At 37.7% G+C, this 60948-nt stretch overlaps 1 protein-coding gene across 1 annotated transcript; it reads left to right on the top strand.

Moving 5' to 3' along the window:
- The first annotated feature begins 15513 nt into the window (after positions 1-15513).
- On the top strand, positions 15514-32472 carry npffr2a (neuropeptide FF receptor 2a). Its single transcript, XM_067406789.1, has 3 exons — positions 15514-15850; positions 26031-26130; positions 31632-32472. The coding sequence occupies exons 1-3, from the start codon at positions 15520-15522 to the stop codon at positions 32470-32472; spliced, it is 1272 nt and encodes a 423-aa protein (XP_067262890.1). The 5' UTR covers positions 15514-15519.
- The last annotated feature ends 28476 nt before the right edge of the window (positions 32473-60948 follow it).

The raw sequence follows: 60948 nt of genomic DNA, 5'->3' as shown, positions 1-60948 counted from the left end.
TCATCAGGGATGGAGATAAACTCTGCAGGACACTGGCCCTCCAGGACCGGAGTTGTCCATCCCTGTTCTAGGTATTATCAGCTTGAAGGACTATAATGCATTAAGAGCTCGCTCAGGTACTGGGGAGCATTTTTTCCCCATGTGATCCATCAGCTCCAGTCCACTAATTTAGAGCGGTTAATGCCCATGCCTTCATTTCCCACATTCCCCTCCGTCTCGCGCACAGTTGAGCATGCAAGTCTTTCAAAGATACTCCTTTGCCACCAGAGCATGCAAGCCTTTCAAAGATGCTCCTTTGCCCATAAGCGCAGGAATATGCATTCGGCGGTCCATGCATGTGGATTTGGATAAAACAGTTAATCGATTTGATGCTGTGCCCATTTATCCCTTCACAGTGGCATATAGCGGACAGGCATGCAGGTGTGACAGATGCATTTAAATTCATAGATCTAAAACAGTAAAAATATTTTACATATGATCTTGTGAATATGTTTAAAACTGTTTACAAAATGTACATATGTAATTTGTTTGTCATTTTGGGTTCATCTGTGTTCTATTAGTTTGGCACATTAAGGTGTGTGATCGATTGCTCTTGCCTGCTGGTGCTGGAACACTAGAGGGAGATCTCGCGGGTTTCTTTATTCTACAAAGTTTGCAGTGGGGAAACATCAACGAGTTTTATGTTTGTTCATCTCCCTCTTTTCAGGTATTCTAATGATAAAATGTTATAAGGTGTTAATGATATAATGTTTTAGAGTGTGCAGATGTTATAATGATACCGACTGCATTTTGTTAAATATGTTTTAAAAGTTTATTAGTTTAGAGATGCACAAGCTCAGCCGTGAGATGGCGCGAGGGCTACATAAGGGCGCGAGACCACATGTAGATTGTTTAACATTTGCGTATTTTATATTTAATGTTGTTCATTTAGTGCCAATTGGTTGAATTGCTGAAAAAAGGTGAATATAATGAGAAATGTGAAAATTATAGAGAATCCAAGATATTGATGTATTTTCAGGCGAGATAATTGTTTAAAGAGTATTAACATGTTATCTTGATTGTTGTATTAGATATTCTCATAAAAAGCTATATAATATGTATTAATTAATGTATTCTTTATAAATAACTGAAGAATTTATAATTAACTAAAAATTGTATAATTATTAGCTTGGTACTCATTGTAAAAATGTGTGAAAGGAGAAGACCATTGATGCTGTTTTGCAAAGTTTATTGTCAATTGTTATGAAAAGATTCTACATAAAGTTTTCAGTGGGGAAACATAAAGGTGCCGTAGAATGAGAAATTGAACTTACCTTGTGTCTCAAACACCATTGTTTCCTCCTCCTTATGTAAATTTGATTTGTTTAAAAGACCTCTGAAGAACAGGTGAATCTCAACATAACACCGACTGTTACGTAACAGTCGGGATCATTAATATGTACGCCCCCAATATTTGCATATGCCAGCTCATGTTCAAGGCATTAGACAAGGGCAGAACGTCTGAATCTGTGCACAGCTGAATCATCAGACTAGGTAAGGAAGCAAGGACAATAGCGAAAAATGGCAGATGGAGCAATAATAACTGACATGATCCATGATAACATGATATTTTTAGTGATATTTGTAAAGTGTCTTTCTAAATGTTTTGTTAGCATGTTGTTAATATACTGTTAAATGTGGTTAAAGTTACCATCGTTTCTTACTGTATTCACGGAGACAAGAGCCGTCGTTATTTTCATTATTAAACACTTGCAGTCTGTATAATTCATAAACACAACTTCATTCTTTATTAATGTCTCCAACAGTGTAGCATTAGCCGTTAGCCACGGAGGACAGCCACAAATTCACTCAGAATAAAACTTTTAAAATCCAAATAAATACTTTACTCACATAATTCGAAGCATGCATGCAGCATGCATGACGAACATCTTGTAAAGATCCATTTGAGGGTTATATTAGCTGTGTGAACTTTGTAAAGGCACTGTAATATAGTCGACAGCTCGTGTTGCAGGAAGCACACGTCTTAAAGGGGCGGCGCCGAGTGTAAATCAGTGCATTGTTAATGGGGCCCCAAAATAGGCAGTTAAAAAAATTTATTTAAAAAAAACCTATGGGGTATTTTGAGCTGAAACTTCACAGACACATTCAGGAGACACCTTAGACTTATATTACATCTTGTGAAAGAACGTTCTTGGGCACCTTTAAGGCAAGTGCGAGCTCCGAAGGAGGGGAGAACGAGATTTAAAGGGGCTGCAGCCTGAATCGGCGCATATATAATTATGGCTCAAAATAGGCAGTTAAAAAAAATAATTAAAAAAATCTATGGTGTATTTTGAGCTGAAACTTCACAGACACATTCAGGGGACACCTTAGACTTATATTACATCTTTTAAAAGACGTTCTACGGCACCTTTAAGGAAATTAAACAACCAAAAGAAATATGTCTACTTCAGATTTAACGTTTGATCTGTACATCAGCATTTGGCAAAAACATTATAATCTCCTTCACTGGAGAGAAAGCTGCTTACATGTAGCCTACACAGGGAAAGTAAAGACACTGAATTAAACATAAATGCAGCTTTTGTGTCTTTATCAGCTTTTCTGCATTTATACTGTTCATCACACATACACTTACCGCTTGCTCCATTTCTGCAAATCCATTTTTATGAATGAATGATGACTTCTTAGCAGTCAAAGTATATACACTAACAAGAAGCAACACTCAATAGAATGTTCCATTGCAACATCGGCACCCAGCAGCAGCCCTGCGTTTCCGCCATTTTTGTGGTGAAAGAGACTCGGCAGGCCACTAGTTTCTATGGCAATGTCAGCTGCTTCGTTTTAAAAAAAGTACATTAAAGCTGAAATCAAACTTGAATGATGACAACACAGAATAAAACACTATCACTGGTGATCATCAAATCCTTTTTAACAGTTTATTGTACAGACTTTGTAATCCACTTCCACTTTTTTCACAAAACCTTTGCTCTCTAAAATTCCAGTCAGTTTTTAAAATTCTTTAAAAGATAAAGTATTAGCATGAAATTAAATTGAGGACATGCATCAGAAAAATTGGGAATGTTGGACAATAAATATATGAATATAAAGGCTTGATTTTGCAGTTTTGTCTAATGTCTGTTAAAGCAAAAGTGTCCAAAAGTGGGAATTATGTGATAACGGACACAGCAATGCATCATGTATTGTAAGATCATTATGTTTGTAGCATGATCCATTTAAACGTACAGTATATTTCAATTCAGACCTAGTGGAGTGTGGAGTGTGGAGTTTTAATGTTGTTTATATGTCTATGTAGTGTTTTTAATGAAGACAAACCATGTGCAAATTCATAAGTCAGCACCATTACTGAGTATTTTATGTTTACAACTGCAGTAAACCAAAAACCCGCGGTTTTAAATCGTGGGTGTTTGTGACGTCACAGACTACCTTGTTACTAATCACAACAACGTGTCGCCAGGCTTTAGCATATCATTAAAGGGGTGGTTCAATGCGATTTCACTTTTTTAACTTTAGTTAGTGTGTAATGATGCTGCTTGAGCACAAACAGTATCTGCAAAGTTACAGCGCTGAAAGTTCAATGCAAACGGAGATATTGTCTCTTAAAGTTAAGGCATTTTAATGCCTACAAAAATGACCAATTTGGACTACAACAAGCTTCTTCCCCGGCTGGTGACATCATAAACCGTGCAAAACATGCCCCCGGGAACACGCAACAAAGTAGGCAAGGCCATGTCGCGCAGCATGTGGAAGCTGAAAAGCTGTGTACACCGGATGCAAGCGATGCGACGCGTCAAAAGAACCCATTATAATCTGTGATATTTTCTACACTGGATGCGCCATGGAAGACAGCTGCCAGAATCTACACAACTTCAGTTGTGTAGAGTTCAGATTTGAACAAAGGCTAATACTGAAAGATGAAGCAGTTCCCTCTATAAAAGCAGAAGCTGTTGTTTATTGGCTTCAAACTGTAAGTACGTTTTATTGTTTGTACTTGTCTTTTAAACATATAGATTTGTTGCTGTTTTTGGTTTCATCAAGTACGTAAACAAAGACCAACTCTTTTTTGCTTTGCTAGCCAGTTAGCGAAATTCTACAAACACCAACAAACATCTATGTTTATAGACAAACAGTTGTTCATGCTACAAATTAAATGCTACCTTTACAAAAACGCTACTACTCGGTCATGTATTTGACTACAGTAAAATTTTAATCGGGATAAAACCATATATTGAAAGCTAACAAACAGCAGTGACAGCTTATCTAAACACTTTGACACAAATACAAAATGAAATACCATTCATAAACGTCCTTTAAAAGCCGTGATTGCAGATGTTCTGCTTGACCCTCTTCATCTGGGTCTGATTCAGGCTCAATTTGATACAGCAATATAGATGCCATTATTTACATTTCCACTGAAGCACATGTAACGGCTCTGGTAATGGTAAGGGGCGTAGCATTTCCGGACGCTTCAGCGAATCACCATGGCTCTGGATACACTGGGCCAGTTAACCAATCTGAGCAACTGCGTATTTCTTAGAAGCTTCAGAGAAGCAGGAAGTCAAATGAGCCATTTGAATGACAATGGAAACAGAGGTGTGGAATAAAGGTAAAATATATTTAAAAAAAATATGGCTTTTAAAAAAAAACAAAAAAACAAAGCATTAAGGCATGTTAAACTGCGCCCCAAAAACACAATCAAGCCTAGAAAAAAAAAAAACACTGAACCACCCCTTTAACTATGACTGCTCTGAAGCAGGAAAGTCTGGAGAGAAGCCAGGATATCCCGGTAAATTTTCTGTTGATATGAAAAATTGTGTAGATTTAGCAATATAGCCTACTACATACTAGTAGTCTACTATGATGTAATGAAGTATATGCCTTTCTACACGGATGTTCTGAGTTGTTCAAAGCATTTGTAAGGATACTGATTGTTAGAATGGGGCTGTCTGACTCTCAGGTGAAGAACAGGAACATGGTTTATGTAACATTAACAAAACATTATTATTAGCTGTTTGATAACGTTGTCAAGCAAAAGGCTAATATTAATTTGTATTAAAGGTGCCCTAGAATCAAAAATTGAATTTACCTTGGCATAGTTGAATAACAAGAGTTCAGTACATGAAAAAGACATACACTGAGTTTCAAACTCCATTGCTTCCTCCTTCTTATGTAAATCTCATTTGTTTAAAAGACCTCAGAAAAACAGGCGAATCTCAACATAACACCGACTGTTATGTAACAGTCAGGATCATTAATATGGACACCCCCAATATTTGCATATGCCAGCTCATGTTCAAGGCATTAGACAAGGGCAGCCAGTATTAACGTCTGGATCTGCACAGGTGAATCAACAGACTAGGTAAGCAAGCAAGAACAATAGAGAAAAATGGCAGATGGAGCGATAATAACTGACATGATCCATGATATCATGATATTTTTAGTGATATTTGTGAATTGTCTTTATAAATGTTTTGTTAGCATGTTGTTAATGTACTGTTAAATGTGGTTAAAGTTACCATCGTTTCTTACTGTATTCACGGAGACAAGAGCCGTCACTATTTTCATTTTTAAACACTTGCAGTCTGTATAATGCACAAACACATCTTCATTCTTTATAAATCTCTCCAACAGTGTGTAATGTTAGCCACGGAGCACTATCAAACTCATTCAGAATCAAATGTAAACATCCAAATAAATATTATATTTGCATGATCCGACGCATGCATGAATTATGCATGACGAACATCTTGTAAAGATCCATTTGAGGGTTATATTAGCTGTGTGAAATTTGTAAATGCACTGTATAATATATATATATATATATATATATATATATATATATATATATATATATATATATATATATATATATATATATATATATATATATATATATATATTACACCGATCAGACATAACATTATGACCACCCTCCTAATATTGTGTTGGTCCCCCTTTTGCTGCCAAAATATCCCTGACCCATCGAGTCAAGGACTCCACTAGACCACTGAAGGTGTGCTGTGGTATCTGGCATGTTATCAGCAGATCCTTTAAGTCTTGTAAGTGGCAAGGTGGGGCTTCCATGGATCGGACTTGTTTGTTCAGCACATCCCACAGATGCTCGATTGGATTGAGATCTGGGGAATTTGGAGGCCAAGTCAACACCTTAAACTTGTTGTGTTTCTCAAACCATTCCTGAACCATGTTTGCTTTGTGGCAAGGTGCATTATTCTGCTGAAAGAGGCCATTACCACCAGGGAATACCATTTCCATGAAAGGGTGTACATGGTCTGCATTAATGCTTAGGTAGGTGGTATGTCTCAAAGTAACATCCACATGGATGGCAGGACCCAAGGTTTCGCAGCAGAACATTGCCCAAAGCATCACACTGCCTCCGCCGGCTTGCCTTCATCCTATAATGTATCCTGGTGCCATGTGTTCCCCAGATAAGCAAGGTACGCGCTCCCGGCCATCCACGTGATGTGAAAGAAAACATATTTCATCAGACCAGGGCACCTTCTTCCATTGCTCTGGTCAGCACGCACTGACCCTGCTCTGTGATTTTACGTGGCCTACCACTTCTTGCTGTTGTTCACAATTGCTTCCACTAACAGTTGACCATGGAATATTTACTTGTAAGGACATTTCACAAATGGACTTATTGCACAGGTGGCAACCTATTTGAACAGGATTTATTTCGATGTAAAACTGTGCTCAAAATGTGCATTTGACTCTCATTTATGTTGTTAACTATATTTTAAATAAACTACAAAATAAACTACGTTGTCCTCTTGTATATTCTTTCTTGTATAGTTCCCTGCCCTCACACATACCTGTCTGAAAGGCTCATTATGCAGGTCTTTGTCTCCTAAGGTGTGAATCGCAGCATTATTCAGGATTATTCACGCCTCCACTCATACTGTCCTTCTAAACAAAGTGTCTTACAAAATTTAAATATATTGTTAATGTGAATGAGTAGGCAGGATGATTTTCACATCACGTTGAAGCAAAAATTCTAGGCTTCTATATTCAGTACCCAGAAGTATTGTGGACAAATATTTAGTATGTGTTTTGTGGCCTTATTTCAGTGACTTAATTTTTTTGTTTTTTTCAATAGCCACGCATAAATGTTATTCAAAACTGCAAACATGTACATACATGTTCCTCACGTATTATGGTAGCCTAGTTCATGTTGAATACAGTGTAATGACACTTTTGCCATTAATACGTTTATAAGCAACTGAAAAAAGCACAAATATCAGGGCATGTCAAAACTTCTCCTGGGCCCCAAAAATCATCAGACACCAGAGGGTTAAATAGGCTCAGCAGGGGTGAGTGCATTGATAGCAATAGACATGAAGCACAGCATGCAGGATTTTAATTTATGCCATAAAGTGCTTAATATGAGGTAATTGTTATGGAACACTGATTCACAAAAATGTAGAAATTAATATGAGTGTTTATTAGACGTGGCAGGTAAAGCAAACAGGCAAGTCAGTATATCGGTTGAAGCAGCAATACAGTGCAATGGTAATACTGACAGCTCTTTGTATTTGTAGGTGATTTGAGGTGGACGTGAACAGCTGAGCACACACTTCAGTGAAGATGGTGGAGCATGTAAGGAGTCCGGAGAATGGAGACGCTGGAGACACAGATGATCAGGGAGACACTGGAGACACAGAGGATCAGGAGTGACGATGTAGCAACAATTCACATTCAATTGTAAAACAAACTTGGCTTGCTGTCCTCGAAGGAGGCTCGAACCTGAGGTTCGGCTCAAGCTCTGAGTTAAAACCCCCTATAACAGTACTGCATAGAGGGAGAATAAAAGAAATAGAGGAGGAGATGGGGAGGAGGAGGGATGCTGAAAGAATTGCAATGGGATGACCTAGTGACTGCTGCTTATTTACGCTCGTAATGATGATTGACAGGACTGAATGTTTAGGCTCCTCCTGAACCTATGTTTGGAACTACATTACATGAAGGATGAGACCAGAAAAAGTGCCAGAGTGAAGTGTGTGCTTAACATAGACTGTAAAAAAATATGGACGTAGTGTCCGTGACGTCACCCATAGAGTTCTGAACAGCAGTTTTGACGCATAAATGAGGCCGCGGCCATCTTACTTGCACGTGACCGCACGTCACTGAAAATGGGCAAAGAGGCGGGACGAAGTTGGAGCCCATGCGACTTGTTGCTGAAACCACGCCCGGCCTAACTATCTATCTAACATACTATCTAAAATATTAATAAAGATAGCAATATCATTAGAAAGTACTAAAGGATTACTGTCAATCTACGGTGATTTTTTTACGATAATGTCATAGATTCTCCAACACCAATAGGCTAATTAATTTGTGTGGGGTGCGCAAATAACACAAATCAAATGGGATTTCATACCTTTATAATGAAATAGAGATCGCGAGATGAATCCAATCCGTGGCACTTGGGTAAAATATACATATATGTACCAGATGTATATCTCTCAAATGTTCTCTCAAACTAATGAGCACGTATCCAAAGTATAATTTTTCAAAATAGTGCAGCAGTTTTAGTTATATCCATGCAGTGCTGTTGGAGTTGTATATCCTCCTGGTATTGTCATTGTAGTAAATCTCAGGAACAAAACTTTTAGCCAATGCCACGACGATCCAACAACGTGTGTCCCGCATGCGAGCACATGTACACAGACTGACATCTGTCTCGAGTATGCAGCAAGCCATATATTGTATAAAATAATCCAGAAAAAAGGCACAAATACGGCTGAGATGCCAAATTCAGTGGCTGAAATTAGCTGCTGAGGTAACATGACGGCTCACAGACAGCAGCGGCATACCTGTCACTCAAGTGACCACGCCCTTAATTATGCAGAACTTTAAGGCTTATTATCATTTAAACAGATGAGCTATAAAAAAATTCACCCCCCTCAGAGTTGTCATGAAGAGCAAAATTCGCAGTATAGACCAAAACCACAATATGAACCAGACTGTAAACATGTTTTTTTCTGCTGTAAACTTGGCTAATTTAACATGATGGTCAATGAGATTCTGCTCACTTCTGCAGCCTGTCCCTAGCGGCCAGTCGATGAATTGCAGTTTAATTCACTTCCGTATTGGCTTCACGAGAAACAGGGGGAGGTTGCCGCTTGGTGCTTAAATGCTGCTTGTGTTATGAGGTGATGATGATCAGGTGTGGGTGATTGTTGAGCGTGAGCAGAAGGAGGGATGATGGGTAATGGAGTCTGGGGAAGGTGAGAGAGATGGTGACCGTGACAGTAAAAAAAAGAGTTTCAGTATATTACTGATCTGAAATACTATATATATATATATATATATATATATATATATATATATATATATATATATATATATATATATATATATATACATTTGTTCAACTTCTTCAAGCCAGTTCAATGCAGATGCCAGATACATGATATCATGAGCAAAAACAGCCTTTTTATGGTTAGGAGAGGATATTAAAATGGGATACAATTGCTCCTCAAGGGTGAAGAAAATAAGCACAGAATGGTTTTTATTAGATTTTTAGGTGTTTTGACATTTGTACTGGTTGTTTTAAGAGTTGTGAATTAAGAGTGGGACTAAGATATTAGATTTAAATCTACATCTCTTACATAGAGCAAGCTAGAGTGTGTGTTCTAACAACTAGGCCAAAGGCCTGCCAGAAATGTTTTGATTCAACAGTCCTAAAAACGTGCTATGTGACACATTGCATACTCTAAATGAATTCAACAATAACACTGGGATTCCTACATGTTTATTCAATCAGTTATAGGTTCAGACACCAGGAAAATGCAACAGGGTTGTGAGCACACAGGCTTTTGGAAAACTTTTAGGGGAATGAATATGTTAAATAGCTCAGTAATGATGTACAAAGGTTCGGTAGTGTGATGTAGAATGGTAATTCATACAGTGCAACAAAATGCAATAGAAACAAAATGCAAGTGTAATTTGGTGGTGTTGTATCACCATTGTGCAGGGGGCTGTAACAGGGGGGCTGTCAATTATTTGTTTGTCAGTTTAAGCAGTTTAATGTTGATTTAGTTCAGTTTAATAACAGTGTTGATGTTTCTTAGATTGGGATTCACAACAGTGATAAAGCATAACAATTAAACATGTTTTGCAGAACAATGGAAACACAAAAGATAGTTTTGAAATATAGTCTCTAAGACCAAATGCAGATGCTACCACTTTAGGTTAACTTAGAACTATTTCAGCTATAAAAGAGGTCTGATAATTGGTATGCTAACACATGATTTTAAAAAAGCAACAAATGGCAAGAACATCATTCCAAAGAGACTAGGTGCATCTAGTCAGTGCAGGTGCATCAGTATGAATGCATTGGCACACAATATATGCTTTTTTGTGAAGCAGTGGTCTTTCTGGAAAAGCTATGGTGTCCAAACACAAACTGGTGACCAGCCATCCTTAATGTCTCTTTTCAGACTTTTGTCATTCTCGTTTGTGTGAAAATCTGCATTTGTGTGCATTCTACATTCAGGACATCAAGCTGCTCCAAAATCCAGCATTCCATGTAGCCCTAGTTTAACATCACCATTTCACATCAGCATAGTGTACATTGGTGAATGACCGAAAGTGTTTCTTCTCAATTAGCCTGTGATGTTCAATAAATTAATTATGCCTTGTTCCAGAGAGTGTAAATATCAAATCCTGTGGAGATGGCCTTCAGAACATTTTAAAATATAATAAGCCAGTTAATCTGTTTTGTCACACAGGGTTACTCATAATAGGATTTCCAGAAATTCGACTGTACTTGCCAATATCATGTTCAAAAATTCATGAACATCATATTGAGTCAAGTAAGTTTGATTGTATTTTTTATTATTTATTTATTTAATTAATTATAGTAGGTATATTGAATGCAGGATGAATCAGGTAGTATCAGCCTATCTGAAGGACATATTATCCATGTACACAAAATTACTGTTCTCCACCACCCTAGTTTGCTGGCAGGCAGAATGATGTTCTCATTTCATGCAACTGTTACGGAACTGCGTTTAATTCATCTTATACCATCTGCCTGAAAGGGGCTTCCAAGCACTTTGATTCCCAATTTAATCCCTGTCTGTCTCACGAGGAACTAGAAAATGAATAACTTATGATACACACAACTGTTTCATGCACATTGTATTTTCTATATAAAGAACATTAATGCACTTAAACAGCTTATCATGCACTCCCACAAATATAGAACATGAGTGGATAAATGCGTCAATACAAAAGACTGGCACTAGCAGAATTCAAAGCACTGTTGGGGAAACTCACTAAGCAGTTGTCAGTCATGTGTTGATGCATTTCCTATTGAACATAGCAAAAAGATAATGCATTTCTGTACACATTATGGGTATAGAATCCTCTAGAGACGTATCCTTTGAAGGTAGAACAGTTATCCTACTGTGCACTCAAAAAACTTCCGTATGCATTTGTGATTCAAACCTTTGCTTTTATGATGGGGTTACTAGATGAATCCTTACTTTCTCTGACAAAAGGAATGCCTAAAGGTTCTCCATGTTTAGGCTCTCCACAGGGTTCTGAAAAACCCCAGGGGTGCATTTTTTGCATAATTTTGTAACACTGTGTCAAACCATATCAAACAATCAGCAGCCTCAGATGGAGCACCACACACATTCATAATTTATTGTAAAAAATTAAGATGCCTGCAATTTTCTGTTGTTCAGCTTTTCACAAAACATGAAGTCCAGCACGCTTACATGAAGGTTTTTAAATCTCCAGTCGTGGCTTCATTTCACACTCATTAAATTGTTACTCTAACCTCTTTGAGATGCATGACCATACACACCACTTTAAAGATTAGCTGACTCTTTGCAGAACCTAAACTATGCTTATCTCTCCTATTTCACACAAAATGGTCCAGTTCTAATTCTACACCATGTGCAGAATTATTAGGCAAGTTGATTTTCTGGTCATATTTTTCCCCAAGCATATTTTAGCAATTCCAAACCACATAAATCTTAATAACTACTATTAATTTTGTATTGTATTGTTTATAAGTGATATATAACTGTTCATGAAGGCTGGAAGTAAAAAAGCCTTATACTCAGGTGTGCATTATTATTAGGCAGGTTTCTTTTACAGGCAAAATGTGCTTGGAAAAATATGATCAGAAAATCAACTTGCCTAATAATTATACAGATGGTGTATGTTCATTTATTTCAACACACCTTCATGTAATATAAGCCTTTATTTGGCCACATAAGAAAATGGCACTAAAAATGAGCCCCACATCTTCAATTTAGGTATTACTGCACACATGCCTTTACAGTTTAATTGATTGCTTAAACACTAAACACTGGAACTGTCACTGCAAAACTCTAGGCACAAATCCCATAATTTCTCATTGCCTACACCATGCTGACATTTAGAAAGCATCATCATTCAGTATTGTTCACTCAAGTCAGCACAGTTTGAGCTCAATTAGCACACAATTACCCAGGTAGAAACACTAAGAGTCAAAATTAATCACACCAATCTGAACCTTCAATAGAAAGATAAAAGATTTGGAACAATGGATCCAGAGAGACGTGATTGAAAAGGTTAAGGACATCATAGAGGAAGAGGAGGAGGAGGAGGAGGAGGAAACTTTATAAACAATATATGATCTTTACCTGAAGTCCTGAATAAAACACTGATTATCACATTATCATAGTGCAGCGAGGCAAACATTGGCACAGTATATCCTTTGGGATTGACTCTGAACATGCACCTCCCAAACTTTCATTTGCAACCAGATAAATCATAAATCTTACTTAGAAAGAATATAGATAATGAGATTTGTTGTATATAGTATAATGGAACTGTATTCACTCACTCACTCACTCACTCACTCACTCACTGACACACTTTTAGAATATTTGATATGAATCTGCATTTTGCAAAAATACCATAAGTGGGCAGGTTGACATGGCTAAACTATTTGAATCAAATGAACAATTAATGGCTATGACACACAAGGCTATGACGGTAGGCTAAATGAGAATACGAGTTTTTCATTTAGTATGAATCTCGGATTCTCACAACTCTCCAGATCAATTCCTTATGATGTAGAACTGTTTTGTCCAATATTTATATCTTTAACAGTATTTATTATAAATGATATATTCCTGCATGTTATTATTATATTTTTTATTTTACTTCATATGCTCTTGTAATATTTAATAAAAAATAAAAAAAACTTCCCCATCGCTCTTAGAGCAACATTTCTTATCTTCTCAGATGACATTTTTCAGTGAGAGGGAGGGACAACCTGTCACTCACATGAGATCACAGCAAAGCAAACCACAACAATGCAATTATCTAGGCAATGATCCAGTCCAAATGTGTTGTTGTTTATTTTATTTATTTATTATTATTATTTATTTGTTTATTTATTTTTGACTTTTCATTCAGATATAGGTCAGGGAAGAAAAGATTATCGCAACTTCTTTTTCATGTAGACTTTAAAACAATTAATGCACTCAAAAGTGAAAATTCTCCTTCAAATTGTTCCAAACCTGTAGGCCTATAACCTGCACCCCAAACAGAACACAAAATCAGATGTTAGGCAGCTAGTTACCATTCACTTTCATTATATGGAAACAGATCCAGTGAAAGTGAATGGAGACTGAAGCTGTCAGTCACTAACATTCTACTAAGCATCCATTTTCTTTTTTTATGACCCATGGAATAATGGAATTCATAAAGGTTTGGGACAACATAAGGGTGAGTAGGCTAAATAATGACAGAATTTAAATTTTTGTGTTAACTATCCCTTTAATTGATGGAACCTGTGGGAATAGGTGCCCTGCGTTCACAAACACTAGTGAATGGTGCCCCCTATTGCTACACATAGCTATGTCAATATAAATACGATCCCAGAATGGAGATGGCATGATTATATAGAACCTTGATAAGTATGACACAATTGTAAATTAAATTAAAATCGATTGCGCCAAACACCGCGGCTTGATGAAATATATAGCAAATCACAGCTTCAGTGCAAAATAAAAAAACAATGTGTGCTTAAGTGTTTACCTTTTGGTGGTGATATTTTGAGTGTGCTGTAGTACGGAAAACTATCATCACACTGGACGCAAGTAGTGCCCAAAGCACAATTCAGCGCTGTGACGTTTAAAAGCGCATCATCACTCCGCCGGTCTCAATTCTCTCTCCGTCGGTCTCAATTCTCTCTCCGTCTCTCTCTCTCTCCGTCGCTCTCTCTCTCTCTCTCTCTCTCTCGTGCCTGCGCATTGTTCACTGACAGTCCGCTGAAGAGTGTGGAACTGACACCGGCAGCTTCGCTTCGTTTGGAAAACTTGTTGAAACTTCAAATTATGGCACGTAATATGTCGGAGTTCACTTTAAGAGGAAACGAAGTTCATTTGTAAACCATATTTTGGTTGTTACTAATTTGTAAAGCTTTCCAAAGGCTTCTTATGTCTCACCGTGAAGCACCAGGCGAACAAGGAGGTGTTCGTTTTTTACCTGGGAACAGGTAGTACTTTGGGGAAACTGGTATACAAAAAGGTAAGAAAGACTGATATTTTATGCTCGGCTAAAAGAAGCACTCTGTGTCTGTGTGTGTATTTTGTTAATATATTAACAAACAAGTGTTAATAACACAATATGCAATGTTGTTGTGGACAAAATGAAATGCATAATATCAGTGTAGATATTATTAGACAAGCTCTTTTAGCTGCTGTGCATTTTAGTAGACTATTTACAAGTACTTCACTGTGAAACCCATACTGTATCAGTATAAGTACTCCTATTGTCATTTTCTGGTAGATATGAGAAATTGTTTTCTTATAAAACTGCCTATTATTAGCACTTTAAAGGTATGTTTACCTGTATTCAATTTTATAGTATTTATGATACCTTAAATTATGGTTAATTTAATATTATGATTTCCTTAAAAAGGAAAAGAAAAAGAAACTTTACTTTAGTTACATGCCATATAAAACAATGTGAGTGGCAGGCAGCATTGATCGATGATGACTTGATCCAGACATCTCACAACTAGATGATCTGACTCATTTAATTGTGTGCAACACAAATGAACTCCCAATACAAATTAAGTAGCTGATAAAATAATTCAGATTACATTGACCCAGGCTCAAAATCATCTCATTAAGTTGATGTGTCTACAATTTTATAGTGTTTAAGTGATTACAGAGACAGACATGATTGCAGAGTGTAAATAACTGTAAGCCACTTTATAAAAAGTAGGCTAATGGTAGGACGTTATTTGTCATTAATCAAACGCTTACAATATGCATAGTTAATTGCACAGCTGGAAGTCAGAGATATAAGTAGATAAACAGATTTGTTCAGTAGCAGTTGCATACAAGAGAGGTTGAAATTGAAAAAGGGAAAGCCAATACCAGAAACACTTGATATTGACTGAGGAGAACAGAGGGAATAAAGCCCATCTCTCAACTCTATTCTATTATCCTTAGATCTAAAATGAATGAAACCATGGACCTGAACATTACCCTTGTGGATGATGGTAACCGGACTTTTCTCAACGGCTCCAGTGAATTATTCTTACCGCAGAACAACATTACATATGTTGGATATTACCTGCATCAGCCATCAGTAGCAGCAGTCTTTATAGTGTCTTACCTGCTCATATTCCTGGTCTGCATGGTTGGAAATGGAGTGGTGTGCTTCATTGTGTTACGGAGCAAAAACATGCGCACTGTCACCAACCTTTTCATCCTCAACCTCGCCATCAGTGACCTTCTTGTTGGGATTTTCTGCATGCCCACAACTCTTCTTGACAACATTATTACAGGTCAGTGCAATGCCAGGAACAATATAATTATGTAATTATTTGCATATTCCTTAAAGTCCCTTTTTCTAGCTTAGGTTTATTGCATGCTTGAATGATTTTTCAACTGATATTTATTAATATTCTTAGGGCTGTTGTGACCAGAAAAATGACCATCTATTCTAGTAGCCTGAAGGCTGAGTTCATGTTGTGTTTGGCAGTAGAGGATGCTGTTCACCTTAGAATGAGAGATTTTCATATTTAACAGTATGAACAGCTATTCCTGGCAAGCCAGACCAGAATTTTCACCAGAAGACATTCACCATTGCTTGAACTGCATTTACATTTATATTTTGCAGATGTGTTTATGAGCTATTCTGAAACAGCCTAAAGAAGCTCTCATACTAGATTTGAGTCTAAAACAAAATGGCATGCCATCTTGATTATGAGAGTTTTGCTAGTTATGCAGATATTTTTTTGTACAGGCAAATTGCTAATTTCTCTGGCGAGTATGAATGTAAGTAACCATAACACGATACTTAATTAGAAGAATACTCCTGTCATCTACTGTCTGCCACTATATTTATGTGAACATTACTTTTATGTAAAGTATGCAGGAATTTGAGTGTATATGAATTAAGTTGAGGTGGTTATTTACCTTCAATACAAAATGAAATGACCTCAGGTGTCATACACTTGATGTTTTGTGTAACAACACAGCTGCTATATTCACTCACTGCCAATAGTGTTGCCCACAAGAACTATAAACATGTCTCATGCATGTTTATTCAGTATGCAATTGTGGTTCCAGCAATTTTATGATTAGCTATTTGTACTTCATTCAAAGGTGCCCTAGAATCAGAATTTGAATTTACCTCGGCATAGTTGAATAACAAGAGTTCAGTACATGGAAAAGACATACAGTGAGTTTCAAACTCCATTGTTTCCTCCTTCTTATGTAAATCTCATTTGTTTAAAAGACTTCCGGAAAACACTCGGATCTCAACATAACACCGACTGTTACGTAACAGTCGGGATCATTAATATGTATGACCCCAATTTTTGCATAATGCCAGCCCATTTGACGCATTAGACAAGGAAAGGCAGTATTAACGGCTGGATCTGTGCACAGACAAGGTAAGCAAGCAAGAACAACAGCGAAAAATGGCAGATGAAGCAATAATAACTGACATGATCCATGATATCATGATATTTTTAGTGATATTTGTAAATTGTCTTTCTAAATGTTTCATTAGCATGTTGCTAATATACTGTTAAGTGTGGTTAAAGTTACCATCGTTTCTTACTGTATTACATCTTGTAAAAAAACAATCTAGGGAACCTTTAAATGATTCTAAAATGTTAAATGGAATTTTTTTTTTTTTTCATTCTTTTGTTTTGAATAACACAGCAGAACCATGATTGCCATATTAATAACTAATATACTATCTAGGGTTCATACAAAATCCGACAACCTCTCATTTGTAGTTATTTTATGTTTATGTATGAATTGGTTTCTTACTCGTATGTTTTAATGCAATATGCTTACGGCCCACTGATGGTTAGTTTTAGAGGTGGGGTTAGGGGTAGACCTACATGCTTATTTTTTTTTATATATAAATATCATATGTTTTCTTAGTGATCAAATCCTTTCAATTCATACAAATTTGCTACCAATTTATCTATTTTTTTTTTTTTTTCATGAGACAAGGCTGACAAATTCATGCAAATCCTTTTAGTGCTATTTTACTGTTATAGGTAGAACTATACATTGAAAGAGAAACAAATGGGATTCTAAGAAAGCACAGTTTGTCTTTGGAACTCTTCTGAGTGGTAGAGGAAGTGTGTGTTTCCATAGAGACAAAATCATTAGCAAAATTAGAGTTCACTATACTTCAAGACTCATTTGGGTGTAGTGTACATTGGTGGCTACCAGGTGTGTGAAGTAATGAATTACACATACTCACGTTACTGTAATTAAATAGTTTTTATCTGCAATTGTACTTTTTTAGTAGTTAAAAAAATTATGTACTTTTACTTGAGTACATTGAGTACATCTCTCCAGTTGTGGTCATTATATGGTTGTTTTAATGTTAATTTTATGCATCAACATGATTGGATAGGCAGAGAGTAATCAGTTTTGTGACTCTAGTCAAATCAAATCACTTGTAGTCAAACCTTTAAACACATCAGTACTGTAGATGGCGCCAACTTCTGGCTTCCATGGAGACATATCCTTCAAGCACCAATTCAGTCAAGAACTCCGCATTTAATACAAAGGGAAAAAAGAAAAGAATGCAGTGACTGAAAAGAGTTTATGCTATAAATATTCTTGTTATAGCATGTCACATTGAAATACCAAGAATTATATTACTCTCCTGACGTTTGAAAATAGAACATGAGGGAAATTTTACAGCTCATGCAGTTAAACAGACAGTTAAAGATTATTTGTGGTGCAGCCTTATGATTTGAAATTATTTGTTTCAGTCTTTTTGAATGGAACTTCCCTAAACCAGTAATGCCTGGAAAAAGGTGGAAAGAGCATGCGCAATCTGCACTGCCATATCTCTCACTTATGTGCATCCTACAGCAGTCAGCAGCCCATTTACTATTGATGGGGTTGAGGTTACTATTTGTGAATTGAAGTTTTTTTTTTATATTTAGTATGAATATGTTAGCCTTACTGTTATCTATATCCTAATGTGCTCCAAAACAATGACAAAATTCACATTTAGAAGATTCAAACTTACAGTTTCTGGTGGGAGGGAGGAGATTTATTTTCCTCTAAAAATGGGTCTAAGTAAAAATCTAAGGGAAAAGGTAATTTGCTAAATTCCTCTCTACTCGAGGCATCCTCCCATATCCCCACTGTCTCATTCGAATAATTTGAATCTGAATGAGCCATGCAAGTACATGGCTCATTCAAGTACGTGGATGTCTCCTCAAACCTGACACCTCAGTGTGCAGGTCTGGAAGAAAATAAAGGCTCACCTGAGCTGTGCTCTTATGACTCTTCAGATATTGCTCATCTAAACGACTGTCTGCTGTCTCGTGTTTTAAGCCAGTCCATTCCAAACTCAGTTGGGCTGTGGTACTATTCATAAGGCTGATTTATACTTCTGCATTAGACCTATGCCGGAGCCTCTGCGTCTGTTTTCATTTATACTTCTGCGTTGTTGTCCATGTCAACGTGCACGCAGACCGCTAGTTGGCAGTGTCCGTGGTCATGTTGAGTATCAAGGCAAAAAGCCTGAGAAGAAGCAGCTTGTTATGTACGTTGTCAGAGAAGCTTCAGCAGTGATGGCGGCAAATAGGCAACGACTTTTGTTGCAGTTTGATGGCGCGTGTCCCATGAAACAGAGCGTTTTTCATTCCTATGGAAGTTGAAAACACTCGCTCTTCCAATCACAGCGCTCGTGGTCTGCGTAGAATTGACGTGTTGTCACATTTTTGAAGAGGTGCACGTCAGGCTATGGCATAGGCTATGCATGCTACACACAGCCTTCGCTGTAGCTACAGCGTACATTTGGCACAGAAGTATAAATCAGCCTATAACTCATCATATTCAGGGTTCTATACTAACACCACGCTTTCTATATTGTCGGAATAATAAGCAAGCAATGAGTCCTCTTCTGTGGAAGAAGTCTCAGAGCGGGCTTCCGCTTATGGCATAAGGACAGCAGAGCTAGCAGGAGAAGTGAGGGGAACTCCCTCATGCTCCTCAAACAGCTCCCTCTGAGATCACCACGGCTGCCTCTGTAAGCATGAGGCTTGAGTTACGAGGCTCAGTGGCCTGACTGTCTTCACACATGAAGATCACCAGCTGGGAGTGTAGCTTTCTCAGTGAGAAATCATTGCAATGAATGCATCCACCCCACGTGAGGACTGAAAGTGCTTGCTCTACTTCCAGACAGATAATGCACAGCTCGTGACCATCACCAGGCACTATAAAATGTGGGCATGGAGTGACAAACTGTTTGAACTGCCTGCTCATCATAATTCTGCTCTCTTAAGGCCCAGGTACACTTTATTTTTCATGTTCTACTCTAACGTCTTCCTCTTGGATTTCTAAAGAAATTAATATGAGTGGAAAATATTTTCTCCCCTATACCACACGCTCTCTGTTCTCTGTGGTGTCTCTTCTTAGCAGAAACAATTGCAGCCATGTCGCAAGATGGGTTAAGACATGCTTTTTTTGTACGCAAAGACCAGTAAATTTACTAGCACAAACATTAGTAAATTGCGTTGTTTGATTCATTTAAATACTCTCCTCCCATAAATTTCGCGTCTGAAAGGGAAACTCCTACAAATGCATATGCAATAAGGTCAGCTGCAAAAAGAACTCATACAGAATATGAGAATTTTGCACTGCGTGTCTTTAATAATTCCTGACAGTAATTTTTTAACACCAAAAGAGGGAGCAAGCTTTTAGTTAATCTGGGCCTTAATGTGGAAAAAAGCCTTTTTGATGACCCATGGTTATACCTCATCTTTGTCAGCTCATGATAGATGGGATAAAACTATGGCTCATTTATTATCAACAAGTTTGATTCATTTTATACAATCCGCTTTCATTTAGTGAGAGCACTTGTGCAAAAAAACATATTTCAATTTTTTTCTTCCAGTCATCTATGGTCACTGCCAATAGCTGCAGCTTATTCGTTGTGACCTCCATGCCCCCAGCCAACCAAAAAAATCTCTGTAATAGTCTTTCCCTGTTGTTTTGGAAGTAGATAAGATACATGTTATCACTAAGTGATCTATTTTTAAAAAGTTGGCAGTCAAAATTAAAATGGTTGGAGGATACCGTTGACTCCTAAGTATTGTCTGGTTTCTCTCCCAGCCAAGGATATGGGGAAGTACTCTGGGTTCGGGCCAAATTCCTCCCCTCGGACAGTACACCAAATACATTATTTTACTCTTATCTAATTTTTTTTTTAACTTGTGAAGTTAGTAACAAGCAAACAGTTTAGGAGCGATATGTGTATGAAATGTCCCGACGTGTACATTATGTTCACTATCGGGAGTTTCAGTTGAAGCTCTTTCAGAAAATCAAGCTGATACACGACTATTCTCTCCTGATGGTTGTTTTGCTAACCCTGTCTCTTCTGTGTTTCGGGGAGCAGCAGTCTCCAGCTGGCTTTTTCACCCTTTGTCAGCTTAGCAGAGCTGCTGGAGTGTGGCTCCAGCCTCTTACAGAGGGTATTGGGACATTATAGGTTGTTTGGGCTTTCGGCCCCCCTGGACAGTGTTTGGCACATCCCTCGCAAGTAGTTCGGACTTTGGCAGGATTGATTCGGGGGCAAAGCCCTCAAGTATGGAATCATCGGCCTGACCCTTATTACCTCACACCTTCAATAAGTTTGTGATTCAACATTGAGATGCCGTTCTCGCTCATTTAAGGTGTTTAGGTTTAACATTGAACTTTCATAAAGGTATGCTTTCTCCAATTGAAAGAACAACTTTTCTGTGGGTATTATGGGAATCCGATCACAATATAGACGTGTTGCTTCCTCCATGTATGAATCAATCCTTGCCTTTATGGCAACACAGGCCAGGATACATTCAGCCATAAATGTTTTCTTCCCCTTGGGCAACTCTGCTTGCATTTGTGCCCTTTATCTGTGAAAGACCCTGGTGTTGCCTAACATCCCACGTTTGGGGCATGTCACTGTTGCAAGACCGCCATGGCTTGTATCCCCTTCACGGGTTGGAGTGCGGTCTTGAAGGACAATCACGTGTTGGTCTGGCGGACAACACTGGGATAGTCTCCTATATATTCTGGATTCCAGATATGAGACCCGTAAGGGTTATGTGCTGATGCTCCATACCGTTTCTTTGTGGGAGTCACACGATTATCACAATGGACACCTCCTTCACAAGCTGAGGTGTGGTTATGGATGACTGTCCAGCACACAGTCTCTGGGAAGGCTTTCATCTGTATGGCATGTCATTGTTTGAAGTATGAGGACTGTATTTCTAGAATGGAAATACTTTCTCTGAGGGGCTACCAGGGCTAGTCCCAGGGTGGGCTGCATTTGAGCCCCTTATTCAGGAAAGCATCCCATAGTATCTAATTTTCTGTGTGACAGATGGCTGACACCTATCTGCAGACTGTGAGTTTCTTCTTGGAATCTTGTAGTCCTGGAAGGTTTATTGGAGGCTCCATTTGAGCCCTTAGAGTCAGCCTCAGAATAATTTCTGACTCTCAATTTGGCTCTCTCACTGGTGTTAACTTCTCTTAAAAGAGAAAGAGATTCTCAGACCCTCTCTCTTGCGGTGTGGCTTTACCTCTAGGCACTAAAGCCCACTCCACTAGGAGTGTGGCCTCTTCAAAGGTGCTAGCTAAACTAAGCACCTTTACAAGATGCTTGTGCTGTGGCAGGCTGGTCCTTTCCACACACTTTCATAAGGTTCTACAATTTGGATATGGATTCAACCCCAGGAGCTCAGGTCCTTCTGAGGTTAACACTCTGAGGTCTGAGGGTATAGCCGGCGATACCACCGCATTTTTTTTTTTTCTTACCAGTGTTAAAGAGACTCAAAATACTCTGTTAATGTTGCACATACAATTAAGAGTTATACACCATTTTAATCTGTGGAATATCTTCTTTTATTTGTGTACACTCAGATTAAAAACAAAATGTTGTGCTTTTTGTAAAATAAAGAAAACTAACATGATGCATGATCTCTCGTCTCCCTCTGAAGGAAGTCCAATCTGATTGTTCTCAGAAAATGAACTGTAACTTAGTGAATACTAATCACAAAAAAAAAATAGACTTATGTCTAAAAAACGTTGAAATGTCAGGTTTTAAATCGTGTAAGTCAAATCAAAAACAAACATTCTGTTTATGTAATCTGTATGAAAAGAGAGCCATGTCAGAAATCTGTGATTCAGCTCATTATCCGCTAATGCGGCCACGCCCACGGAGCCAGCGCTATTCAGAGGCAAATTCTGAGTCAATACATGCATACATCGTCTCAATCATGTATATATTGTCTTAAAAAAATGTTTTGAATAGCCATAGTTAGCGATCTCTGGCCTCTGTTAGTTCAGTTATTTCCTGGATTGCCTATTCTTCTTTAGCATTGGCATTTGTGGACTAAAAGTGCACAGAGCGCCCTCCGGCTGCAAGTATGAATTGTAAACACAGTATCCAGCGTTCACAGTGACGACAATAAATAATGAATAAATACTCCTCTGTATAGAAAATTGACATAAACATGAGAATCCATCAATATTTCTCCAAATGTGCATGCTTTTAAGATAAAAGCCTATATGAAATGCCATAGAGGTATAACATAATTGTTCAGACACTTTGCATCACAGAAATACATTATATTTTAAAGAATATAATAGAATACCATTCATTTAAATTGTAATAATATTTCACAGTATTGCAGTTTATTCTGTATGTTTGATTTACACCATGATGAGCTGAGACATGATTTTTTCACAGCCTACCTGACTGAAAGAGCTCATTATTTATGCAGGTCATTAGAGCTCTTTATGCGATTCTTTTGTCTTCTCAGGTGAGAATCACCCATTAGTCATGATGATTCATGCCTCCACGCATACTGTGTTTCTTGACCAAAGATGTTTTAGAAAATTTAAATCTCTCTTGTTTTATATGAACAAGCAGGCAGCATAATTTTTACCTCATTTTGAAGGAAAAACTGTAGTCTACAACCTCAAATACCCAGAAGTCTTGTGAACAAAGATTTAATATATAGTTTTTTGGCTTTATTTCAGTGACTTAAGTTTTTTGTTTTTTCAATAACCACGCATAAACGTTATTCCTTCAAAAACACAAACATGTACATACATGTTCTTCACATATTATTGTAGTCTAGTTTGTGCTGAATACAGTGTAATGACACTTTTTCCATTTATATGTTTATGAACAACTGAAAAAAGCACAAATGTCAGGGCATGTCAAAACTTCACCAGGGTCCCAAAAATCCTCAGACCCCTGAGGATTAATCCTTCCATAAGACCATAAGGTACATGCAAAATCACCTTACCCTTTGGTAATTTCTCACTTTGCTTACGAGGTGCACAGCATGCTTTGCCTCTAGGTATCAAGCACACCACACTAGGAGTGTGCTACTTCTTAGGTGCTAGCTAAGGTGCTACTTTACGAGATGATTTGTGCTGCGGCAGGCTAGTCCTCTCTGTACACAATCATATAAATTCAACCCCAGAATCTCAGGTCCTTCTGGGTTAATCCTTCTTCAGCATTTTTCACTTTGCCTATGAGACACGTGGAATGGCTTTGCCTTAAGGCACCAAGGCACCTGTTCTAAGACGCTCAGATAAGAGGTCTGTGTCACGGCAGGCTGGTCCTTACTACACATTCATAATGACAGTAATTCACTGCAAGGGACATTTCATGAGCTTCATACTTTCCCATATAATAAATTATACACTGAATACAATTTGCATGTGATTGTGACTATTTCTGTGAGTAAACCCTGGTGGGATAATATGAATGCTTTTCTTTCTATCCAAAGTACTGAATTATAATTAGATGTTTATTTATTCAGACTAAAATGCAGTTAACAATAGACTTTGGTTACAATTTTTATTTTTTTTTGCTTTTGCTTTTGCTGTCAATGCGTGAAAACATCATCTTGTAATTTTCTGTATGTCTGTAAGATAGCACTCAACAAATAGGGTCAGTAAAAAATCTTCAAATAAGGTCAGTAAAAAAAAAACATATTTCATATTATTCACCGAATAATTTTCTCAAAATAAGTTTCTCTTGTTCAGATTCGTAAAGGTTTTTTTTAGGGTTCCTACATTTTCATCCCTTTCGATTGGGATGTTTGAATGGTATGTTTTGGGGGAGGGGCACTCTTCCAGAGAACATTAAGGCTGGGCAAAAATCTGTTTTTTTTTTTTTTTTTTTTTAGTTTTCCTAGATAAGAAACACATTTTAAATGTGTATATCTGCTAAACTGAAATTTGTCTATGTTTAGTAGTTCACTAGCATCAGTTGTGTATTTCTGAAAAGACGAGACAAAGTTTTACTACATTTAACAACATTTTAAATCATTATATTTTAACCAAAGCACATGTAAATAAACTGTAGTGTGCTGTTTGATAATAAATTGAAAGTTAATATATTTTTAATGTATTAAATTGCAGCTTCTTCATTAAATACAGCACTTTAAGTACATTTTAGAAGTGTACTTTTTTTTCACCTGGGTATTTCAAATACAATAGAAGTAATTACAATAGAAGTAAATATCACCATGATATTCATAATGACTAAAGTCCTAAATAACAGGGTCAAAAAACACTCTTAAGCCCAACTAACTGCATTTAATATAAATTAAAAATATAATACCTATTCATTTCATTTTAAATAACATGCAATTAAGTATTTAGTTTGCACTTAGGTATATTCTTTTAAAGTATTATTTCCTTAATAAGTACTCTTTTTTTTTTTTAAAGCATGATAAAGTGTACTTCTTTTTCACAATGACACAAAGATAGATAAATGACACTTGGACTAAGAGCTACAAAACTTAATTTCTGAATTCTTTGTTTTTATAACACTCCCACACACACACACACCCCCAGCAAAATATTGTTGAGCCTTTCCCTAAGCCAATTCACCTCCTCCAATCATACACAAAATACATCAAATCCCACCAGATGGTAAGTGTGATAGCAACTGACCCACATGCTGTATACCAAGGCAAATTTGAAGGCAGCTTGCTGTTCCAGCCCACAGCAGTGTGTTGATTATAATTAATTCAGCTAATTTCTGACTGGGGTTTAAAGTCAAATCTGGCCAAATAAACTGAACTGATATTCAGTATAGTTAAGCATGACTTTTTTCAATCAGTCAAAGTCTCAAGGCAAATGTTAAAGTAAAAAAGGAATTTCTAATATCTCTATTTTTCAAAGGTGGTCCTACATAAAGTGTCATTTTGTCAATATGCAAAATACCATCCACTGTACATTAAATTTATTGGACCAGCTGCTTGGGTGACTCAATGGGAGCAAGATGTATGTCAAATGACACATAACATGATGAACTACATCATTGTAAATGATATGAAAGTTCAGAAGTGCATACATAATGGGACACCATTTATAATTTTAATAGACATTAATGTTATCCAATTAGTGTCTGCCTGTACAATTTAGCCAGGATCATCTCTTAGTATGTGTTCTCACTTTTCTCCCCAGGTTGGCCGTTTGGAAGCATGGTCTGCAAAATGAGCGGTATGGTCCAGGGCATATCAGTCTCAGCCTCTGTTTTCACCTTGGTTGCCATAGCGGTTGACAGGTAATGTCATGGTAATATCACCTTCTCCCTCAGCTCAGGCATTAATGATGCAAAGTCAAAAGATCATATGACATAGAATGACAGTTGCTATTTAAAAAATATTTAAATAGCATTTGAGCTTGAATATTTAAAGCAATGGTTTCTTAACCTTTGTAACTCAAAGGCCCCTTGTTATCCAAAACAATAAGGCACCCCGTATAAAGGCTAAGATATTTCTGGTAATTCTACTGTAATTATGACAAAACTGCTTGTTTTCAAACTTTTTTTGTGTTTTGATGTATTAAAATAAAACATGAAACATTTTGTAATTGGGATTTTATGTGTGTGTGTGTGTGTGTGTGTGTTTAATTTAGCATTTTATAGCACCACAAGAATAGTGTTAAATTCATTGGATATATTCATTATATTGTCATCATTTAGATAATTTTAAAGGTCCCGTTCTTCGTGATCCCATGTTTCAAACTTTAGTTAGTGTGTAATGTTGTTGTTAGAGTATAAATAAAATCTGTAAAATTTTAAAGCTCAAAGTTCAATGCCAAGCGAGATATTTTATTTAACAGAAGTCGCCTACATCGAACGGCCAGTTTGGACTACATCCCTCTACTTCCTTCTTTAATGACGTCACTAAAACAGTTTTTTGACTAACCTCCGCCCACAGGAATACACAAAAAAGGGGGCGTGGTCTTGTTGCGCTCCCACGGAGAAGAGCAAGAGTTGCTTTTGTAGAGTGTGTTTGTCGCCATGTCGTCGAAACGCTGTTATTTTCATCCCGCAGTCCAATCACCTTTGTTTGGCCTTCCCAGGGACGCTGTACTTAGAGATCAATGGTTACAATTTATGTTTAACTCTGTTCCCGAAAATTATAATTGTGGTATCCTTACTGCAATAGTTAATGTTGGACTGCAGTGCACATAATGGCCACAAGAGGGGAGTATGTTTATGTATACGGCTGTTTTCCGTATGAGGTACTCTTCTGAGTGAGTGCTAACGTTGTACATTTTCTGTCGCTGCTTGTGGAGATTAAAGAGTTCAGTCTCTCGGGAATTATTGTCTTTTGTGTTCATTCGGCACAACACCACAATAATCCCATAGACAGTAAAGAATAATCCACAAGTAAAACTATGTGCAGCACACGTTATGGTAAGAGGCGTGACCTTTCCGGGCAAGGACCGCTAAGCTGCTGTCGAATCACAACACAGGAACCGCTGGCACAATCAGAACTCGTTACGTATTTCTGAAGGAGGGACTTCATAGAACAAGGAAGTCATCAGCCCGTTTTTATGACAGTGGAAACAGCGGTATACAGATAAGTAAATAATGTGAAAAATACTTTTTTTTTTTTACACGAGAAACATGAACACATGTTATATTGCACACTATAAACACAGTCAAAGCTTAAAAAAAAAACACGAAAAACGGGACCTTTAAGATATCCTGCTGCCCTCTTGGAAGTTTGCTAAAAACCTCCTGTTTGAATTACTGATTTAAAGGCATATGTTAACATTTGGCCTCATATTTAAAACACGATCAAAAAAAGGTTATGCCATTCATAAAATCATTTTTACTTAAATTTTTAAAACATTTGCAGTACACAGATTTACACAGAAATTCAGATTTTAAAATGAATTGGGCTGTAGGTAAGACACAGCTGAGTGCTGAACTTTGCAGAATCTAAAAAAAATGTTAATCGTTTTAACAAAATAAGAAGGATCTTAAAAATTGCATGTTATTTTCTATTTATTACTGTCTTGAATAAGCTATTTCACATAACAGATGTTCACAAAATAGTTGAATTAATAAAAATGACCCAGCTCAATATGTGCATATTTGATCCCTTTCCAACAATGATTTTGAGATCCATCTTTTCACACTGAGGACAATTGAGGGACTCAAACACAACTATTAAAAAAGTTTCAAACATTCACTGATGCCCCAGAACTAAATGCGATGTGATCATCAAGAAGATGATGTGCAAGTTTTTCTTATTTTGTTTAAAGATCGTATTTTTTCAGTATATTAGTACAGCCCTTCGGAAGCTAAAGAAGATGCTTACATGTTTCCCAGAAGACAAAAAAGTACTATTTATCCTGTTTATTCAGGTTTCAAAAAGTTTACATCCCCAGCTCCTAATGCATCGTGTTTCCTTCTGGAGCATCATTGAATGTTTGAACCTTTTTTAATAGTTGTGTTTGAGTCCCTCAGTTGTTCTCAGTGTGAAAGACGGATCTCAAAATCATACAGTCACTGCTGGAAAGTGTTCCAATATGCAGAAAATGAAATCAAAGAGTCTGCAGGACCTGAAGGATTTTTCTGAAGGACAGAGCTCAGTTTAACTGCTCAGGACAAACAAGAGACTCATGAACAACCATCACAAAACAAAAAAACAGTCGTGGATCATCCAGGTAACGACACACAGTATAAAGAATCACAGGAATGTAAACTTTTGAACTGGGTCATTTTTATAAATTCAGCTATTTTTTTTTCTTGTGGACTATATGTAAACATTTGTTATTTGAAATAGCTTATTCAGGACAGTACTGAATAAAAAAAATAACATGCAATTTTTATTATCCTTCTTATTTTGTTAAAACGATTGACATTTTATGTAAATGGAGTATGTAAACATTCAAGCTCAACTGTATTACCTCTTTGTTGATCATGAAAGTGTCACTGAATGAACCTGCAGAATTGCAATGGTATAGCTTGATATTTGGTCAATCTGATAAGGACAAGCACCATGGCATTCTGTGTTGTCTTAGTTCACTGGAAGGTCCAGACTGTCCTTGGATTGGTTCTGTTCCTTTATATTAGACAGCTGAGATTCCATGCCCACCTGATGTCATTGTTATATCATCACGACATGGGGCCTTTGGGGGAAGCAGTGAAATGAAAACAATCACTGTTGGATTGAGTGTCTGTTTATGTGTGTATGTGTGTGTGTTATTGCTGTAGTGCATCTGTTCTTGCTTAATACTACCAGACGGTGAATCAGAGTGTTATGTTAACCCTGATCTCCTCTTACATTTTTACACATGGAATCACATTTAATTATGTGTTAAGTAGTCATCTGAGGTCATGTTTTACACTTTCGGTGTATGTTTCCTGTCTGTATGATTGATTCACTGCAGCATAGTGAGTAGCCTAGTTTGAAATTCATTGTTCTGGCTATCAATATAGTGTAGATATTTATTTACAGACAATAAGGCATTATAACACATACTTCATAATTCACCACAGAGTTGTATTGGCTGTAAATTGGCTGCATGTAGAACTTCTTCAACTACATCCATTACTAAGTAGTGCATAAAATCAATTATACAGCCCTTAAAGCAAACTCTAGTCTAGTCTGACCTCAGTTTTCATGTTTTTATTCTGACCATTACTATGAAATGTGAACATAAAGATGTATTAAATAAATCACTGGCAAACTGATTTCATGGCCAATGTGCCTCACATGTAAATATGCAACTAGTCAGAATTGATTTCTTTGAAGGTTAAAAAGTCAGTTATTCAAAACCAATCTGCATAATTTTGGTTTGTAATATTTATTTTTTTATTTTTTTATCAACTAGCAATGTAGCACAAAATAATGGTATTGCAATATGGGTAATACTGCACTGAAGCATATACATGTGTGCTGTAAACAGAGTGCACTGCATATAATATAACAAAACTAACAGTAAAAACCCACAGCATGATGCTGCCACCACCATGCTTCACTGTTGGGACTGTATTGGATAGGTGATGAGCAGTGCCTGGTTTTCTCCACACATACCGCTTAGAATTAAGGCCAAAAAGTTCTATCTTGGTCTCATCAGACCAGGGAATCTTATTTCTCGCCATCTTGGCAAACTCCATGCAGGCTTTCATGTGTCTTGCACTGAGGAGAGGTTTCCGTCGGGCCACTCTGCCATAAAGCCCCGACTGGTGGAGGGCTGCAGTCATGGTTGACTTTCTACAACTTTCTCCCATCTCCCAACTGCATCTCTGGAGCTCAGCCACAGTGATCTTTGGGTTCTTCTTTACCTCTCTCACCAAGGCTCTTCTCCCCCAATAGCTCAGTTTGGCCGGACGGCCAGCTCTAGGAACGGTTCTGGCCGTCCCAAACGTCTTCCATTTAAGGATTATGGAGGCCACTGTGCTCTTAGGAACCTTAAGTGCAACAGAAATTTTTTTGTAACCTTGGCCAGATCTGTGCCTTGCCACAATTCTGTCTCTGAGCTCTTCAGGCAGTTCCTTTGACCTCATGATTCTCATTTGCTCTGACATGCACTGTGAGCTGTAAGGTCTTATATAGACAGGTGTGTGGCTTTCCTAATCAAGTCCAATCAATATAATCAAACACAGCTGGACTCAAATGAAGGTGTAGAACCACCTCAAGGATGATCAGAAGAAATGGACAGCACCTGAGTTAAATATATGAGTGTCACAGCAAAGGGTCTGATTACTTAGGACCATGTCATATTTCAGTTTTTCTTTTTTAATAAATCTGCAAAAATGTCAACAATTCTGTGTTTTTCTGTCAATATGGGGTGCTGTGTGTACATTAATGAGGAAAAAAAATGAACTTAAATGATTTTAGCAAATGGATGCAATATAACAAAGAGTGAAAAATTTAAGGGGGTCTGAATACTTTTCTTAGTTCTGGCAAGTCACGTTAGTCAAGCTCACATCAGCTGACACTCAGCAGATTTACATTGACCTATAGGAATAAGATGCCTATCACCGCATTCGTATAAATATGTTCCATTCAGTATTATCAGCAGCTTTAGTGCATTGCTCAGGAGCTAATTACCCTCCTCCATCCCCAGCTCCTCTTTTGTCCAGTGAGGACTTGCCCTTCTGATATTTCTTTTGATCAAACTCATTCTTCAGTTACATTGTTACATTAATTATTGCAATACTTGGTTCTGTTCTGTTTACCCTAAAGGGGGGTTATCGCTGCTCTCCCTGCTCTTGTCCATGCTAGGCTGCATGGATGGGCAGGGTTTTTTTGCTCAGAACAGAACCATACCGCCAATCCAAACTGTATGCTAACTGCCAGTTATCTTTGACGATATTGATCCTGATAGAAATAAATTGCAATTACCATTTGTATATTTTTTTATTACATGGTCGAAAGGGGCTTTTGTTAGTTAAATAGTGGAGCAGAGACAACTATAAATGGGTTATTGTAGTTAATCATACTAAAAATCTATAGCGAAACAAACATTCTGGGCTGTAGAAACCTTTTTTTCAGATCAAAATGATTTAGAAAAGACTATTAACCAAGACATATTAAGTTGAGAGAACAGGAAATGAGAGAAAAACATTTTTTGAAATTCTGTCATCCTTGTTCATCCCCAAATATAGTGGATAGAATAAACTATAGCCTAAGTCATTAGTGTTCAGTGTGACTGCATAACAAGATAAAACATTTATTAAACACCTTTGTTTAAAACAGCTGTTTCTTCATAGAGCAGTTAAATGCTTAACCTGCTGCCTGCTGTTGTCTTTTGCAGATTCAGATGTATCGTGTATCCCTTCAAGCAAAAACTGACAATATCAACAGCCACCCTCATTATTGTGATAATCTGGGTGCTGGCAGTCTCCATCATGTGCCCCTCTGGCGTCATGCTTCAGGTGACTAAAGAACAAACCATTCGCGTGTTCCTGGGAGATGGTAACCGAACAAGCCCTTTCTACTGGTGCAGGGAAAACTGGCCCAACCAGGAGATGAGGAAGATCTACACAACTGTCCTGTTTGCCAACATTTACCTAGCTCCTCTGTCCCTCATAGTGATCATGTATGCAAGAATTGGGATCACTCTGTTTAAAACGGCTATGCCAGCGGGGGCCAAACCTGGCCACGATAACCGTCACTCTGTGTCAAAGAAAAAACAAAGAGTGATCAAAATGCTCCTCGTCGTGGCCTTGCTCTTCATCTTGTCCTGGTTGCCTCTGTGGACGCTGATGATGCTAACAGACTACGTTAAACTTACTGAACATCAGTACAGGATTATTAACATCTACATCTACCCTTTTGCCCACTGGCTAGCCTTTTTTAACAGCAGTGTCAACCCAATAATTTACGGCTTCTTCAATGAGAACTTCCGCCGTGGATTTCAGGCCATCTTTAAGTTCGGCCTGTGTCCTGTCGGTGGTCAACATCGGACCTATTCTCACAGGTTGCAGGGTAATTCTGTGCAGCCGGTAAACCTGCAGCCCTCCACAGAGCCCATCTCTCTTAATAGCCTGGAGAACAACAGCTCGAGGAGGATGAACCACGTCAACGAGCAAGACTTAGTGATGGAAGATTTAGAGAAAGTGTCTGAATGCAGTATGGAAGGAGCTTCTCTTTAGGGGTTTCATAGAGATGAATAATAACGTGGAGGTGTTTTTTTAGATGACAATGATGTAGGCTACCTAATAGGCTCATTACATCTCAAATTCAAGACTATTATTTGATAAAACCTTTTTTAAAATGACATTGTTAACATTATATAATTGTGTATAAAATGGATTTTTTTTTTTTTTGTGAACTGTCATTTGCTGCTAACATGAATGTACTTTCTGGCACATCTGGCAGTTTATCAACTGTAGTCTTGTAAACATTGCAATTTGTAAAGATAAAATCAGTTTAAAAATAAAATGATATGTGTGTGTGTGTGTGTGTATATATATATATATATATATATATATATATATATATATATACACACATAATCATTTTGTATATTCACGACTATATACTGATGTAAACATCTGGGATTTTACAGTAAATCATTTTATTTATTTATTTAATTTTATATGCAATCTGAAAGTATCAGAACTGCCATAATTCAGAATCGTTAATTGTTTCTGGATTACAATATGTGATTTAAGGCACAGCACTTGCATCAGAATACTAAAATTAAACATACCTCATTTGTGACAGATCCCTCTAAATGCTGGAATGAATTTCAGTGGGAGTTTTTTTTTTTTTTTTTGAGACAATGGACCATAATTTTTTAACTTGTGCCAAAACAGGGTAAAATGAGCCTTGATGGAGATTTATCTGATTGTTTACCACAGAACATGTAGTAACCCTGTTCATCAGTGTTGACTGACTGTTTGTTAAATTGTTTTACATAGACAGAAGTAGGTTTTGTATGGGCATCAAGAATATTTGATGTTCATGAGTCTGGATGTACGTAACACTGTGATTCACTGGCCTAAAGCTAATTTATTCTTTCGTTTGTCATCTGTGCCAAAACCATTCCTCATTTAGTTATTCATTACTTTTTTCCACTCTCTCTTTTTGTATGTTGAATAACACCACCTACTTGTGGGTTTCCTGACAGGGTTTTCAAATTTAGTTTTTAACTACCCTATCCTTCGGCCTACATTATCTTGTGACAGCTTCACAAAACATTTGTAGTGAGTCGGACTGAAATCTCTTTAAAGATAAACCTCAGCTCTCTTTTAAGATCATTCAGAAGGATATACAGAGCAAAAGCCAGGACAAGCACAAGGTTTAGGAATAATTGTTTCTGTCTTTCCTACTTTGTACTTGTTATTCACCATGATTTAGAATGACATGGTGTGACATGCCAGTGTTTGTTTATTCCAGTTTTATTTATTTTTCTTTCTTTTTTTTACCTTCACCCTGAATGAATGAATGTCCTACATTCACTGTGAATGTCAGCAGAAACATCTTTTCTCCCCCTCAAACAGAGCAAAACATTTCCTTTTCCTAGACTATTTTCATTCAAATATTGTGACAGGAGTTTAATGGTTCAAATAAGTAATCCAACAAAGACATCCAAAAATACCTACAAACAGAGGATTTGTCCTCAAGTATTTCTACAGTCTGTTGTCGGCAGTAGATTAAATCTCTCGGCCATCAGAGCTGTGTTTTTGTGATTATCATAGCAGAAGGGAGATGAGTATGTTAATTCTGCCCTCTTCTTGACAGCATACACTACATAAACCGATGCAATCTCAACATGATTAAAGCAGGAACACCGCTGTAAAGTGAGATCGAAAATTAGCCGAAGGAATGTGCTAGAAACAGACAGAATTCATAAAGAAAAAGATGTCTGTGATTACAAGGTGACTCTGACTTTATGGACTCTCCAGGACACATTTCTTGAAGAAACTTTTATTTTTCTTTCACTGTTTACTGAACATGAACATGCTGTCTATGAACAGAGTACTTACTGTGAAACTTAATTTGTGTATTTCTAATGATGTATTTGCAAAAGCAATGCTGTAAACTGTTGATATTTAAGGCTTTGTGAATCGTGTTATATTAGTGTTGGCTACATGCTAATAGTGAGTGCAATTGTTTCAAAAGTAATTGTGACTGACTCATTTTGATTTTATAAATGCACTTTGCAACAAGGAGTAAAGCAATCTGTGTTCAGGGTTACCTTTTGAATATGGACTAAAAGCGGTTTGTCCATCAGAGTGCTGTTTATTTTGTGGAGATGCACTCATGCTTTGGTGTAGATTAATAAAGCCGTGGTACTCAATTGCTTTTTTTTATTTCATTTTTTCTTTTTTAAAAAAAGTCTTGTTTTCCAGTACAAATATATAAACATTCTTAAATCAAGATACATTTACTTGAGAAGCAAAATGTCATAAGATATTAAAGGGATATTTCACCCAAAAATGAAAATGTTATGTTTATCTGCTTACCCTCAGGGCATCCAAGATGTAGGTGATTTTTTTTTTCTTCAGTAGAACACAAATGATGATTTTTAACTCCAACCGTTGCAGTCTGTCAATCACTTCCGTCATCAGAGCACGTTCTCAGACCTCATCAAGGCTGTTGGACATAGTGGTGTATTTGAGGTAATATATAAATACTTTTCATTTCTCACACAAATTGATCGTTTTGTGTCTTAAGACATTAATGCGTCGTCACGAGCTGTAGGGTTTAATTTTGATTTGTCTGTGCATGTTTTTTTTACTCTTCTAGATGGAGATCCCATTGACATGCATTATACGACTGACAGACAGCAACGGTTGGAGTTAAAAATCATAATTTGTGTTCTACTGAAGAAACAAAGTCCCTTCATCTTGGATGCCCTGGGGGTAAGCAGATAAACATCAAATTTTCATTTTTGGGTGAACTATCCCTTTAAGGCTTGTTCTCTGCAAAATGTATCAAAATTAAGTGAGTTTATGCAGTTTTTTTTTTTTTTGTATTATTTGTTTTGGTACTATTTTCACAAGGTGTATATTTTCAAAACTCTTTTCAAATCTCCAAACTGATCACACTTGTAACACAGCTAGTCATTCTTTCAAAACCTGATCTCATGCTTTCATTCTAGTTGTACATATTTTCATTCTACATAATCACTGTTCACTGATCAAACACTAGATCATTGTGATATGTAATGAGAACATTTGGTTTAATCACTGAAACAGTATGATCTTCTTTCAATTTAGTATTTTTAACAATCAGTTCATTCAAACGCAAACAATGCAAGATACATGTTTCAAATCACCCTTGTTGCTGAAATAATTACAGTTAAACAGGCTACAGATGCCACATTAGAAAATACACATACAATTACCTAAATTACATAAATGACATAAAATCCATAATGTTTGTAATAGCATCTATTCAGTGTGTTATCAAAATGTGTGATGAAGTTATGAGGTCATGAGGTTTTGTGCTAGAACAGAGTTTGCTGCCAATACAGTAAATGTTCTAACTATATGACTGAATCTATACTGTAGTTGATCTTTAAAGATGAAGGGTGAGTTATAGTAATGTGGCAGTCTCTACCATGGTAATGCCTCTTGCGTCACATGGCATATAATGTAAAATGAAGTTGGTTTTCCATGTTTTATGGGGACTTTCCATAGACATAATTATTTTTATTCGGTAGAAACGTATAAACCATAAACCGACCCATCACAGAAAACGTTATGCATTTGTACATTTTATAAAAATTTCAGATTTGTAAGCTGATTTATAAGCTGTTTTCCTCATGGGGTCCAAACAAGGTCTAAATCACTGGTATTACCATCCTTGTTGGGACATTTGGTTCACAATGCTGTGTTTACCAGGACCACAGACACACACACACACACACACACACACACATCTAAGATAAATTGCTTATAATGTGAAAAGAATTCATTACATATGGTTATCCATATTGTAAATTGCAAATATGTTCTTTAAAACTATGCCTATAGAATCAATATCTATAGAAATGATGCATTGATTAACCATTAAGTTCAGTTGGATTTAATAATAGAGAAATGTATTAAACTGAATGAAAAGAGATGCAAATCAAAAGTTTGATAGTAATAGCATAATGAACGGCGGTAACTGTGAAAGAAACATTTATATAGATGAAACATTTATTTTGTGTTTTGAAAATGATACTGTGATTTTGTTTATTGTACTAACACAATTGAAAACATACTGAAATGTCTGAAAAAAAGTACACATTTGATGATCTATTGTGATATTAGTACTAAGAGTTTTGAAAATTTACCAATTGCACCAAAGCAATTTTAAAAAATCTGTAAAACAAGAAAATGGGTTCAGAAAAAAATAATTCAAAGGGAAAACAAGATTATTTTTCTGACCCCACTGGCAGATTTTTTTTTGTCTCTTGTTTTAAGCATAAACTCACTAAATTGAGATACTATTGCCCCCCCCCCCCCCCCCCAAAAAAAAAAAAAAAAAACAATACTTAAAACTTAATATCTATATGCCTCTCAAGTAAATGTATATACATTTAAGAATGTTTAGATATTTGTACTGGAAAATAAGAAAAATACTAAGAAAAATAATTTTTGCAGTGTACATCATTGCACCCAACATGGCTTTAAACGTCCTTTGAGTTGATGTCTTGACACCCCAGAATCATCACTGATTCTATAACCGTTTCCTTTTTGTGAATGGGATAAAATGATGCAAATCATTCTTTATAGGTGCAAGACAAGCCTCCAGACATTTGTCTTGAAGTATACAGCATTTCAAAGAAAAGCAAGACGTGTCTGATGAAACTGCCATTTGATTCATCATGGATCTATTCACACTGAACTTTCTGCTGTCTTTTCTGCTGTAACCAATGAGGGAGCAGAGATCTGCTCTTGGTAATGTAATCAGGCATTGCCTGGCCTTGGGCCTTGTTCCAGCAGTGCCTCTGACGTCGCTGGAGACAGAACAATTCTGGCAATGATTCCACCTGCTGTGCTTTCAGTTCCCAATGAATGCATAGCACTGGTGCAAATCTAGTGATGTGTGAATACGATGTTCCAAGTAGCAAGACAAAAACTGTCACAAAGAGTCAAATCAGAATATGAATAGGAGGTTGGGGTGGATGATGAATTCATTTAGATCACCGATGAGGAACTTGAGAAATGACTCATCATACTTACAATTTTAATATAATGTGTTAGTGATGTAGACGTGATGTGAGTGCCATTGAGGCAAGACATTTGTCATGGTCCAGTCACTGACCATAACTGCATGTGTAACATATTCATCTTGTGCAAAACAATGTTGAAAAGGACATCAATCTTACAGACCTGTTATTGTGGCAACATTTTAAAATTGAGGAAGTGAATAAAACAAAATGACTGTACTTATATTGTTACGTTTGTTTTCAGTGATCGTTGTTATTTGTCAGAATGGAGTCCAAGGCTTGTGAGTTTCAGAACCATGTAAAACAAACATCATGTGCTCAGGGTAATAAATCAATGTGAAAGGGCTTGAATATAAGTCTATTCTTCATTTGCATCTGTGTGCTGAGTGTCACTAATGTGATGCTAATTTTTGTCTGGATCCAATTTCTTATGTTAATACATTAACAATGCCATTCATGACTTGAATTCACATCATCTGTTATGAGCATGTTTTTAATTTCTGAAATAAAATTCAGAATTTTGGGGAATGTTGGAAAAAAAAAAATTCAATAGCACTTTGAATAACTTTCAAAACTTTTTCCTTTTCTTTATCTTAAACACATAATTGCCACTGACTCTTGTAAAAGAATGTATTTTGGTATTAAAGGGTTAGTTCACCCAAAAATGAAATTTCTCTTGTTAATTACTCACCCTCATGTTGTCCCAAACCAGTAAAACCTTTGTTTGTCCTCAGAACACAAATTAAGATATTTTTGTGATGAAATCCAAGGGTATTTGATCCATAAGATACTGAATCTGTTGAGGTCCAGAAGGGTATTAAAAGACATCGAAAAAATGGTCAACATGACTACAGTGGTTCAACCTTAATATTATAAAGTGGCAAGAATACTTTTTGTGCACAAAAACAAAACAAAATGACGACTTTTTCAACAATATCTCATGATGGGCGATTTCAAAGCACTGCTTCATGAAGCTTCGAAGCTTTAGGAATCTTTTGTTTCGATTCAGTATAGTTCAGAGCGTGTATCAAACTGCCGTGTATCAAAAAGTCACGTGAACCACCGAAATTTCAAAAGACTTAAGGCATAACGATGCCTTGTTTACTGAAATCATGTGACTTTGGGGCTCTGAACCACTGATTCGAAACAAAAGATTCGGAAAGCTTCAAAGCTTCATGAAGCAGTGTTATGAAATCGCCCATCACTAGATATTGCTGAATAAAGTTGCTATTTTGCACAAAAAGTATTCTTGTCGCTTTATAATATTAAGGTTGAACCACTGTAGTCACATGAACTGTTTTAAATATGTCTTTTAATACTCAAACGATGCAGTGTCATTGCTGCTTAGGTGTGGATCAGATACCCTCAGATTTCATTAAAAATATCTTAATTTGTGTTCTGAGGACAACATGAGGGTGAGTAATTAACGACAGAAATTTCATTTTTTGGTGAACTAACCCTTTAAAATAAGATGACTGAAAAGGCAAACACTGAAAGATGAATCGGCAAAAGTCCAGTTTTAGGTTTTTGAGTGTTTGCAGGAAGATTAATAATAAAAAAGCAGATGAAGGAATTGAATGAATGACTGAATTGCATGAATTTGTCTTAATGAGCTAAGAGCTTTAAACCCGCATGACACTGCAAAACATTCTCAGACATGTCTAAGATGGAGTTGTTGTTCTCTTAAAGCCATGTTAACCAGATCATCATCTTTGTCACTGTACAGAAACTATAGAGCTGAAATCAAGAGATCACAAAAGAATGAAAGAGGCACGTTTACTCATTGTAAAATGTTGTCAGTGATATTATGTGACCCCAGCATTAATGTCAGAGTCCCCATTGGTTTTTTTGTGTTTTTTTTTTTTTTTCAATCACCTTTGAAATCCACTGTTAAAGTCTTTGTATGCCAAAAGTTGCATTCAAATGATTACAATCTAGTACACTTCCAAGAATGAAGAAACACTCCAGGCATTATGGAAATCTAACAAAAGTTGTATTCATTCAGAACTAATTGCATCTTTTCTTTTAAACAGCAATCTGAATATGTTTTGGCCACATGAAGCCTGAAGTGTACACCTTATATTTTACACCAACATATTTTACCTCTGAAATTCCCTTTCTATAGTCTAAATCCAGCATGAACAGGCTTATCTCCTGCTTTAGTCCCACTTGGTTGCAGAGTGTCAAAGCTTGTTAGGGTTCTGGTTGTGGTCATTTAGACAACAAAGAAGCCAGCGCTCTGAAATCTTGGCCTTGGACCGTTTGTTCTGCTGAATAGCTGCAGGAGTAAGCGGCCATGGCATCCATCAAACGTTTCCTCTGCAGGCTGCTCCACTGATCTCTCATGAGATTATTAAAGCCTTGACAGAGTAATTGGTTGTGGAATTAGAAGACGGAAGAATTTGGTGCATAACAAATCAAATTCTCTTTTTTAATGCGCAAAATAGTAAAAACACAGCAAAGGCATTGTGTCTTTCACTAAATGCTTTTAATTGGGGCACGAAGAACATTACAATAAGACGCAGGACAGATGACCATAAGCACAGTTATTGTTCAGTTCTGAAAAAAAGACATTACCATCGGATTCTCATTATATTCTTCTATCTCATCTTTGAAGCCTCAAGAGCTTTATTCAGGCTACGACAACAATGGAGTTAGCATATTTAGTATAATCACCAGGAGGAGTGATTATAGGAAAAAAGGAATCAGAGACAAGTCAAAGGTGTAGTTTTGTCATTATTTACTCTACCTCATGTTTTCTGAAACCTTAATGATCTTCTTTCTTCAAATAAAAGGGGTTATTTATAGCAGAATGTCTATGACGCTTTTTTCAATACACTGAAATTGAATGGCTGTCATAAATGAATAACTTGCATTTTGATCTGTTCCTCACGCTGTCCTGAGATATAGCACATGAGTTTGGACTATGATGCTTTTATGGTTCTTTTTTGTCTGTTTGGAGCTTGATAGACCCTAGTTCCAGCACACATTTTCAGTTTTCATTTTGTGTAGCTTTTTTTTTTTTTTTTTTTGTACAATACACATTGTTCCAAATAGAAAATACAAAAACAAGGTGCCTTACAACCCCCGCTCAGTGCTCAGTCAAAGGAAACCATGGCAGGAAAGAAATTCATATGAGGTTTAAGCAGAAGAAAAAGAAACCTTGCTAGGATGCAAGACTAGGGAATCTAGAGAAGCCCATCTCCTCAGGCCAACACCAGACGTTGTTAACTTTTAATGAAATAATGGTGTTTGAACATATTCACTTTTACCTGGTGTTTTGGCAGTGTTACAACCAACCTATAATGAAAAATACACCCACTCCTTTTTTAAATCCCCATAAATCATAAGCAGTGTCTCAGGACAAGCCGTTTGGAGATTCTGTACAAAGGGACGTCACTTTGTACAGGCCACAACTGCTGACCATCACTGCAGTATTAGCATAGACCCCATCCTGAACGAGTCGTACATATATATATATATATATATTCTCTCCATAGGCGTAATGGTTTTTATACTCTATGTACCGTACTTTCTATCCCCCTACCCCTAACCCTAAACCTAACCATCACAGGAAACTGTGCACACCTTTATTTTCTCACAAAAACATCATTTAGTATTGTTATTAATTAATTTACATTGTGGGGACCGGTGGCTGGTCCCCACAATGTAGGTGAACTCAGGTTTACATTACTTTTTATATTACTTTATATTACTTTTTAATTTTTATACATTTGATCTCTATCTGGCACATATTTAAACAAATGTATTCAAGCTAATTAACGTACACACAGGCATGCGCAAACATTGATTTGAACAGATGAAATCCAATCATACAGTATTAATGATGTTGCATGCAGGTATGGCCATGTTTTGTATAGAATTAGACATGATTATTGTATGTAAAACAGCAGTGAATATTTTTCAAAAGATTTTGTGTGCGTGTGTGTGTGCATGTTTATATTACATTGTGGGGACCACACTATGTCCCCACGATGTAATATAAACCTGAGTTCACCTACATCGTGGGGACCAGCTACCGGTCCCCACAATGTAAATTAATTAATAAAAAATACTAAATGATGTTTTTATGAGAAAATAAAGGTGTGCACAGTTTCCTGTGATGGTTAGGTTTAGGGTTAGGGGTAGGGTAGGGGGATAGAAAGTACGACTTGTACAGTATAAAATGCATTGCGGCCTATGGAAAGTCCCCACAATCACAAAAACAAACGTGTGTGTGTGTGTGTTGGTTCTTGTATATCTTGTATACTCATTATAAATAAAACATTTATTTAAAATAAAGCTCCAAAAACTGTTTGTTTAGATATTATGGGAAGTCCATGTCAAGACACCTTTATGTCACTTAATAACTTCTTTAAATTTGTTTGTCATTATCTCTTTGTGGCATTGCAAACAGTTCCCTTTTTTTTTTTTTTAAATCCCTTTATTTCAATTAAAATTCACTTTAATGGCAATGAAAATTAGCTATTAATTTCCATTAAAGTTAAATTACTCAACCTAAACACATGACACGAGCTTGATAAAAAGAGTGCGGTGGGTTTAGTGGGGGGTAATTGAGAATAAATCCCGCCTCTTGTTTTTGTACGTGTTCTCGTCGAATCGGCCTGAATGAAGACAGTGATGGCGTTATTGGGAAGACTAATTAAGTAAGTAAACTACTTGAATATCACCGCTTTATGTCATGTCAAAATCAAACTCGAAATGGCCTGAAAACATGATGACTCGGGTTTTTTTTTAGTGAGCAATCAGCGTGGGGAAATTAAAGGTACATCTTCGTGTCTCCTACCAGTGTGTACAAGCTTGATGACTGCTGAAAATAAATTGACTTTTGGAAGAAATGTAAAAATGAGTAAAAACTCTAACTTGATTAAATTTATACTTGGTTTTAATAAATAGAACATTACATAGTATAAAAATAACAAAATAGAATTGTATTTGGTCTCTCTTTTTATGTAATGTTAACTTAAAATTGTGTAACAGGGACATAAATGAGGACTTTGTCTTCTCATTTTAAAACACCACCGCACACCACTGATTTATATATATATATATATATATATATATATATATATATATATATATCAGTGGCGGCTACTGGTCTGTCAGAGAGGGGAAGCTCATTTTCGGCCTACATCATAAAATTGTCTATTTATTTAAAAGTAAATTCTGCCCTACGTTCCTTTTCACTGTGACTCATTTTACCTGCAATATCCACATAGCGAACAATGACAGAGAGTTGGGCACGGCAGGATATATCAGTTGTTTCATCCACGTGCCATCCAAAAAAGGGAGCATCTGAATTTCATCTCTGATCTGATCAGAAACGGTGGCTGCAAGAGCAGAGATCAAATCATTTTGAATAGTATGGGACATACCAGAAAACACAGTTGAGGACTCGAATTGTGTTGACAGGACAGAGTCATATTTAGCTAATGTTTCTGTGAACTCCCTGTAATACCCCTTGTTGGATGATTCACTACTCTCATCATGTCCCCTAAATGACAGCTCCTGCCGGCCAAGCAAGGATGTCACATCAATAAGGCGGTTTAGGAAGGCCCTGTTTTGTTTGACTATTTCATTATGTTTAGCCACTTGAATGCGAGCACCTTCATTTATTGCATGCTCAACCCTGATCCTGCCCATGCAACTTAATCTTGCACATGCACTCACATGTTCATCGCTCTTTTCGTGTCTTTTATATGCCCTGTCAAAGTTAGACAGATCTCCAACCTTTGACCAAACAACACATCCTTGAGATGGTTTCATCAAGAGGCATGGCCAGCAGTACATTTTATTTGTCACAGCACTTCCAGTCAGCCAGCTAACTTTGTCATAAGAACTGAAAAGACCTGTTATTTTTCCCTATCTTTTGCACTAAATCAATCTTAGGTGTTGATCTGCCCTGCTGTTTAATTCTAAGTTTTTCCTCGTAAGGAACACTTTCAAATGGCTTCGCCAAAATCAGGTCGACAATATTAGCACCGTCTGCCATCGTGCGCAGTTTCACCCACGACGCTAGCCTAGCCTATGAATGAATGAACGATCTAAAAAAAAATATTATAAATATCCCGTGGGCGGGACATAATCGCAGCGTTTATCCAATGACCGTCTAGTTTCGAAGCGCTGAAAAAAACCGTTCAAAGCAGCCCCATTGAAGTCAATGGACGCTGGGCTTCAATAGGGAAATGCACTGTGACGCTGCGGGAATGTATGAGAAGGAAATCGAGTCAGCCGACCTGCTATATGTAACTGATTCTGATCGAACTCATCTTTGAGATGAACGTTTTCTAACGCATTTTTAGTCCATAAAATGTTAACCCTTTCGCACGTAAGTTTCAAATATTCTGGCTGACCCCCCAGCGTGAGTTTTTTTAAGGTGACCGTTATTTAGAACGTATCACTTTATGGTTTCCATGGTGACGCGTCATTGCTTGTTATGTGACACACCGCAGCACTGTATGAATGATGATCTGCTTTCATTTAATTTGTCCTTTTTTATTCAAAATATTCACAAATTTGTTAACTATAGCATGAAATATCTAATATTCCGATTCTAATATGCCAAATATGTGCAAGTGGATGTGTTTTGCTGTTTAAACACCTTTATAACGATCGCGTTAGTTGAGCCATATGAGCGATGGGCGCCGCCATGTTAGTTTGCGCCGCACAGAGAATCGGATCGGTTGGATTTACAACCATAGACTGTAAAAAAAGATGGACGACGCGACGTCGCTTCCTTCCATTGTATTGAACTGAAGCCAAAATGGGCTGATGAATGGGCGCTGACACGTTACGCAATACGTCAAAAAAAAAAAAAGTTTGGAGCCTGGGCATGCGCAGAAGGAATCGTCCGTTGAGCCGGAGGCGGAGTCGCGATATCAAACTTCCGCCCAGACGACTGCGTCATCATTCATGTATTTTAAATAGACTATAAAAATTATACACAATTTAAAAGTCTACCTATAAAATAATAGGCTATTCTGTTTCTAGAGCAATAATATTTTTGAAACAGCAAATTCAGTAGATAAAATCAATATAATATGCCACTAGAAACAACTCTAAATCGTCAGAAACGGTCCTGCCATTTTAAATCAAGTTCAACTAACGTTACAGGAGATCGATTGCTGTAATTAGAGTAAGCTATCATTAGTTTTGTCCTGCTAATTATTATTTTATACCCATAAAAATAATAAGTAACTGCCAGATAACGATCACCTGCTTTTTCCCGACATGGCTAACATTAGGTGTGTTATCTTAACTAATAACATTTATTAATTAGCTTATAACGCCCACATTTGATGTTACAGAAAAAAAGTTCAGTGATCCGTCAGATCCTGTAGGTCGGTTAGTGCAGTTTACTGCTGAACAACTCATTTTGTTGGTGTTAATGACAAAGAAATCGAAAATTAACAGTTAGTTAATACATCTTCAATCTCCCCTCGAAGCTCCGACAGTCCTCAGACAACCTGTCAATCAACTTCGAATCATGACGACACGCCCCGTTTTTATAGAATCAAATTGCTAGCTAAAATCTAAATCATCACAAAAACGAACAATTGAATATATATCAGTGTGATAACAACTACCTTAAATGACCAAAACCATCTTTCAGAAAGTTTTATTTGAAGCAGACTTTATTTTTAAGTTTTCACTGAAGTCTCATTCGACTGCATTGAGAGGGCGGGGTTTATGACCTGTACTGCATCCAGCCTCCAGGGGGCGATCAAAGAGCCCGTGGCTTCACTTTTCAGAACGTATGAGACACACTCGTTTACAACCCGTGAATTTATCCACTTCTCCCGAAATACATGAAAGTAAGTGTGCCAGTGAACTGGGGAAGAATAGAGTAAGCTTTTAAGTTACTTTCACAATGTATGTCTGATATGAATTAAACGTGTTGTCAAGTTATAATGGAAAGGGTTGTTATTTCCGCTTCTATAGACATCATTGTGTATTTTACAAACTCTAAATATATTGTTTTGTTAGTACTCATGTGTATTTAAATGTCTGAAACCTGAAATGAACATTATTTGGTTGAAAACACAGCATATATGTGTTATATGAAAAGCGCTGCGCGTGTCCGTCTCTGGTTTAGCGCCAGTTAAAGCGCGCACACACATTTGAATTTGGCAGTTGATCACGTAATGCACTGAACGTTCTAATCACACCGGTGTGATCGTACGCTCCAGGGGCCAGCCAAGACTGATCACACCGGTGTGATTGTACGCGTCAAAGGGTTAATACAATAGTACATATTTGACCATTAATTTTGTGACATTATAAGGGAAGCCGAGCTTCCCTTGCAGTATTAAAGAAATCGCCACTGATACATAGGCTATATATTTATTAGTGGTGGGCCGTTATCGGCGTTAATGTGAGACTCTTATCGGGCAATAAAAAAATATCGCCGTTAATCTATTCTCAAAGTTGGTTTGGGAGTTGGGTCTATACTATGCAAGCTATGATGACTTTCACCTTGATATTTTAGCGCGGATGTATACCTAGCCGAATTGACCCTTCGCAAAGACCCGCCCCCCTTAGGTACTGTTGCTTTGTCCGACAAGCCCTGGCGCTGTCACTCCACATGCAGTGATAAATGCATCACGGAGCAAAGAGGATACTGACAACACGTCGACAGACAAGACAGAGCAGGTTACTTATGATATTAAATAAAGTCCCAGCTTTAAAACTGTAGTTTTTTTTTTTTTTAAGAAATTCAAACAATTAACACTAGAAGTCCCAGAGATTTGCAACCCTCCTTTAGCCAAGTGGATGCTAACTGGCTAGTCTTTTGGCTATCATTAGCATCAATTCATGTGTAAATATGGTCATTACCTGAGCAATCTGCAGGGGGGTTGGGGGTGTGTGTGTGAATGGTTGCTGGTGGCTTGTTTGTATGTGTGGGGGAGGGAGGGCTGCTAAAAGCAGAGAACTTGGTTGACCATGGGCCGGTTTCAGAAAGGAGGTTAAGTGAAAACTCTGAGTATGTTAACCCTGAAATGAGGGAGTGCAAGTGATGTTTAAAAAGTTAACTCGCTCATTCACACTGCAAAAATGCTTTTCATACTAAGTATTTTTTATCCTATTTCAAGTAAATAATAAAAAAAAAAATCTTAAAGTGCATATTGCAGGTTTAAAATTTTTTTCGAGATGAATATATAACCTTGTACAAAAATACCATATAAAAAGGTACTGCAGGGTTTAAAAATGTTTTGCGAGACATAAGGGCATTCATTTAGTAGATAAAGTGACGGTCTCTGTAAAAACCTTTTTTTTCAGCGTTGCGTCATTTTACGTCACTACAGGGAGATGTTCACAGAGCTCTGTGTTGATTCAGTGCAGAATATATTGGTATTTAGCCACAGCGGCCGTGAATCAGTGTGTTTTTGGTAGTTTTTGTATTCTATTTATCATCGTAATGGTAAATTATTGTGTTTGTGGAGGTTGCACAAACTTCAGCCTGTCAGGACATCGAGTCCAGAGGTTTACTAACAAGAAAAACTACGCTGCTATCTTCTGTGCCGGGGTTTGTTGGGCATGTTCTGCATGTGCTTCGAAAAACGCATTCATTTTAGGCTGGAGGATTATCATCCTGGCGATATGATGGAGTTCCACATTGTAATACTTCTGTAAATGATTATATTAAATTAATAAACTTACACACGCGATGCTTCTTCACCGTTTTTACTTGTATCAATTTCAACGCTGATGAATACAAATTATGTACACATGCATACAGTCTCACACTTACACAAAACAGTTTTGAATTATGTGCTGGTAATGTAAATACTCCAATTTCATGCATGTCACGTATGTAAACTTATATATACATAAGTTCACACAACTACATAATCACGGCGTCATATAGCCTACATCCTCACACTATCAGTGATTGGGCACGGAATAATCTCATAACACAGAATTAATGAATAAAGGATAACATGAAACACATACAGTAACATGTTTGGCTGCCGACGGGAGACATGATCACGGATCCGTCAGAGATGCAGCTCAATGAAGACTTACGGTGCACATTTTAAGTTTTGTGTTTGATTATTACATTTGCTAACTACCAAATCAGTCGTGATGAGAAACGGCTATATCACGTAACGTTAGTGTGGACTGATATTAACGCGTGTGACATACGCTTGATCAAAGTTTATTCGTTTCTGTTATTAGTAATCAGTTACTCCTAGATGACCAGTAGCTTTGCTATTGCCTGATTCATGATAATAATCTGTACAATATTGTGATCTGAGCACATGTCGTTACCTAACGTTATATATCTATAAGCTAACACCGGTCTCTGTCCTGTTCTCCGCTTCTCCTCACACAACAGCTCAATTTGTCTCTTTTGACCGTTATTCTGTCTATTTCTGGCCTGTCCCTGCTCTCTTGACCACATAGCAGGCTAATTGTATGGCTGTGATTAGTTATACGAGTATAAATAAGCATTTACAATTTCCTCAGCGTCCATACTGTCATTGCGATCCATTGTTTTCCTATGGTTTATATTGATTGCGTTCCCTTCAGTGACGTCACGTCCGATTAGGCATTTTTCAGATGCGGAAGTAAAATGTTCTCACAAAAAACGACTCCAGAAGCCTATGTAGCGTATTTATGCGTGTTTTTTTTCAAGAAAATCTATTTCATACATTATTTTTCTACACATTGAATCACTAAAGCTCTAACCTGCAATATGCCCTTTAAATCAAGATGGATTTTCTATATGAGAAAATTATATATGATATTTAGTCTTGTTTCCTGGGGGGATCTAAATTAAGTGCATTTTACTTAAGTAAAATGATCAATATCTGCCAGTGTGGTAATAAAAATAATCTTAATCCAAACGGAAAGTGTTGGAGTGTCTACCAAGGTGAAAAAAAGTGCAGTAAAATACACTTTATTTTAGTACACTTTTACACTTCCATAATGTACAGTGCTCTATTTCCGTGCACTTATTTTGTACTTAATATACTAAAAGCTCTTCTTTAGTACTTCTTAAGATAGTCTTAAGAACATCTAAGTGTACTCAACTGTGCTATTTTGAGACACCATGAATTTGAACTAAAATGTGCTTTTAACATACTATCTCTGTATAGAAAAATGTATTTAGTTACCACTTGTAGTACACTTGAACCCATCTTTCAAACACTTTTAAAAATGGACTTATGATGTATTTCAAATATAAGATTAATATATAATGAATATATACAAAATGTATTTATAATATATTGCCAGGCAGTGCCAGAATTGTGAGTGATTGCTGGAATGTACTCACTCACTTTTTAATATTATTTGTAAATATGTGTACAAATGGTTGGTTTCTTTATTTTATTTTGTACTATTTTTATCAATAGATCTCAGCAACAAAGGAAAAAAAAACGTGTGTTGATTTCTCCCTAAGATGGCAAAGTGAAACACAAGTTTCCTTGAAGTGGCTCAGCATGGCCCCACATTGTTTACATAACAAAAGCAACTGTTCACAGCTGATTAAGAATATTAGCCTAAAGCCTTCCAGCCCATCGGCTGTCCTGCGGGTTTTATAGGTAGAAAAGCCAAATGGCTGCTCTCTGGGACTTCTAGTGTTAAACCGTTTTGTTGCTCTTTATTGTGTCGTGACCAGGGCTTGACATTACACCCGCCAACCCGCCAAATGCGGGTAGATTTCAGGTAGATTTTAAATTTTTCTATTTAAAAATAAATATATTTAATTAAATTAAAAATGTAATTTAACTTAATTCTGCTAAGGTTTTGCTTGGAACTACTTTCGTTGGTGGAACAAAAGCATTCAAGTAACCAGCAATATTCTGCCTACAATGCAAGTTATTCTATTTTTTGAATAATACATTTATTATATATTTTTTGGCCATATTCATTATTTCACATGTACTGTATTTAATTCTTACTCTCTGACTATTACCTTACAGTAACAACAGAATCAGCAGATCTAGAGCTCCATTATATCTCCAGGGATGTTCTGATAGCACCAGCATTTCAACCAGATGCATTGAACAGCAGGAGATCAGTTTGAATTCAGCAGCCTCCTGCTGCTTTTAACTTAAGGCACAGCAAAGGTTGTGGATCTGATACAATGTCTTCTTGATGGTGTCATGGTACAGGAAAGACATATAGGGACATAGTTGACCAGATTCAATAGCGTCCTGATCACTTGCCCTTGATGGAGATGCTATACATTTCCGTTGAGTATGACAGGTTGCAAATAATGGCTCAAAATACCATTTCTGTGAGGTGTAGCATAATCTCAGCACTCAAATTCTAAAATAAACAGGAAAATGGGAATCATTTCACTAGTGACCATGACCATGCAAGAGGGACTGCAGGATGTCTGCTGTCGATCAGTCAGACAAACCCCATAAGATTGGACAGATGCAAATGCTAAATGTATAGGAAAAAAAAAAAAAAAAAAAGAACAAGGCAATCAAAGTCGCAAAACTATTGAGGACAAAATCAGCATCATAATTCAGTTTCAAGTGGTTGTAAGTCAAAAGCATGCTCTTTATGGGTAACCATGACAACAAATATCATCCAGCTTTGACCACAGGGTAAATTTTTAGCAAACTATAAACCAACTGCAATGGTTTTCATAAGAATAAGAAGCCTTCGGCAAATCAGTCCTCTCTAGCTCTGGGCATCCTCTAAAGTGTTACATTTAAAAGACAAATGACAAAATATTTTACATCAGAGACGCCTTCAAAGATCTGTTTTACCTTACGTTATGAGCACAGTGAGATACAAAATTAACATCTTTTTTTTTATCTCTCCATGTGTCTAGATTTTGAGAATCACTCTGCTGCAATCAATGCAGCAGGCTACATCGATCAATCTAAAGGCAGGGACACACCAAGCTGATGCCGATGAACTAGTGGCGCCGAAAACAGACTACAGGGTTGGCTCACGTCGGCAGGGTCTAGGTCCAAAGTTGCCCGGACACACCAAATTGGCACTCAACAGCCGACGGCCAAGTAGCAAGTCCGTTCTGTGTAAGATTAAATGCCTTACGTACCAGCAGGTGGCAGTAGCTGAACAGCCATTCAGAATGATCAGATGACCCGACAGACGGTGAGCCCGATGCCAATTCAACATGTCAAATTGGCCGAAAAAAGCCAACGAGGACCAACTTCAGCCAACAGTGCGGAACACACTGAGAAAACTTATTCAGCCGACAAACAAAAACTGCCCGACGGCCGACTAAGTTTTCTCAGTGTATTCCGCACTGTTGACTGAAGTTGGTCCTCGTTGGCTTTTTTCGGCTGATTCTACATGTTGAATCGGCGTTGGCTTGGGGTGTTCCTGCCTTAATAGTGAAATGGGAATTTCTTCAAAATCACACTGAGGCTGTAAGGGTGCCATACTATCCACATCCAGTACTATGGACTGGTCAGCTTGTTTTTCCTTGACAAAATGCACGACTTCTATTTGCTATTTGCAGTCAAAACAGGTATAAAACCACAGAAAATACCAGAAAAAGAAATATATCAAGTGTGCAGCAAGGTTTAATGTGGGCAATGATAAATGAGACCTAAGCTTTCAATTTCAGTGGTGGCAGTTGATTAAACCTTTTTTTTTTGTTTTGTTTTTTGGAATCTGTTTTTGGTCATTCATCCCTGTCTATGAAGTGCTGCCTCACAAATGAAACAGAGCTGAATAATCCAACACATCTTCCGTTTACCTGAGAAAATATTTCAGTGTGCACTCTGGTGTAGCCTGCTAATCAATTCAACCATCAACAAGAGGTATATATACTGCAGACTTACCTCTGTTTGTTTGACAGTTTATCAGCATCCCTCCACCACCCCATCTCCTCACTTCTTTTTCTATCTATTCTTACCACATCTGGGGGGTGAGTTTGGGCCAAAATTCTGAGTTTGGAGCCCACTCCCTGTACAGCACACCAAATAAGCACAACTTTATCTTTATCTTGCTGTGTTTATTGGAGCATTATCATGCTGATACACTGCACCCCCTTCAGGGTGCAATGTTTGTAACAATTAGATGCACAAGGTCCTCCAGAATGGTACAACTAAGTATAACAACATAAAGATAAGCACAACTTTATCTTTATCTTGCTGTGTGTATTGGAGCATTATCATGCTGATACACTGCACCCCCTTCAGGGTGCAATGTTTGTAACAATTAGATGCACAAGGTCCTCCAGAATGGTTCAGTAGTCCTTGGCAGTCACGCGCCCATCGAGCACAGTAGGGAATGCCATAAAATTGCAGCACAAATCATCACTGATCCACCCCGTGCTTCACTCTGAGCACCCAACAGTCCAGGTCTTTGGGGCTTCTCCACGCATGTGGGAAAGACAGTGAAGGTGAACTCATCAGAGAATAATACACATTTCACATTGTCCACAGCCCAAGATTAGAACTGTTGGCACCAATGAAACCAACATTTAGCAGTGGTACGAGTGACCAAAGGTTTGGCTATAGCAGCCTGGCCATGAATATTGACTCTGTGGGGCTGCCGATGAACAGTTTTGGTGGAAACGAGGTGTGCATTTATACAATCTAGATTAGTATCTGGACAACCCTTTACCAGGTCCCTTTAAGACAGCTTCCTCTTGCTTTGACAGTTACTCCTGTTGAATGTGGTTTGTCTTATATATAGTATTATGCCAACATTACCCTGGATACTCACCCTCATGTCATTCCAAATCCGTAAGACCTTCGTTCATCTTCAGAACACGAATTAAGATATTTTTGATGAAATCCAATAGCTCTCTGACTCCTCCATTGACAGAAATTTAATTACCAGTTGCAAGGCCCAGAAATTTAGGAAAGACTTCATTAAAATAGTCCATGTAACTACAGTGTTTCAACCTTAATTTTATGAAACAATGAGAGTACTTTTGTGCCCAAAAATGAAACAAAAATAACAGTGCAGTGCTTCTGGGTTCTATGTCAGAAGCCGACTCAGTATTGGCCGACGCTGTTCACGTGAGTAGCACGAAGCATGTGTGTGATGCTGAAGCAGGAGCCGGTCAATAATGAGTTGGCGTTCTGATGTAGAACCCAGAAGCCTACAAGTCTACAATGTAAACAGCATAGGAGAATGACAGGAAAGAGATTAATGTGTTAAATTAAGTCATTATTTTTGTATGTTTTGGCGCACAAAATGAATTCTCGTCGCTATTAAATTAAGGTTGAACCACTGTAGTCACGTGGACTATTTTAAACTACTTTTCTGGACCTTGAATGTAGTAATTAAATTGCTGTCTATGGAGGAGTCAGTGTCAGGAAACACAGTTGCAAACTTGAGTATATTAGTTGAAAACCGTTTATTGACGGTGGCAGATGCAATGTTAGTTGAATAAAAGATGGCAGATGAATAAAATTTGGCAGATGAAGAAATAAACAACAACCATAATTGCATTTCCCATAAGCATCCTAACATTGCAAGTTCCGTCGTTACCATAGACTGGGGTACATTTCCCAAAGCGAACTATGGTCGCAAGCTCGGTTCAAAGAGGTCCTGACGCCAGTGGGACATTCGAGGGCAGCCCCCTTCAGGGTTCTTCACCACACTATATGGTATTCGCCCCTCCTCTGTGCCCTCAGGGGGCCGTTCTGCCAACCCTGCCACCTCGTGTGCTTCAGGGCGCAGCGGTCTCCACTGACCCTCTAAGGAGGGCCGGTCAACATTTGATTCGGTTGTTCCCTGCTGGTTCGCCACTTCAGGGCGCCGAGTCAAATGCTCAAAAAAAAAAAAAAACAACAACCAGAGGCCAGTCTCGAGAGACTGGTTCCCTTAGTAAAATTTCTAGTAGAATGGAAACTTCTTCTAAGTATTTCTCAATGGGTACTGCTCACAATAGAAAAGGGTTAAAGAGTTTGGGTCTCGCCCGCCCCAATTTAACAAGGTCTTCCCTATAGTGGTGGACCCCTTGCAGTCTCTGGTATTGGAACACATGGTTCTGACACTCTTGCAAAAAGGAGCTATAGAAGGGTTTCTCCTCCCAGTAAGCTGTCATGGTTTTACAGTCTCTACTTTGTTCCAAAGAGGGTTGGAGGGTACTTTCATATATCCATCCATCCTCAACACAGGAGGTTCCTCAGATTTGCTTTTGGGGATGAATCTTATCAATACAGGGTTCTTCCTTTCTGCCTAGCTCTTTCACCCCGCACCTTCACAAAATGCGTGGATGCAGCTCTGGCTCCTCTGATACTCCAGGGCATTCGCGTGTTGAATTATATCAACGATTGGTTGAATTTAGCTCAATTTGAGCACATGGCAGTCCAACATCGAGATGTTGTTCTGTCTCACATGAGAAGGTTAGGGCTGAGACTTAATGCCAAGAAGAGTGTGCTTCTTCCAGCTTAAACTACCAACTATCTAGGGGTAATCTGGGATTCAATCACGATGCAGGCACGTCTGTCTCCTGCTCTGGTGAATTCCATTCTCTCGGCCATGAATGGGGTGAAATTAGGCCAGTCACGCACTGTAAAACGGTTTCAGAGACTGATGGGTCTGATGGCAGCTGCATCCAACGTTATACCTTTTGGCCTGCTGCACATGAGACCCAGTGGTGGATCAGGACCAAGGGGGTTTCTCCAAGGGGAAATCCTTTCCACATGATCAAGGTCATGCGGTAATGCCTTCGTGCCTTTTTCATGTGGAAGAAGCCTTGGTTCCTGTCCTAGGGTCCTGTGTTGGGGGCTCCTTGTCATCGCGTAATGCTAACGATCATGAGTGGTCGCTCGGCTTAGGGTCTTTGGGAGGACCATCATCGTTCCTGGCACATAAATCGGCTGGAAATGATGGTGGTATTTCGAGCGCTCAAATACTTCCTCCCAGACCTGAGGGGCCACCATGTGTTGGTTTGCACAGACAGCATGTTGGTGGTCTCTTATATAAACCATCAGGGGGGTCTGAGGTCTCGCTGGTTGTGCAGATTAGCCCATCGGATCCTCCTGTGGGCCCAGAGGAAACTCCTCTCCCTGAGAGCAGCACTTATCCCGGGGCATCAAAATGTGGGGGCAGACATCCTGTTGAGGCAGGGGCCGAGGCCCGGGGAATGGAGTCTCCACCTTGAGGTGGTGGAGCTCATTTGAGAAAACTTCGGTCGTGCAGAAGTTGACCTATTTACTTCGAAAGAACATCTCTTTGCCCACTGTGGTGCTCTCTGACTCATCCAGCCCCTCTGGGGTTGGATGCCATGGTGCAGACGTGGCCAAGGTTACGTCTGTACACATTTTCCCCGATTGCTCTGTTCCCTGGAGTTCTGGAGAGGGTTCGCCGATACTGATACTCATACTGATAGCCCCGTTCTGGCCAACCCGAGTTTGATTTGCCTAGTGTCTCTTCTAGACAGCTCCCCCATGGAGATCCCCATCAGACAGGACCTTCTGTCTCAAGCGGGCGGCATGATAATTAACCCCTGCCTGGAGTTGTGGCAACTCTGGGCCTGACCTCGGAGGGGGCTAGGCTCATAGAATCCAGTCTCCCAACTGAGGTTATCGAGACCATACTCCACTCCAGAGCTCCTTCCACGAGAAAGCTATACACATATAAATGGAAGTTGTCTTGTGCTGTAATTTCTCCAAGTATAAATCTTGGATGGTTTATCTTAACACTCTGAGGTCTGAAAACGTGCGGCGCGTTTTGCAGGGGTTTTTTTTTCACATTGCAGCAAAACAGACTTAAAATACTCTGTCATTTTTTGTCATAGAGACATAAGTAATATATCAATTGAAACTATAGAATATCTTCTTTTATTTGTATACACTCAGAGTAAAAACAAAATGTTGTGCTTTTTCTAAAATAAAGAAATTAAACATGATGCGTGATCTCTCATCTCCCTCTGAACGAAATCCAATCTGATAGTTCTCAGAAAATGAACTGTAACTTAGTGAATACTAATCACAGAAAAAATACACTTATGTCTAAAAAAACGTTAAGATGTCAGGTTTTAAATCATGTAAGTCAAATCGAAAACAACCTTCTGTGTTTATGTAATCTGTATGAAAAGAGAGCCATGTCAGAAGTCTGTGATTCAGCTCATTATCCGCTAATGCGGCCACGCCCACGGAGCCAGCGCTATTCAGAGGCAAATTCAGAGGAAATACATGCATTCATCGTCTCAATCGTGTATTTATTGTCTTGAAAAGTGTTTATCTGGATGTAAAAGTCATGGTTAGTGAGCTCTAGAAGACATGCAGTTAGTTCCTGTTTTCTTTTCTTCTATAGATGAAGTTTAGATGAGTTTTTGTTTCTTTAGCGCCCTCCGGCTGCAGTATGAATTGGAAACAACAGCGCTCATAATGACAGTGAATATTAAATAAAAATAACTCCTCTGTATAGAAAATTGACATAAACATATGAGAATCCAATATTTCTCCAAATGTGCATGCTTTTAAACTAAAAGCCTATATTCAGACTCTTTGCATCACAGAAATACATTATATTTTAAAGTATATTATAAAACCATTACTTTATATTGTAATAATATTTTTCTGTATGTTTCATATATCATGATGAGCTTGAGACATCACAGAAGGTTTTTTTCACAGCCTACCTGACTGAAATGCCTCATTAATATGCAAGCCATTTCAGCTCATTACTATCCAATTCTTTTGTCTTCTCAGGTGAGAATGGCCCATTTTCAGTGGTGATTCACGCCTCCTCGCATACTGTGTTTATTGGCAAAAAGTGTCTTACAAAAACTAAATCAATATATTGTTTTATATGAAGGAATAGGCAGCATAATTTTTACATAATTTTGAAGCAAAAACTCTAGTCTACAACCTCCAATACCCTAAAGTATTGTAAACACAGATTTACTATACTTTTTTGACCTTATTTCAGTGACTTAAGTTTTTTGATTTTTCAATAACCACGCATAAACATTATTCCTTCAAAAACACAAATATGTACATACATGTTCCTCACATATTATTATAGCCTAGTTTGTGCTGAATACAGTGTAATGACACTTTTGTCATTAATATGTTTATGAACAACTGAAAAAAGCACAAATGTCAGGGCATGTCAAAACTTCTCCAAGCCCCAAATCAGCCTCAGACTCCAGAGGGTTAAGGGTGTAAATCGGACAATTCTCATAGCCAGCGATTCAATATTTTCCGATACCTCAAAAAGTTCTGTGATATGATTATGATACGATTCGATTCGATCAATATTTCGATATTTTGAGCCTATTTTACACAACCAATTAAATTTTTATTAACTCACAACTGCAACCAAAATATATAACAAACATTTATTTCAAAATGTCACATCCTGAAACCTGATTGGAACATCCACAAATAAAAAATTCACACAGTAATCTAATGACAGCTTATGACATGACAACAGTCAAGAAAGTATTTTAGTTCTGTGCTAAAATGTGTAATGTCAAAAAACTGATAAACAAGGAATACACACACACACATAATTAAAATACATAAATAGATAAATAAATAGTGCAGGTTTTTAACGAAGCAACAACATATTATAGGTAGGACAAAACAAGACAGGCTATTAATATTCTTTCATTGTGCAAATTTATTATAAAGGCTCTAATACAGAGCGGCACAAAAGCACTTGCGCGCATCCCGTGTGCAGAATGATGCGCTTGAAGCAACACAGAGTCACAGCGCGCGATGCTATTCAGCAGTTTATTGACCATATTCTTTCAGTGACAGTTCCATCAACTGTTCCGAGTGTCTTTCACAAGTTCTGAAAGGTAGTTTAAATGAGAATGCACGCGTTGGCGATAATGCATAGACTGATATCATGTGAAAATGTGGAGAGTGTTAAAACAAAGGTGCCTCTGTAGTTAGCCCACAGGTATCGATTTTTTTACGCATTACATCGATGCATCGGATTGTTAGACATTAGATCGATGTATCGATCTATATCGATGTATTGTTACACCCCTAGTTTATCTCCTTCTACCTTGAAGGCTTATATAGTGACTATTTCCACTTATCATGCTCCGGTGGAGGACTCTTCTGTGGAAGAGACAACCTATTTATACGCTTTCTCTGTGGTACCCAGAGGCTGAGGCCTTCTGTGCGTACAAAACTCTGGCCTTGGACTTAGCTATTGTGTCGAAAGGGTTAGCTGAGGCTCCCTTTGAACCATAAAAGGTGGTGTCTGGGAGATTCTTCTCTCTTAAAACAAGCACTTTCGGTTGCTCCCACATGTTTGGAATTTGCACCTGGTATATTCAGGGCTTTCCTTCATCCTAGACCTGGTTATATACCCAAGGTCCCGACCAACGTCCCAGGACCGATTGTACTGCAGGCCTTTTGTCCTCCTCCTCTGACTAATCCGGATCAGGAAGAATGAGCAAATGGGTGGTCGAGGCCATCTCTCTTGCTTATGAGTCATCCGGGCAGCCTTCACCTTTGGCTGTCCAGGCACACTCAACTAGGAGTATGGCTGATCTCCCTCAATATGTGATGCAGCTGGGTGGTCCTCTCAGCATACCTTCATTAGGTTTTATAACCTTGATTTGGGCACCACTCCAGGGTCCTCGGTGCTCTCGTCGTAGATAACAGACAGACACTTGGTCTTTTGGCCTAGTTGGGATAGGGTTCCCAAAGCGTTCAACGCAGCGTCGATGTTCCCATGAAAGGGAACGTCTCGGGTTACGTCTGTAACCCTGGTTCCCTGAATAGGGAACGAGACGCTGCGTTGCTTAGCCATACTCCCTGCATGCCTGTGAGTGTCTGCTTCATCCATATCAGAAGCTGGCGTTCTTTGTTTTCAGGAGTGCTTTATAGTTTCCTGGTCTGTGACGTCACCCGTTCTGATGTAACGTCACACTATTGGTTCGATTTCACAAGTGCTTAAGACGTAATCATGCAGAGGTGATCCCAAAGTGTTCAACGCAGCGTCTCGTTCCCTATTCAGGGAACCAGGGTTACAGACGTAACCCGAGACGTTCCCTTTCATGGGAACATCGACGCTGCGTTGAACTGCGTGCACCTGAAAGTGGCAAACAGCCAATCACACGGAACATGGAGAACATCCGTTTGATTCACTTCTCGTGAGAGACATGCAATTCACGTCAATTCAAAGATCTTTTTAAAAAATAACATTAAATTTAAACACATTTACAAAGCAGGAATAAACACTGCTGCTGCAGTGAAAGTTTGAGAAGGCAACTGAATGAAAATATATGACTATATCAATGCATGTGAATCGAACAAACAGGCCAAATAATTTAAATTGCTTTACAAAGAGCTCAAAAGAATACATGTAAACTTAACCTGTTTTTAAGCTTTATTTAATGCATGTAATATATTTATTTTAATTTAAAAGCAAAGTTTAATATTGTCAATTAATATAAGCTAATAATTATATGAATATGTCATATGAATTATACATAATTATAATTTATTTAATATAAATATAATAAATAATTAACAGCAACAGATGAGCAATTTTGTTTCTAACATTTTTTCACTATAAACTGTTTTAATTTGGAGTGAGAGATGCAGGGGGAGTGGCTTTATTGCATCAGATACAGGTCACTACTCACACCTGAGTTTTGGTCTGCTATCTCTAACCCAAAATAAAACCTGCTCCGGAGTAGGTTAGCCGTGTAGCGTAAGTTATCATAGCAATGAAGCCCACTAAAAACCAATCCACCTTCATGAGCCCAAATAAACAGAGTTTGCTCCAACTAATCTTGAACTTACCTGGATAGAAAATGAAACCAGCTTTGGGACTTGGCTTGACAACGGGTCACAGGAGAACTTGACAACCAAAACAACAGACATTGCTAACTGCCGGCCTGGCAGTTACCTGACCACAAAAATTAAACTTTTCCTCAAGCAAGTACAAAATTTTGCTTGTTGGCCACACAGTTTGTAAAAAGAAATTGGCAGCTTTTTGTATTACAGCACCAGTTAAAGGGTTTCTATACATTTCATTACATAATGCTCTTACTTGTATTCCTTAACTGTATATTTCACTTTGTGTGCATTTATCCTCTCCTGTCATTTCAGAATTACATTGGCTTTGTTAGAGATTTGTTAAGTGTGGGGTTTGATCACTTGTTACGTGCACGCTAAGCATTTTCCCATAGAAAACCATTTTAAAGAAAACACTTGCATGCAATTTAATGAGTTGCATTCATATTCTGTGGCTGGCTACATAAACTGCTTTGACTAGTGTTCAAGTGTTACTCAACGGCAGAGAAGGGGCAAGGATCCAATTGCAGTAAATCTTAGAAAACACATAGGTTACAGACTCAATCCAAGTAGTGGTGCAGATTCAGGAACCGAGGCATAAATGGGCATGTAAGATGAAGCCTCGATTCAAGGCTTGTGTTGGTGACGTAGAAATCACGTGACCAACGACAAACAAAGCCTCACTTTCTGTCCAATAAAGTGCGCGATTCACTTTTTCGTATCGGATGTTCGAACCCTCAAATCTCACTTTATGTGTAGGTTTTCATTCAGACTTATTCAGTTACATTTTTAAATACCCAGTCATAAGTAATATGAAGAATACAAATTTATTTTAGGAAAATAAAATATTTGCCATATGCAGTTCATACATGTGTACATTTATTCTTGTTACATCATATTGATATCGATACTGGCATTAAATGCCACAGTGTAATGGGTAAATAAATTTATCACAGAGATAAATTCAACACACACACACGCACTAGACTTTTATTTGAGCACGTAACATGAAATTGTGTGGTGGCTGCTTTGTCCAACGAAGCTTGTTTCACAGGGTTTTGGCTGCTTCACTAACAGGAAGTCCAAAAAATAAACATAACATAGATCAAAACAAGAGTGAAGAAAATCAAAGCAAATCATTAATCCAAATGAGGCAGGGACAAACGCAACAGTAGTACAAGGGGGATGTAAAGACATCAACCAACAAACAAAAACTGAAACACAGAGGTATACAGTTTATTCACAGGATAACAAGGGTCTAACAAGGGACAAGTGAAGGTGATTAATCATCATGGTAACAAACAGGGGTAACTATGGGAACAAACAAGGTAGCAATTGAAACAAAGTAAATGGGAACAAATTACAGGGCGTGAAACACTGAAACAAGTTGAGCAGAAAATACACTTCAAAATAAATGTCTTACAACACACAACTGGGAAAACAAGACAGGAATGTAACATCAAGACTGGACATAACTTTTTAAAGTCATTTACATACAAAGGTAGATTTGTCTCATTTGAATCCGAAAAGTATGACCAAAGACTATAGATATAGAAAGACTGTTCACTCCTATTAGTTATGAATGGGAGAAAGTGCAATGTGCAATATGGCGTAATACGTCCCACCTTCTAAGTAAAAGAGTCAATCGCTGATTAATAAAGTCATTGCGTCACTGCAGCTACCATTAGAAGCTCCGGCTCCCATAGAAATCTGAGACTCGTGCTTAGGACTGCATATGCACATTGGCTCGCCTGAAAAATAAGATT

This window comes from Chanodichthys erythropterus, chromosome 13 (assembly GCF_024489055.1).
Source record: "Chanodichthys erythropterus isolate Z2021 chromosome 13, ASM2448905v1, whole genome shotgun sequence".
Classification (NCBI taxonomy): Eukaryota; Metazoa; Chordata; class Actinopteri; order Cypriniformes; family Xenocyprididae; genus Chanodichthys; species Chanodichthys erythropterus.
This window is presented reverse-complemented; position numbering and strand designations above follow the sequence as displayed.

Coding starts and splice junctions, on each gene's coding strand:
- npffr2a (XM_067406789.1), top strand. CDS start 15,520: ATGAATGAAACCATGGACCTGAACATTACCCTTGTGGATGATGGTAAC. Junction 15,851..26,030: donor TCTTGACAACATTATTACAG/GTCAGTGCAATG, acceptor TTTTCTCCCCAG/GTTGGCCGTTTGGAAGCATG. Junction 26,131..31,631: donor GTTGCCATAGCGGTTGACAG/GTAATGTCATGG, acceptor TGTCTTTTGCAG/ATTCAGATGTATCGTGTATC.